The sequence below is a fragment of the Coregonus lavaretus genome (genome assembly GCF_964263955.1).
Source record: "Coregonus lavaretus genome assembly, contig: HAP1_SCAFFOLD_2760, whole genome shotgun sequence".
Taxonomy (NCBI): domain Eukaryota; kingdom Metazoa; phylum Chordata; class Actinopteri; order Salmoniformes; family Salmonidae; genus Coregonus; species Coregonus lavaretus.
Genome location: NW_028164222.1, coordinates 7,417 through 74,465, shown reverse-complemented (window position 1 = coordinate 74,465; position 67,049 = coordinate 7,417). Strand labels below are relative to the sequence as shown.

Genomic DNA, 67,049 nt, shown 5'->3' with positions numbered 1-67,049 from the left:
ATAGTACTTTTTTAGCAGTTACTTATGATCTTTCTCTTTCCCCTAGCATGGGATTATTGTTGTCGGGTCGGTCAGAGTGGTATCAACCCTCTAGAGTCTAAGCTAACATATGGAATTGTTTTTAAGATGGTCATACCAAGGATCATTTAGATATTTGATTTGGAATGTTAGGGCCTCTTTAGGTAACTTATTTTTTTTTAATAAAACAACTATTTGATGAAACATTGAATTTGGCCTTACTGCTATTAGCCCATAGAAACGCATTGAATAGCAGATTCACTACATGGAAAAACAGATGGAAAAAAAAGTAATCAAAAGGAAGTTTGTTTTGAAGAGTCTGTCCTATATCTGAGAGATATAAGAAAGATCAGAAAACTATTATTTACTTATTTTATTTTTTTACCCATATTTAACCCCTTTGTTAAGGCAATAAATTACCTCCATATAATACAGTACTTCCATTCATTTTTTAAAACTGGTTCCGGGGGACCTTCAGCCGAGTCCTGTGAGGCTTGTGGACGTCCTAGAGCAAAACAACCGACATGTACAGTACCAGTCAAATGTTTGGACACATCTACTCATTCCAGTGTTTTTTTTAATTTGTACTATTTTCTACATTGTAGAATAATAGTGAAGACATAAACTATGAAATAACACATATGGAATCATGTAGTAACCAAAAAAAGTGTCAAACAAATCAAAATATATTTTATATTTGAGGTTTTTCAAAGTAGCCACCCTTTGCCTTGATGACAGCTTTGCACACTCTTTACAGGACACTACAGACAGAAGTTGGCAGATCGGCGGTACCGACTTCAGACGAGTCCCGTAACGCTTGTGGGGGGGTCGTAGAGCAAAACCACCGACACGTACATGCATTTCCATAGAGGGGTGTGTAGGCCAAACCGTTCGGACGCTACAGATGTTTTCGTGAGAAGACAGATTTTCGGGATGTCTCTCAGTCTGACAAACACCGCTGTAGCTCTGTCACCTTTCACTGCAGATGCGGGAGGCCGATATCGGCGGATGTGGTGGATTGAGACGCAGCCCATGCAAAAAAAAAAAGATCTCTAGCTTAAACGGGTTAATATTGTTATTTTACGTTAGGGGCATTTTTTTTTCAGTCCCACAGAAAACGCAACTATGTGCCCATGCAAAGCCCTCAATAGTCTGTCACTCAGAAACTTCTTCCAGTATTCCAATAGTCTGTCACTCAGAAACTTCTTCCAGTATTCCAATAGTCTGTCACTCAGAAACTTCTTCCAGTATTCCAATAGTCTGTCACTCAGAAACTTCTTCCAGTATTCCAATAGTCTGTCACTCAGAAACTTCTTCCAGTATTCCAATAGTCTGTCACTCAGAAACTTCTTCCAGTATTCCAATAGTCTGTCACTCAGAAACTTCTTCCAGTATTCCAATAGTCTGTCACTCAGAAACTTCTTCCAGTATTCCAATAGTCTGTCACTCAGAAACTTCTTCCAGTATTCCAATAGTCTGTCACTCAGAAACTTCTTCCAGTATTCCAATAGTCTGTCACTCAGAAACTTCTTCCAGTATTCCAATAGTCTGTCACTCAGAAACTTCTTCCAGTATTCCAATAGTCTGTCACTCAGAAACTTCTTCCAGTATTCCAATAGTCTGTCACTCAGAAACTTCTTCCAGTATTCCAATAGTCTGTCACTCAGAAACTTCTTCCACTATTCCAATAGTCTGTCACTCAGAAACTTCTTCCAGTATTCCAATAGTCTGTCACTCAGAAACTTCTTCCAGTATTCCAATAGTCTGTCACTCAGAAACTTCTTCCAGTATTCCAATAGTCTGTCACTCAGAAACTTCTTCCAGTATTCCAATAGTCTGTCACTCAGAAACTTCTTCCAGTATTCCAATAGTCTGTCACTCAGAAACTTCTTCCAGTATTCCAATAGTCTGTCACTCAGAAACTTCTTCCAGTATTCCAATAGTCTGTCACTCAGAAACTTCTTCCAGTATTCCAATAGTCTGTCACTCAGAAACTTCTTCCACTATTCCAATAGTCTGTCACTCAGAAACTTCTTCCAGTATTCCAATAGTCTGTCACTCAGAAACTTCTTCCAGTATTCCAATAGTCTGTCACTCAGAAACTTCTTCCAGTATTCCAATAGTCTGTCACTCAGAAACTTCTTCCAGTATTCCAATAGTCTGTCACTCAGAAACTTCTTCCACTATTCCAATAGTCTGTCACTCAGAAACTTCTTCCAGTATTCCAATAGTCTGTCACTCAGAAACTTCTTCCACTATTCCAATAGTCTGTCACTCAGAAACTTCTTCCAGTATTCCAATAGTCTGTCACTCAGAAACTTCTTCCACTATTCCAATAGTCTGTCACTCAGAAACTTCTTCCACTATTCCAATAGTCCTTTTACTAGATTAAATCATGACAGAAGCATTTTATTCTTATTAACGAGATGGAGTCCAAGACAGGCTACTTTAGGAAACTTTCTGAATGGACATATAGGCCTACAGAGAGAATCAGCGAACTCACACACGCACACCCCTCTAAAAGGACCCGTAAATCAAAGCCACCAGCGTATGTCAGACACGAGCAAATATTTCTCCTTTCCTTAAAACGTATTTAAAAAACCTAGGCCTACTTTAGGCTTTCCGAAAGTAGGCTGTAAAATAATGAATTGACCAGGACAGTATGAAGGGACAGCTATGCTATAGAATGAACAGTGGTGTAAAGTGCTAAACTTTTTTTTTTTGGTATCTGTACTATTTTTTACAACTTTTACTTCACTACATTCCTAAAGAAAATTATGTACTTTTTACTCCATACATTTTCCCTGACACCCAAAAGTACTCGTTACATTTTGAATGCTTAGCAGGACAGGAAAATGGTCCAATTCACGCACTTATGAAGAGAACATCCCTAGTCATCCCTACTGCCTCTGATCTGGCGGATTCACTAAACACAAATGCTTCGTTTGTACATTATGTCTGAGTGTTGGAGTGTGCCCCTGGCTATCCGTAAATTTAAAAAACAACAAGAATATGACATTTTAATTTTAAATGATTTATGCTTTTACTTTTACTTTTGATACTTAGTATATTTAATCGTGGTCCTCTGTAGCTCAGCTGGTAGAGCACGGCGCTTGTAACGCCAAGGTAGTGGGTTCGATCCCCGGGACCACCCATACACAAAAATGTATGCACGCATGACTGTAAGTCGCTTTGGATAAAAGCGTCTGCTAAATGGCATATTATTTATATTATTATTATTATTTAAAACCAAATACTTTTAGACTTTTACTCAAGTAGTATTTTACTGGGTGACTTTCACTTTTACTTGAGTCATTTTCTATTAACATATCTTTACTTTTACTCAAGAAAGAAAATTGGGTACTTTTTCCACCACTGACTATGAAGATGAAATTGACCATCATTAAAATAGAAACAAATACACGCAACGTGTCCATAGCCTTTTATCAGCAACACAGATTATCGTGAGGGAAAGATTTTTCAAATAATGTGAGGAACTACTATAATTTGGTTAAAATATATATTACTTTGTTGACTTTCTGTGTGAGGTGAAGCTGGGCAGGTACTTCTTTGCCCTCCGTCAATATTAACAGGACAAAGAAACCAGACACATGATCACATGGAGCGCATAAATGATGGGATGAAATAAATCAAAACTATTGTAGCAGGTTTGTGAACTCAGCAAATAACATTTCCACTCTGAGAATGAGAAGGGTAAATTACTGTAATTAATACACGCATTAACAGAAATTACTGTAACGAAATGACAGGGGATTAACGGTAAATTGCCTGTTTTACAAACGGTAGGCTATATTTATATTTTAGTCATTTAGCAGACGCTCTTATCCAGAGCGACTTACATGAGCAATTAGGGTTAAGTGCCTTGCTCAAGGGCACATCGACAAATTTTTCACCTAGTCGGCTCGGGGATTAGAACCAGCGACCTTTCGGTTACTGGCAAAACGCTCTTAACCACTAAGCTACCTGCCGCCCAGGTAACTTAACCACATGGGCATTCATAAAAGTGCATTGCGGGCCGAGACTGTATAGCCTGGGCTACTATTCTACATAGCGGGGATAGGAGGTCGAAACATTTTGTTGTCTCGCCTAAGGTGGCATATCAGCCAGGACTGGGCCTGATCAGCGTTGATTAGTCTATAAATTAAGAAAAGATTCTGTATCAAATGATACCATGCCGGGTTGGAGAAGATTGGCGCATTGTCTATTTGACAACAACATTAGAGCAACCTTGTTGACTGCTGTGGAATAATGAATGAATAGGCAGTCAGACACAACCTATTTAAACGGTTTTGACGGTTATTTTTTATTTTCATGACAGTCTTCATCGATAACCGTCAGTTACACAGTTATTAAATTACCATCACAGCCCTAATAATTCTGTTGGTATAATTCAGATCATGTATTTCATAACATAATGCATGTCATAACAGCGCTTCAAGCCAAGCCTCCTCCTCCACCCACTCTCCCTCTCTCACCCACCCGCTCTCCCTCTCTCCTCCACCCGCAACATTTCAGTTGCATCTGCTGCTCTACGCTTGTCCATCGCGCATGTAAACAACTTGCTTGCCTGCTCCATAGCAAGCTGCTCTATCCACACTGATTTGTGAAGTAATTTAATGATCCAAATGAAGAAAAAACAACAACATTTGATTTCACAGATTAAAAAAGGAACAGAAAGGAACGGACCGGTTCAGAACATTATTTTGCTGGTCGGAACAGTAGAAAGGAACTAACATTTCGGTTCCAACCCCTGGTTTCTATAGGTTATTTACTCCACTCCACCACCCATCATTCCTCTATATATATATTGTCCACCTCAATCCCCCTTTCAACCTGTGGTGTTTCTGTCAGGTCATTAGGGTTGCAAAATTCCGGAAAACCTTACAAAAATTCGTAGGTTTTCCAGAAATCCTGGTCGGAGAATTCCCGGTTTTCCTGTTTATTTCATTCTGAATCAAGGAATCTTCTTACGGGGTTTCTGTAAAACCTGGGACTTTTGGGAAAGTTGAAAATGTACAGAATGGTTACCTGGAGGAAAATGGTGGAGGGTTCATGCTTTTTCAATTTCAATCAAGGGAAGGGTTTAGTATTTTTTAAATCTAGTCGGGGGAGGGTCATGTAGTCTGTAATTGATGTAATGTCAATATTTCTCAACGTTTTAGAATTAAATTGCTTATTAGGCTATATATGGACGTGTGCCGGATGCCGCTCCACATCTGATTCTCCGCTGGGCGCAGAAAATATCACGTCCGCCTATATACTATTATGATCCATAGACTATAGGCTATGAATTGCATGCTCGAAGAAGCACAGAGCAAAGTTCTATTTCTAAGATAGCTGCTGGGATGGTGTAAATAAAACTAGGCTGCAGGATGTTCCAACCCTGAGCTCCGGCCTGCTCTGCTCGTGTTGATTTTAGAACTGTTTTGTGTGCTGCCTAACTAATGGCTGTGCTGTGTAGGCCTACAGTGGCAGTTGAGGAGGAGAGTCAAATGCTTCTTCCAAAAATTATTTTTGATTAGGCCTAGTCCAAAGAATGCACTATAGCGCCTTTAGCCCTTTGTTCAGACTATAGCCTCTGTTCCGTTCAGTTTGAGAAGGAGGACGCCAAGATGAGGAGGGGGACCGGAGGTCAACTTTGATAGCTTGCTACTACTATAATTGAGTTTATTAAAAAATAATACGTTTCTTGCCCATGATGTATTTATCAGTTATTGACCTCACAATAAATCCAGATTCGAGTCACATACGTTGTGGTGTTGAAACTTGAAGCGGCAGCCGCGGCACAATCAATCGGAAATGGACAGATCATGGCGCTGAAAGTAGGCAAATTAGAGTAGGTATAATTAATTTAAACCGTCTTCATTTTAATTCGACTTTACTAACAACAAGAAGGCTTTATGTTGGAGCCTATTTAAGGAATAAGAGGTAGGCCTACCTGTTTGACAGACGAAATTAGGCCATAGGCTGCTATGTCCATAGATTTGTCAGTCAATTCCTCCACCCACCGTGCACTCTTTAAATAACCTACATCCGTGTCAGTGAAGGGTATGAGAGAGTTTGCCATAGGCGTACCTTTTATTAAAGAAAATGGCAAAAAAAAAGCATAGGCCTACCCCTTGTTAGCATAACATAGTCAATTGTCTGCCCTGCATACAGAAATAAACATTAGGATATCTTAAAGTATCTTGGAAATATAGACCTGGAAACACAGAGCTGCAATACACATTTTGGTAGACAACTTTCCAAGTCAAATGTGCTCATATTCAGTGGTGTATGGTCCTGCTTGATAAAAATAAGTAGTTACACGTTTTTTGATGTTGTGGCTATTGTAATTGGCTCCAAGGAAAACAAGCTCAGACATGGGCTCAGACATCAAAATTACATTTTTTTTGGGTCCAAGGTTCTTTAAAAGATTTTGTATCTTTAACCCCTAGTCTTGCAATTAAGTCAAAGGGGCAATCTCAGATTATATTTAGCCTCTAATCTAATATGGCATCCGAAAAATCAAATATGGCTGCCAAAATCAAATAACATTTGGTAAGAGGTTAAATCACCTGTAAATATGCATTTAGTAAATTAGGCATTTTTTCACACTCATGCCTATGAAGACTGTTGGTGTGAATCAATTTGATTCTGAATCCAATATGGCCGAGATCTTGTATGGCCAGATATAAAAGCAGCGACTTCACATTGCTGTTATAGAGCCTGATCTTAGTTTTGATGCTGTATACTTTTGAGCTCCATATGGGACGGAGTGGACTGAGCTCCATATGGGACGGAGTGGACTGAACTCCATATGGGACGGAGACGACTGAGCTCCATATGGGACGGAGTGGACTGAGCTCCATATGGGACGGAGTGGACTGAGCTCCATATGGGACGGAGTGGACTGATCTCCATATGGGACGGAGTGGACTGAACTCCATATGGGACGGAGTGGACTGAGCTCCATATGGGACGGAGTGGACTGAGCTCCATATGGGACGGAGACGACTGATCTCCATATGGGACGGAGACGACTGATCTCCATATGGGACGGAGTGGACTGATCTCCATATGGGACGGAGTGGACTGAGCTCCATATGGGACGGAGTGGACTGAGCTCCATATGGGACGGAGTGGACTGAGCTCCATATGGGACGGAGTGGACTGAGCTCCATATGGGACGGAGTGGACTGAGCTCCATATGGGACGGAGTGGACTGAGCTCCATATGGGACGGAGACGACTGAGCTCCATATGGGACGGAGTGGACTGAGCTCCATATGGGACGGAGTGGACTGAGCTCCATATGGGACGGAGACGACTGAGCTCCATATGGGACGGAGTGGACTGAGCTCCATATGGGACGGAGTGGACTGAGCTCCATATGGGACGGAGTGGACTGAGCTCCATATGGGACGGAGTGGACTGAGCTCCATATGGGACGGAGTGGACCGAGCTCCATATGGGACGGAGTGGACTGAGCTCCATATGGGACGGAGTGGACTGAGCTCCATATGGGACGGAGTCGACTGAGCTCCATATGGGACGGAGACGACTGAGCTCCATATGGGACGGAGACGACTGAGCTCCATATGGGACGGAGTGGACTGAGCTCCATATGGGACGGAGTGGACTGAGCTCCATATGGGACGGAGTGGACTGAGCTCCATATGGGACGGAGTGGACTGAGCTCCATATGGGAGTGGAGTGGACTGAGCTCCATATGGGACGGAGTGGACTGAACTCCATATGGGACGGAGTGGACTGAGCTCCATATGGGACGGAGTGGACTGAGCTCCATATGGGACGGAGACGACCGAGCTCCATATGGGACGGAGTGGACTGAGCTCCATATGGGACGGAGTGGACTGAGCTCCATATGGGACGGAGTGGACTGAGCTCCATATGGGACGGAGTGGACTGAGCTCCATATGGGACGGAGTGGACTGAGCTCCATATGGGACGGAGTGGACTGAGCTCCATATGGGACGGAGTGGACTGAGCTCCATATGGGACAGAGTGGACTGAGCTCCATATGGGACGGAGTGGACTGAGCTCCATATGGGAGTGGAGTGGACCGAGCTCCATATGGGACGGAGTGGACCGAGCTCCATATGGGACGGAGACGACTGAGCTCCATATGGGACGGAGTGGACTGAGCTCCATATGGGACGGAGTTGACTGAGCTCCATATGGGACGGAGTGGACTGAGCTCCATATGGGACGGAGACGACTGAGCTCCATATGGGACGGAGTGGACTGAGCTCCATATGGGACGGAGACGACTGAGCTCCATATGGGACGGAGTGGACTGAGCTCCATATGGGACGGAGTGGACTGAGCTCCATATGGGACGGAGTGGACTGAACTCCATATGGGACGGAGTGGACTGAGCTCCATATGGGACGGAGTGGACTGAGCTCCATATGGGACGGAGACGACTGAGCTCCATATGGGACGGAGACGACTGAGCTCCATATGGGACGGAGTGGACTGAGCTCCATATGGGACGGAGTGGACTGAGCTCCATATGGGACGGAGTGGACTGAGCTCCATATGGGACAGAGTGGACTGAGCTCCATATGGGACGGAGTGGACTGAGCTCCATATGGGAGTGGAGTGGACCGAGCTCCATATGGGACGGAGTGGACCGAGCTCCATATGGGACGGAGACGACCGAGCTCCATATGGGACGGAGACGACCGAGCTCCATATGGAACGGAGTGGACTGAGCTCCATATGGGACGGAGTGGACCGAGCTCCATATGGGACGGAGTCGACTGAACTCCATATGGGACGGAGTGGACTGAGCTCCATATGGGACAGAGACGACTGAGCTCCATATGGGACGGAGTGGACTGAGCTCCATATGGGACAGAGACGACTGAGCTCCATATGGGACGGAGTGGACTGAGCTCCATATGGGACGGAGTGGACTGAGCTCCATATGGGACGGAGTGGACTGAGCTCCATATGGGACGGAGTGGACTGAGCTCCATATGGGACGGAGTGGACTGAGCTCCATATGGGACGGAGTGGACTGAGCTCCATATGGGACGGAGTGGACTGAGCTCCATATGGGACGGAGTGGACTGAGCTCCATATGGGACGGAGTGGACTGAGCTCCATATGGGACGGAGTGGACTGAGCTCCATATGGGACGGAGTGGACTGAGCTCCATATGGGACGGAGTGGACTGAGCTCCATATGGGACGGAGACGACCGAGCTCCATATGGGACGGAGTCGACTGAGCTCCATATGGGACGGAGACGACTGAGCTCCATATGGGACGGAGTGGACTGAGCTCCATATGGGACGGAGACGACTGAGCTCCATATGGGACGGAGTGGACTGAGCTCCATATGGGACGGAGTGGACTGAGCTCCATATGGGACGGAGTGGACTGAGCTCCATATGGGACGGAGACGACCGAAAGCTCCTCTGTTTAGTCAGGCTTTGATGTATTTTTTTTGGCTTCGTTGTCGCTGCTGATTAGGCTTCAAACACCTTTAGCCTGCATATGCATATAAGAAGCCCTTGTTCATTTTAAAATGTGTTATTCTGTCTTTAAAGGGGTTTCAAAAGGCTCTTGGTATATCTAGCACTACGAGTGGCTCTGCCATGCCTCTGGTGTTTGAATAGCTCAAGCCAACTAGTTGTTCAATGTGTGTTCATGTTTTAATCTCATTCACTCAACAATGGGGCGATTCCACTAAATCTACACTGAACAAAAATAGAAACGCAACATGCAACAGTTTAAAAGATTTTACTGAGTTACAGTTCATATGAGGAAATCAGTCAATTGAAATAAATTCATTAGGCCCTAATTTATGGATTTCACATGATTGGGCAGGTTTGCATGGACACACACACACTTGGGAGCCAGGCCCACCCACTGGGGAGCCAGGCCCAGCCAATCAGAATCCTTTTTCCCACAAAAGGGCTTTATTATAGACAGAAACCCCCCGCCTCCGCCACACAGGTAAAAAAGCTGGATGTGGAGGTCCTGGGCTGGCGTGGTTACACGTGGTCTGCGGTTGTGAGGCCCAGTTGGACATGAGTGTGTTCTAACAGGGTGAGGAGGCAAAGTAACCTCAGACCACGTGTAACCATGCCAGCCCAGGACCTCCACATCCAGCTTTTTTACCTGCGGGGCGGAGGCGGGGGGGGTTTCTGTCTATAATAAAGTATGACTGGCGGGGTATTGGGGCTGTGTGGTGATCAGTTTCCATTACTACAGTTCGCTATAGGCAGTAGGGATGTTATCTCAGCCTGAATGATGCTGGGGATACTCCTGTAGTGGGATGGTTGTGGTTGTCTGGTTGTGAAGGACAGTCTGTGAAAGGGCTGTCACAAAACAGACCTGCCCTTAGATCTTTCCAACAGCTAATTGGCCTGTGGATGGAGTTTTTCTATGTTGAATGTGGCAACAAAAAAAAAAAGTATTGCAGGTCACATCCTACATATTGCTTTATATTCCTTTGGAAGTCGGGTAGGATGATTATTTGGCCGATATTAACTGTGGATGGTTGGCGTTGTTTACGGTCTGGGGCAGGCCCAGCAGGAGATGTGGAGAGGGTGACCTCAGGCTACTTAGAGGTTAAATCAGAGTGTATCTAGGTCACGGGCTATGATTTTAAGAATCGTTGGTTGTGAGGGACATAGCACAACTCGACACACACATATATACATTTGTACGTGGGCTAACGTAATTGCAAGAGGAGGGGCTAAACATATAAAAGTCACAGAGGAACCTTTTGACTGGAATAAAAAGGACAGTTTTCAGTTTCTTTGAGCCCACTTTCCTTTGGAGAAAATTACAATAGCCACAACATTTAAAAAAAAACACGTGTAACTGCAATATTGGCCCACCAGCTTTCAACAAGGCATTATTCTACACTTTTTTTGAGTTTAGGGGGTGTTTTCCTTAGAGCTGATTACAATAGCAACATCATCAACACAAATGTTGCTGTATTTCTGTCAGGCAGCACTGAATGAGAGCACATTTGACTTGGAAAGTTGTCTATTGATCAGCTACCAAAAAGCGAAGTTTACATTCATCACGAATATTCATAGTTGGTATTTTCCGCCTGCTGTATCGCTGCGTTTACAGGTCTATATTTCCCAAGATGCTTTGAGATATCCTAATGCTGTTTGTTTCTGTATGCAGGGCAGACAATTCACTACTTTGTATTCTCAATTTGAACAATATCAGAGCAATATTGGGTTACATGAGCTTATGTGTCTCGTCTCGTCTCGTCCCCCCAATATTTTTATACAACCATCCATTTCAGATACAGTACCAGTGAAAAGTTTGGACACCTACTCATTCAAGGGTTTTTCTGTATTTGTACTATTTTCTACATTGTAGAATAACAGTGAAGACATCAAAACTATGAAATAACACATATGGAATCATGTAGTAAACAAACAAAAAAAAGAGTTAAATCAAAATATATTTTATTTTTGAGATTCTTCAAAGTAGCCACCCGTTGCCTTGATGACAGCTTTGCACACTCTTGGCATTCTCTCAACCAGCTTCACCTGGAATGCTTTTCCAACAGTCTTGAAGGAGTTCCCAAATATGCTGAGCACTTGTTGGCTGCTTTTCCTTCACTCTGCGGTCTGACTCATCCCAAACCATCACAATTGGGTTGAGGTCGGGGGATTGTGGAGGCCAGGTCATCTGATGCAGCACTCCATCACTCTCCTTCTTGGTAAAATAGCCCTTACACAGCCTGGCGGTGTGTTGGGTCATTGTCCTGTTGAAAAACAAATGATAGTCCCACTAAGCCCAAACCAGATGGGATGGCGTATCGCTGTGGTAGCCATGCTGGTTAAGTGTACCTTGAATTCTAAATAAATCACAGTGTCACCAGCAAAGCACCCCCACACCATAACACCTCCATGCTTTACGGTGGGAAATACACATGCGGATATCATCCGTTCACCCACACCGCATCTCACAAAGACACGGCGGTTGGAACCAAAAATCTCCAATTTGGACTCCAGACCAAGGACACATTTCCACCGGTCTAATGTCCATTGCTCGTGTTTCTTGGCCCAAGCAGGTCTCTTCTTATTGGTGTCCTTTAGTAGTGGTTTCTTTGCAGCAATTCGACCATGAAGGCCAGATTCACACAGTCCCCTCTGAACAGTTGATGTTGACATGTGTCTGTGTCTGCAATTTCTGAGGCTGGTAACTCTAATGAACGTATCCTCTGCAGCAGAGGTAACTCTGGGTCTTCCATTCCTGTGGCGGTCCTCATGAGAGCCAGTTTCATCATAGCGCTTGATGGTTTTTGTGACTGCACTTGAAGGAACTTTCACAGCTCTTGAAATGTTCCGTATTAACTGACTTTCATGTCTTAAAGTATTGATGGACTGTCGTTTCTCGTTGCTTATTTGAGCTGTTCTTGCCATAATATGGACTTGGTCTTTTACCAAATAGGGCTATCTTCTGTATACCCCCCCCCCTACCTTGTCACAACACAACTGATTGGCTCAAACGCACTAAGAAGGAAATAAATTCCACAAATTAACTTTTTAAGAAGGCACACCTGTTAATTGAAATGCATTCCAGGTGACTACCTCATCGTGGTGCTCTTAAAGCCGTCGTCTCAGTGGACTAGACACTAGACAAACCCTCTTCCATCCTGATAGGTTGGCGCTTCTGCACATGCTCACTCTGTGCCTGTTTCCCCATGTCTCCTGTCTGTCTGATATCTCCTGGTACCACTGTCCAATCTACAGCCCAAATGAGGACTCTTGTCAGAGGTTCATCCCCTTCATCGGGGTAAGTGGCTTTTTTTCCCCTTTCACCTTATTGTAGAGACGGATACATTTTTATCCTTCAACCTGATCATTTCAACTTGTGTCCATGGGTCCATATTTTTCACCCTGACCTCCCTCCCCAGATGGTGAACGTTGGAATGGTGGAACAGTCATCAGCGACATCAGGTTAGTGATGGGTTTCACACCAGTGGCTGTTTGCATGTTACTACTTTCATGTCGTCAATCAGAACTTTTTGATGTGATACTGTATTTATACTATATGGTTTCCTGGGCACCAATTAAACCTAATCCTGTACATTTCATCTAGGCATAGGTTTACTCTTGTGTCCCGGGAATCTGGCCCCTAATCTAATCTATCACGTGATGTAATTGTACCCCTGTGTGTTGTCCAGCCTGATGTAATTGTACCCCTGTGTGTTGTCCAGCCTGATGTAATTGTACCCCTGTGTGTTGTCCAGCCTGATGTAATTGTACCCCTGTGTGTTGTACAGCCTGATGATGATTGTGATCCCTGTGTATTCGTCAGGTGACTCGGACGATGCAGCTCCCATGGCGACGGCCCTCCTCTCCTCCACCCCTCCTCAGGTGTCCCCCGCCCTGAAGGAAGCCTCGCCCACCCCTCCTTCCTCCCCCTCTGTCCACAGCTCATACAGGTACAGTACAGGTACACCACCACAACTGCTTCTGGAGGAGTAGAGAAGATAACCGTCTGGGGGGGTTGAATAGTTTAGATTGTGGCGTCCATATTGTTCATTTCGCCAACGGATTTGATTTTCTACCTTTCCCCCCCCCCCATCTTGTACCATTCTCCCTTTTCTCCTCATGCCCCCTTCCTCCCTCTGTGGTGTGATGTCTGCTGGGTGTTGTAGTTCTCCCCAGGGGGAGCTGATGGGACTACAGGTTGACTACTGGGTGGCTCCCTGCCCGGCTGACAGGAAGAGGGACGTGGAGAAGAGGGACTCTTCCTCCTCCTCCTCCTCCTCTAAGAACACTCTGAAGTGTACGTTTCGCTCGCTGCAGGTCGGCAGGCTCCCCCAGGCCGGGGCCCAGCCGCAGACCACCATGTCCATGACCGTCGTCATGAAGGAGAAGAACAAGAAGGGTAAAGGTTATAAATAAAGTAAATCAAGTATCTTTATGGCTAAGAGCTGGGATTGACCGTAACGCTCCTCATGAAGGCCAACTGCAGACTCAACACAGACACACTAGTGTAGGGTTTCCCCGTGACACTCCCTTTAATGAATGGAATCACTCCTGTATATATTGTTATCACTGATTAGTGAAGCTATTCGAAGGACATGAATGAAATCACAATTATCTTGAAATGTAAAGCCCGAATCCTAACTTGAGTTTTTGCGAGAAAAAAATAAATAAAAAAAAACGTTTGTCGTCATCGTTGATTGTGATGATTAGCATTCACATCTTAAGTTAGGAATCCTGACTCTTCTGTTCTCTCTTCTCAGTCATGTTCCTGCCAAAGAAGACTAAAGACAAGGACATGGAGTCCAAGAGCCAGGTCATCGAGGGCATCAGTCGACTGATCTGCACAGCCAAGCACCAGCAGACCATGCTGAGGGGTAAGACTCCTCCTAATCTCCGGACCCAGACAACCAAATCTAGTCACGTTAGCATTCATGTGTTTACATCTGACTCGTTTTATACCCAAAAGAGTTTAGACCATCTTGTCTTTAAACAGATGCTGACAAGTCTATCTGATTCAGGTATTAAATAGATACCCAAGAACTAGTATAAGAACATGTATTGTGGGCCTCCCGAGTGCCGCTGCGTCACTACAGACCCGGGTTCGATCCCAGGCTGTGTCATTACCTGGTCGTGATCGGGAGTCCCATAGGGCAGCGCACAATTGGCCCAGTGTCGTCCGGGTTAGGGGAGGGTTTGGCCCCGGGGGGGGGGCTTTACTTGGCTCATTGCTCATCTAGTGACTCCTTGTGGCGGGCCCCGGGGCCCCTGCAGGCTGACTTCGGTCGTCAGTTGAACGGTGTTTTCCTCTGACACATTGGTGCGGCTGGCTTCCGGGTTAAGCGGGCGGGTGTTAAGAAGAGCGGTTTGGCGGGTCATGTTTCGTGGGACGCATGACTCGACCTTCGCCTCGACCCGATCCCTTTGGGGAGTTGCAGCGATAAGACAAGATCATAATCACGAAATTGGGGAGAAAAAGGGGCTAAAAATTAAAAAAAAATTGTATTGTAATATATTATATTCTGTGATTCAGGAATGTATGTATGTATGTGTATATATATATATATATATATATATATATATATATATATATATATATTATTATTATTATTATTTCATCTTCTCTCTTCTTCCAGTGCTGATTGATGGCGTGGAGTGGAATGATGTCAAGTTTTTCCAGTTGGCAGCACAGTGGTCGTCACATGTCAAACATTTCCCCATCGGGATCTTTGGACACACTAAAGGCCCTTATTAACAAGCCACGCATTTTCGACTGGTCCCAGATCTGTCTGTGCTCTTTCCAACTCCTATGGTCATTGTCAAGCCAAACGTTGGCAAGGCAGCACAAACAGATCTGGGACCAGGCTACGCACCCCGCTGTCTTAATTTAAGCCCCAGCTTTACCTATTGTTTAAGTTCATACTTCTTTTGTGTTTTCTTCTTCTTGTTGTTGTTTTTATATATTATAAAACTTCTCAAGGCAAGGCTGTCGCAAGGAGATTTAGTTCTCACCAAGCTTTTTAAACCCTGCTGATGTTTTATAGACTTTTGAAGAAGGAAAAAGATGAGCGGAAACCTAAATGAAATAATTGTTTGGAAAATGAACGACTTAACTCTTAACTAGCGATGCGCAAACCTCCGGCACCCTCCCTCCCCCACTTTGCTTTTTTTATGTGGCGAAGATGGATAGTTTCAAACACTTTCCCAGGCACGTCCTAATTCAAGATCACTTCGTAACCAAAGGCACTGAAAACGATGGACAACACAATAACATATGTTATCTTGTCAGCCTTGGAAGAAGTGGTCTGGATCCTCCACTGAAATGACTTTAACCACCCTAGACACCCCTAGTCCTGGGGTGTATTCACTAGGAACCAAAACGGAAGCAAACATAATGAAAACGGGACAGGAACCTACCAGAATGTGTCCAAAATAAACTATTTTTCGTTGCAAAACGTTTTGTTGCACTGCGGTTTGCTACGCTGTGCACTAATGAATACTCCCCTAATGTCAGTGGCTCCTGTTGTTGAAGCAGGCCACAGACCCTTTTCACTCATCGGAAGAAGAGTGAAATGTGCAATAGACTTAGCCTGAAATCCAGACCTGCTTTGTGCTATTTTTCCACTCCTTTTACTCTGTGTCATATGTTTGGCAATGACAAGGAGTGGCATGATTGCACAAACAGACAGGTACCCAGGCTACAATATACTGTATATGTCCTGTACATCCAATCGATTATATGTAAACGCAGCTCATAATTGAGATGGAACCGACCCTGCACTGACTAATGGTTGGTGCATCCCTTGCTCTCTCGCACTCTATCCTGTCCTCTTATCTTCTTCTTTAGAAAGGGAGCAGTGGACGTACCACCAGCCATCACCAAGCTATCCCAGAGAATATCTCATACATATCCCCTCCTTCTTTATCCGTCCGTCCTTGTAACCCCATCTCTTTATCTCACAACAACCACACACACACACACACACACACCTTCTGGCAGAACACTAGACATACAGTTAAGACTGCAACTCACAGATGACCTGATCCTACAGCCATTATATTTAGAGAATTGGGACAGTGACGTTTCTGCATTATGATGTATTTACACGACACCTCAACGTTCTATGGCAGCCATGTTAGCTCCCCATTAAACATTACATATGGAATATTTAAACAAAGCTATTCAACTGAATGTGTAGGATTAGAACAATATTCAGAATTCTAAATCTGTGGCTTTGTTTACCCGCTCCGGATGATAGTCTACTACTTCATGATGTAGAGGTGAATGTATACATTGATGAAAACCTTAATGTAAAGCACTTTTTTAAAAATGTTTAGGTCCATTCTAGAGGGTCAGTGTTTTTAAACCCCCCCCCCCCCCCCCCCCGGAAGAAAATGGGGTGGGACTACGTGAACTTGTCCAATAAGAAACTTGTTCGCAATGGCGCGTGCCACTAATGAATACACCACTGATGCAAACTAGCTGCAGATCACTAATGGCACATAGACAGGCATTATATGTAATCTGTCATATTTCTGAGCTGACCAGACATAAATAAATAAAAACAGTACGGTTAATTTAACGTGTGCATTAAAAAAGCCATACAATAAAACTGCACTGCGTCACTGCTGTGACATCAGATCGTCCCTTATTTTGCTTGGTCTCTTGGATGCCACTCAGTAAAACACTTAGTGCTATTTACAATACTAATTTCAAAACACTTTTTTAAAAAACAGTCGGGCTTCATCATATTTTCAGAAGTTAGAGAAGCTTTTTAAAAACTGTAGCAACCAAATTACTACTTATTTGTTGAAGTATTGTCAACCACTCCTTATGTAAACGTTGTACTAGTTAGTACAGTCCTTGGTGATACTTCCTCATAGTAACACTATGAAATACATTTATAGCCTACTGTTGTAGCAGCGATTTCATTGTGTGCCGAATATTTAAACCATTACCAAGATAATAATAATAATATGCCATTTAGCAGACGCTTTTATCCAAAGCGAATTACAGTCATGCGTGCATACATTTTTGTGTATGGGTGGTCCCGGGGATCGAACCCACTACCCTGGCGTTACAAGCGCTGCGCTCTACCAGCTGAGCTACAGAGGACCACAAGATGATTTCTTCTTGACGTACAGAAGTGCCTCGAAATGCCCCCAACCCTACCCTGCTCAGTATACCAGGGGGAGGTATCCCCCAACCCTACCCTGCTCAGTATACCAGGGGGAGGTATCCCCCAACCCTACCCTGCTCAGTATACCAGGGGGAGGTATCCACCTACCCTGCTCAGTATACCAGGGGGAGGTATCCCCCAACCCTACCCTGCTCAGTATACCAGGGGGAGGTATCCCCCAACCCTACCCTGCTCAGTATACCAGGGGGAGGTATCCCCCAACCCTACCCTGCTCAGTATACCAGGGGGAGGTATCCCCCAACCCTACCCTGCTCAGTATACCAGGGGGAGGTATCCCCCAACCCTACCCTGCTCAGTATACCAGGGGGAGGTATCCCCCAACCCTACCCTGGCTCAGTATACCAGGGGGAGGTATCCCCCCAACCCTACCCTGCTCAGTATACCAGGGGGAGGTATCCCCCAACCCTACCCTGCTCAGTATACCAGGGGGAGGTATCCCCCAACCCTACCCTGGCTCAGTATACCAGGGGGAGGTATCCACCAACCCTACCCTGCTCAGTATACCAGGGGGAGGTATCCCCCAACCCTACCCTGCTCAGTATACCAGGGGGAGGTATCCCCTAACCCTACCCTGCTCAGTATACCAGGGGGAGGTATCCCCCAACCCTACCCTGCTCAGTATACCAGGGGGAGGTATCCCCTAACCCTACCCTGCTCAGTATACCAGGGGGAGGTATCCCCCCAACCCTACCCTGCTCAGTATACCAGGGGGAGGTATCCCCCAACCCTACCCTGCTCAGTATACCAGGGGGAGGTATCCCCCAACCCTACCCTGGCTCAGTATACCAGGGGGAGGTATCCACCAACCCTACCCTGCTCAGTATACCAGGGGGAGGTATCCCCCAACCCTACCCTGCTCAGTATACCAGGGGGAGGTATCCCCCCAACCCTACCCTGCTCAGTATACCAGGGGGAGGTATCCCCCAACCCTACCCTGCTCAGTATACCAGGGGGAGGTATCCCCTAACCCTACCCTGCTCAGTATACCAGGGGGAGGTATCCCCCAACCCTACCCTGGCTCAGTATACCAGGGGGAGGTATCCCCCCACCCTACCCTGCTCAGTATACCAGGGGGAGGTATCCCCCAACCCTACCCTGCTCAGTATACCAGGGGGAGGTATCCACCTACCCTACCCTGCTCAGTATACCAGGGGGAGGTATCCACCTACCCTACCCTGCTCAGTATACCAGGGGGAGGTATCCCCCCAACCCTTCCCTGCTCAGTATCCCAGGGGGGAGGTATCCCCCCAACCCTACCCTGCTCAGTATACCAGGGGGAGGTATCCCCCAACCCTACCCTGCTCAGTATACCAGGGGGAGGTATCCCCCAACCCTACCATGCTCAGTATACCAGGGGGAGGTATCCCCCAACCCTACCCTGCTCAGTATACCAGGGGGAGGTATCCCCCAACCCTACCCTGCTCAGTATACCAGGGGGAGGTATCCCCCAACCCTACCCTGCTCAGTATACCAGGGGGAGGTATCCACCTACCCTGCTCAGTATACCAGGGGGAGGTATCCCCCAACCCTACCCTGCTCAGTATACCAGGGGGAGGTATCCCCCAACCCTACCCTGCTCAGTATACCAGGGGGAGGTATCCCCCAACCCTACCCTGCTCAGTATACCAGGGGGAGGTATCCCCCAACCCTACCCTGCTCAGTATACCAGGGGGAGGTATCCCCCAACCCTACCCTGCTCAGTATACCAGGGGGAGGTATCCCCCAACCCTACCCTGCTCAGTATACCAGGGGGAGGTATCCCCCAACCCTACCCTGGCTCAGTATACCAGGGGGAGGTATCCCCCCAACCCTACCCTGCTCAGTATACCAGGGGGAGGTATCCCCCAACCCTACCCTGGCTCAGTATACCAAGGGGAGGTATCCCCCAACCCTACCCTGGCTCAGTATACCAGGGGGAGGTATCCCCCAACCCTACCCTGCTCAGTATACCAGGGGGAGGTATCCCCCAACCCTACCCTGCTCAGTATACCAGGGGGAGGTATCCCCTAACCCTACCCTGCTCAGTATACCAGGGGGAGGTATCCCCCAACCCTACCCTGCTCAGTATACCAGGGGGAGGTATCCCCTAACCCTACCCTGCTCAGTATACCAGGGGGAGGTATCCCCCCAACCCTACCCTGCTCAGTATACCAGGGGGAGGTATCCCCCAACCCTACCCTGCTCAGTATACCAGGGGGAGGTATCCCCCAACCCTACCCTGGCTCAGTATAACAGGGGGAGGTATCTACCAACCCTACCCTGCTCAGTATACCAGGGGGAGGTATCCCCCAACCCTACCCTGCTCAGTATACCAGGGGGAGGTATCCACCAACCCTACCCTGCTCAGTATACCAGGGGGAGGTATCCCCCCACCCTACCCTGCTCAGTATACCAGGGGGAGGTATCCCCCAACCCTACCCTGCTCAGTATACCAGGGGGAGGTATCCACCTACCCTACCCTGCTCAGTATACCAGGGGGAGGTATCCACCTACCCTACCCTGCTCAGTATACCAGGGGGAGGTATCCCCCAACCCTACCCTGCTCAGTATACCAGGGGGAGGTATCCCCCAACCCTACCCTGGCTCAGTATACCAGGGGGAGGTATCCCCCCAACCCTACCCTGCTCAGTATACCAGGGGGAGGTATCCCCCAACCCTACCCTGGCTCAGTATCCCAGGGGGAGGTATCCCCCAACCCTACCCTGCTCAGTATACCAGGGGGAGGTATCCCCCCAACCCTACCCTGCTCAGTATACCAGGGGGAGGTATCCCCCCAACCCTACCCTGCTCAGTATACCAGGGGGAGGTATCCACCAACCCTACCCTGCTCAGTATACCAGGGGGAGGTATCCCCCAACCCTACCCTGCTCAGTATACCAGGGGGAGGTATCCACCAACCCTACCCTGCTCAGTATACCAGGGGGAGGTATCCCCCAACCCTACCCTGGCTCAGTATACCAGGGGGAGGTATCCCCTAACCCTACCCTGCTCAGTATACCAGGGGGAGAAATGTATTATTCCAAATAGTCTACGACTCCTATGGTATACGTCTCAATTATCTCTCCTTCCTCCTGAAGTGTGCACTCTTTCACTACTCCCCACAAATCTAAAAGCATTGGATTGGTGTAGGCGCGGGTTAGAGGGAGTTTTCCATATCCTGTTTATCTTGGGAAAATGGATTGTAATGAATGGAAGGTTCCCTTATTAAAATAATAATATGTATTGTTGTGTTTTTTTTAAGACTACCACTGTAATCCCAATGTCGGGAATGAAAAAACTACACACTACAATGTGTGCTTTTGATTTACTTATTTAAAATGTGATATTAATCTTATTTAGGTTGTGTTTGTTATCTGTGAGTTTTTTTTTTTTTTTTTGTGCAAAATCAAGTGACAGTAATGTTTAATTTATTATTATGGTCAGCCAGCTTTGCCAAATGTGATATCATTAAAAAAAACATGTTGTCCAATGCATGGTTCAAGTGACGTGAATTATGTAGGCATATTATTGGGAGGCAACTTTGTCAAAGTTGGCTAATTGACTTGAATGGGGGGGGGCATCCCAAGGACCCCGGATAGCGGGACGGGTTGCGAGGTAAAAATATTTTTATTTTTATTTCACCTTTATTTAACAAGGTAAGCCAGTTGAGAACAAGTTCTCATTTACAACTGCGACCTGGCCAAGATAAAGCAAAGCAGTGCGATAAAAACAACAACAACACAGAGTTACATATGGGGTAAAACAAAGTCAAAAATAAAACAGTAAATATACACTGCTCAAAAAAATTAAGGGAACACTAAAATAACACATCCTAGATCTGAATGAATGAAATAATCTTATTAAATACTTTTTTCTTTACATAGTTGAATGTGCTGACAACAAAATCACACAAAAATTATCAATGGAAATCAAATTTATCAACCCATGGAGGTCTGGATTTGGAGTCACCCTTAAAATTAAAGTGGAAAACCACACTACAGGCTGATCCAACTTTGATGTAATGTCCTTAAAACAAGTCAAAATGAGGCTCAGTAGTGTGTGTGGCCTCCACGTGCCTGTATGACCTCCCTACAACGCCTGGGCATGCTCCTGATGAGGTGGCGGATGGTCTCCTGAGGGATCTCCTCCCAGACCTGGACTAAAGCATCCGCCAACTCCTGGACAGTCTGTGGTGCAACGTGGCGTTGGTGGATGGAGCGAGACATGATGTCCCAGATGTGCTCAATTGGATTCAGGTCTGGGGAACGGGCGGGCCAGTCCATAGCATCAATGCCTTCCTCTTGCAGGAACTGCTGACACACTCCAGCCACATGAGGTCTAGCATTGTCTTGCATTAGGAGGAACCCAGGGCCAACCGCACCAGCATATGGTCTCACAAGGGGTCTGAGGATCTCATCTCGGTACCTAATGGCAGTCAGGCTACCTCTGGCGAGCACATGGAGGGCTGTGCGGCCCCCCAAAGAAATGCCACCCCACACCATGACTGACCCAACGCCAAACCGGTCATGCTGGAGGATGTTGCAGGCAGCAGAACGTTCTCCACGGCGTCTCCAGACTCTGTCACGTCTGTCACGTGCTCAGTTGGAACCTGCTTTCATCTGTGAAGAGCACAGGGCGCCAGTGGCGAATTTGCCAATCTTGGTGTTCTCTGGCAAATGCCAAACGTCCTGCACGATGTTGGGCTGTAAGCACAACCCCCACCTGTGGACGTCGGGCCCTCATACCACCCTCATGGAGTCTGTTTCTGACCGTTTGAGCAGACACATGCACATTTGTGGCCTGCTGGAGGTCATTTTGCAGGGCTCTGGCAGTGCTCCTCCTGCTCCTCCTTGCACAAAGGCGGAGGTAGCAGTCCTGCTGCTGGGTTGTTGCCCTCCTACGGCCTCCTCCACGTCTCCTGATGTACTGGCCTGTCTCCTGGTAGCGCCTCCATGCTCTGGACACAGCAAACCTTCTTGCCACAGCTCGCATTGATGTGCCATCCTGGATGAGCTGCACTACCTGAGCCACTTGTGTGGGTTGTAGACTCCGTGGGGGTTGTAGACTCCGCTACCACTAGAGTGAAAGCACCGCCAGCATTCAAAAGTGACCAAAACATCAGCCAGGAAGCATAGGAACTGAGAAGTGGTCTGTGGTCACCACCTGCAGAACCACTCCTTTATTGGGGGTGTCTTGCTAATTGCCTATAATTTCCACCTGTTGTCTATTCCATTTGCACAACACATGTGAAATGTATTGTCAATCAGTGTTGCTTCCTAAGTGGACAGTTTCATTTCACAGAAGTGTGATTGACTTGGAGTTACATTGTTGTTTAAGTGTTCCCTTTATTTTTTTGAGAAGTGTATATACAGTGTGTGCAAATGTAGCAAGTTATGGAGGTAAGGCTATAAATAGGCTATAGTGCAAAATAATTACAATTAGTATTAACACTGGAATGATAGATGTGCAAGAGATGATGTGCAAATAGAGATACTGGGGTGCAAATGAGCAAAATAAATAACAATATGGGGATGAGGTAGTTGGGTGGGCTAATTTCAGATGGGCTGTGTACAGGTGCAGTGATCGGTAAGGTGCTCTGACAACTGATGCTTAAAGTTAAAAATGGCGGAAGTGGATGCGGAGTTCGAATCAAGCAGCGCGTCGAGCAAAGCTGGTGAAGACGAATGTTCTGAATGGACAACAGCGAAAACTGGAACAAACAGGAAATTGTCTAAAATTGGAGTGGAGGATACGTGTATGAATTATAATGAATCACTTCTTGTTGGGCTGCGTTTGTTGAGTAAGGATGCATACCTTACAGCCTTCTGTCTGTACTGGGTCTGAAGTTCAAATGTATGCAGATGATACAGTGATATATGTGCATGCAAAGAGCAAACAACAAGCTGCACAAGAACTCACTACTGTAATGGTCCAGGTTACAAAGTGGCTCAGTGACTCGTGTTTGCATCTCAATGTGAAAAAAACTGTTTGCATGTTCTTCACAAAGGGGGCAACAGATGCTACTGAGCCAGAAGTCTATGTGTCAGGGGAGAAGCTCCAGGGGGTATCTGATTTTAAGTACCTTGGCATCATACTTGATTCCAACCTCTCTTTTAAAAAGCATGTGAAAAAGGTAATTCAAATAACCAAATTCAACCTAGCTAATTTCCGATTTATACGAAATTGTTTGACTACAGAGGTAGCAAAACTGTACTTCAAATCTATGATACTCCCCCACTTAACATACTGCTTGACTAGTTGGGCCCAAGCTTGCTGTACAACAGTAAGACCTATTCAGTCTGTCTACAAACAGGCTCTCAAAGTGCTTGATAGGAAGCCCAATAGCCATCATCACTGTCACATCCTTAGAAAGCATGAGCTCCTGAGTTGGGAAAATCTTGTGCAATACACCGATGCATGTCTTGTATTCAAGATTCTATGGCTTGGCTCCCCCTCCACTCAGTATTTTTGTTAAACAGAAAACCCAAACATATGGCAGCAGATCCACAAGGTCTGCCATGAGAGGTGACTGTGTAGTTCCCCTAAGGAAAAGCACCTTTAGTAAATCCGCTTTTTCTGTGAGAGCTTCCCATGTCTGGAATACACTGCCATCAGACACACATAACTGCACCACATATCACACTTTCTCAAAATGCTTGAAGACATGGCTAAAGGTCAATCAGATTTGTGAACATGGTCCCTAGCTGTGTGTTGCCGCTTTCCATGTCTGTTGTCTGTAACTTGTGAGGTGTGGAAACACTTTGTTGCTTTTATGAATTTTGTCTTGTTGCTTTTTGTTCTATGTTGCTCGGTCTGTATGCTACGTCTTGTTTGTACTATGTTGCTATGTCTGTATGATATGTCTTGTTCTATGTTGTTATTGTCTATATTGTAATTGTTTTTAATAACCTGCCCAGGGACTGCGGTTGAAAATTAGCCGGCTGGCTAAAACCGGCACTTTTACTGAAACGTTGATTAATGTGCACTGTCCCTGTAAAAATAAACTCAACTTAAAATACAGTGAGGGAAAAAAGTATTTGATCCCCTGCTGATTTTGTTCGTTTGCCCACTGACAAAGACATGATCAGTCTATAATTTTAATGGTAGGTTTATTTGAACAGTGAGAGACAGAATAACAACAAAAAAATCCAGAAAAACGCATGTCAAAAATGTTATAAATTGATTTGCATTTTAATGAGGGAAATAAGTATTTGACCCCTCTGCAAAATATGACTTAGTGCTTGGTGGCAAAACCCTTGTTGGCAATCACAGAGGTCAGACGTTTCTTGTAGTTGGCCACCAGGTTTGCACACATCTCAGGAGGGATTTTGTTCCACTCCTTTTTGCAGATCTTCTCCAAGTCATTAAGGTTTTGAGGCTGACGTTTGGCAACTCGAACCTTCAGCTCCCTCCACAGATTGTCTATGGGATTAAGGTCTGGAGACTGGCTAGGCCACTCCAGGACCTTAAATGTGCTTCTTCTTGAGCCACCTTTGTTGCCTTGACCGTGTGTTTTGGGTCATTGTCATGCTGGAATACCCATCCACCACCCATTTTCAATGCCCTGGCTGAGGGAAGGAGGTTCTCACCCAAGATTTGATGGTACATGGCCCCGTCCATCGTCCCTTTGATGCGGTGAAGTTGTCCTGTCCCCTTAGCAGAAAAACACCCCCAAAGCATAATGTTTCCACCTCCATGTTTGACGGTGGAGATGGTGTTCTTGGGGTCATAGGCAGCATTCCTCCTCCTCCAAACACAGTGAGTTGAGTTGATGCCAAAGAGCTCCATTTTGGTCTCATCTGACCACAACACTTTCACCCAGTTCTCCTCTGAATCAGTCAGATGTTCATTGGCAAACTTCAGACGGCCCTGTATATGTGCTTTCTTGAGCAAGGGGACCTTGTGGGCGCTGCAGGATTTCAGTCCTTCACGGCGTAGTGTGTTACCAATTGTTTTCTTCGTGACTATGGTCCCAGCTGCCTTGAGATCATTGACAAGATCCTCCCGTGTAGTTCTGGGCTGATTCCTCACCGTTCTCATGATCATTGCAACTCCACGAGGTGAGATCTTGCATGGCCGAGGGAGATTGACAGTTCTTTTGTGTTTCTTCCATTTGCGAATAATCGCACCAACTGTTGTCAACTTCTCACCAAGCTGCTTGGCGATGGTCTTGTAGCCCATTCCAGCCTTGTGTAGGTGTACAATCTTGGCCCTGACATCCTTGGAGAGCTCTTTGGTCTTGGCCATGGTGGAGAGTTTGGAATCTGATTGATTGCTTCTGTGGACAGGTGTCTTTTATACAGGTAACAAGCTGAGATTAAGAGCACTCCCTTTAAGAGTGTGCTCCTAATCTCAGCTCGTTAACTGTATAAAAGACACCTGGGAGCCAGAAATCTTTCTGATTGAGAGGGGGTCAAATACTTATTTCCCTCAATAAAATGCAAATCAATTTATAACATTTTTGACATGTGTTTTCCTGGATTTCTTTGTTGTTATTCTGTCTCTCACTGTTCAAATAAACCTACCATTAAAATTATAGACTGATCATTTCTTTGTCAGTGGGCAAACGTACAAAATCAGCAGGGGATCAAATACTTTTTTCCCTCACTGTATGTGGGAAACCCGTTTGAGGTGTCAAATGGTAAAGTATGCGCTGGGAGAAGTGGAGTCTATCAGAGTGACCAGGAGTGGTCTTATTTTTGATTCATTGTATTTCTGAAGAACAGAGGAAGATTGCAGTGGGGCCTCAAAAAGAATCAGAACAACAGAAATGTTGTGTTTTGAACTTCAGAGTAGAGCACCCGTCAAAGGAGTCATCTCAGGAGTGACGACGGATGTTCAGGTTGAATACCTGAAGAAAATTCCTGGTGTGGTCGGGGCCCGACGCCTGACCCGCTGGGTGAATGGAGAAAAATAAGAAAAGTCTGTCGGTCCTGTTGTTTTTTGAAAAAGAGCAAATACCTACCCATGTGAAGCTGGGTTATGTAAGATATGCCGTAAGTGCTTTCGTCCCCAAACCATTGCAGTGTAAGAATTGTAAAGGATTTGGCCATGTTTCAAGTGTGTGCAGAGTATAAAAAATCAAATCAAATTGTATTGGCCACATGCGCCGAATACAACAGGTGCAGACATTACAGTGAAATGCTTACTTGCAGCCCTTAACTAACAGTGCATTTATTTTTTTATAAAAAAGTATAATAAAACAAAAAAAAAGTGTTGAGAAAAAAAGAGCAGAAGTAAAATAAAGTGACAGTAGGGAGGCTATATATACAGGGGGGTACCAGTGCACCGGCTAGTTGAGGTAGTTGAAGTGATATGTACATGTGGGTAGAGTTAAAGTGACTATGCATAAATAATTAACAGAGTAGCAGCAGCGTAAAAAGATGGGGTGGGGGGGGGCAGTGCAAATAGTCCGGGTAGCCATGATTAGCTGTTCAGGAGTCTTATAGCTTGGGGGGTAGAAGCTGTTGAGAAGTATTTTGGACCTAGACTTGGCGCTCCGGTACCGCTTGCCGTGCGGTAGCAGAGAGAACAGTCTATGACTAGGGTGGCTGGAGTCTTTGACCATTTTGAAGAACGGTGTGTAGAAGGCCGACGGTGTTGCATTTGTGGTAGGGGATCATGATCCTGAGTTCCTGGAGTGCCCTGTAAGGGTGAAGGAGATTGAGGTGACAAAAGTTAGAGCGGTCAATCGAATCTCCTACGCGGAAGCGATTTAAAATCATTGAGAAAACAAGTGATTCTAGTGAAGATATGGTAGTGGACCCACCACAGCCTGTAGTAAATGTCTGCTGCCAGTCAAAAGATACCCTGTGTGTTAAAAAAGGTAGATTTTTGTGGCGTTCATTGCCACAGTTATAAACTGTACAGCACAAGTGTCAAAGAAGTCTTAAGAAACTGGACATTATTGTGGCTGCGGCAGAAAAGTTTTTGGGACTTAAGGATTTTACGTCTGAAGACTTTCAAGGTGTACTGGTGCCGGAAGATCCGCCCTCCCAGGTTCCCCTTGAGCCTGTGTAGGGGTCAGAGCCGTTTTATTTTTTAACAGAAAAGTTGTCCGATTTAGTTTAGTATTCTGTTCCATTTTTGGGAATCCTGTTTCCATCCCGCACAGTAAGTGGCGGGATGCACATTAAATCGTGCGATTGCCAATATTCCATTGAAGCAGAAAGAAAGAAAGACTTGAATGGGTCAGCTGGCACGTGATGATGTTTGTGACAGGGATCTAGGATCTTGAAGCAGGCAGAATCGCATTAGTGGAAACCAAGACTGTTCTCAGAGCAAGCCTGGTTGTAGCTATTGTAGATGTGTTCGAGTCGTGTCAGGGACAAATTCAGCATTTTATCTACCCCTAACCCTTTTCCTAATTCTCCTAACCTGCCACACTAGTTCTCCTGACCTGCTACGAAAATTCACTTCTGTTAGTCAAACCCGGCAGACCTGCCCTGACAGCAGTGTGAGTATCCACTAATGCGATATATTGGCTATGTCGTAAAAATTCGTGAAAACAAAGATGTGCTTTTGTCTTCATTTAGGGTTAGGCTAGCCCAAGATGTACTCTTAATCAGCCTACCATTACTTTGGGATTTTGGCAATGAGGCTCTTTATCTACTTCCCCACAGTCTGATGAACTCATGGATACCATTTTTATTCCTCTGCGTGTGGTTTGAAGGAAGTTGCTCTCTAGCGTTAGCGCAATTGCTAACTAGTGTTTGTGCAATGACTGAAAGTCTATGGGTATCTGAGACTTCCAAAATGTGATTTGATTTCATTCATACTGGACACAGACACATAAAAATGGTATCCACAAGTTAATCTGACTCTGGGGAAGTAGATACAGGTTATATTGCCAAAATCCTGAAGTTTCCCTTTAAGGTCTAAGGACCATATGTTATTTTCAGATGTAGACTGGCTCTGGCAGTCAAGAGCCAAATACTTTATCTAAACATGAATCGAATCTCAATTGCGATATGGTTCTAGAGACATAAATCCCTTTACTATCACATCAAAATAATTTCACAAATTAAAAATATACACTTACTGTACTGTTTTAACCGGCTTTATCACAGTATTTTTCAGAGACAACACGTTTCCTACACACAGGTGTTATGCGCACGCTAGATAGCTAATTAGCACAGGTGGTCCCTCTGTCTTCCATACACACACGTAGTAACAAGATGATATGGCCGTGTGGGAACCTTTATAAAGGTGTGTATCAATTTAACCTTTTGTTTTTTGAAAATGATTTCTCCCTGATATGAAAGATAAGGTCCTATGCTTCCAAAAATGGTTAAGGTTAGGTTTAAGGTCACACTTTAAGAAAGATAAATTGTATAGGCGGGGTTTATGACTGAAGGGGAGCGGAGCAGGAAGCGACTGGGACTACGCGGAGAGAGAAGGAGCCGCTGCTAATAAACGACATCAACAGCGGTACTCTCGGGGATATCTCGCTCTTCTCCATAATGTAGGTTGGAGACCAACAGATTGCAGATATGAACTTGGAAACATTTACAATATATTGCTAAAGTGCACAAGTTGGTGAGGAATCGCAAGCTATCTTCCTGTTGTGTCTAGCTGACAAGCTAACCGGGCTAGCTAGCTAACGGCTCCAGGAAAAATGAAGGAGGTGAAGGGTTGCGGTATGAGGTCCTCTGTGGGCTTTCTGTCCCAGAGAAGGCTTTTCGGGAACCCGCTGATGAAGGAAGAATTCCAGAGACTCCGGTTGGCAGGATGCACAAGCCTTTACAAGAAGGATATGCTGGGACATTTCGGATGTGTAAACGCCATAGAGTTTTCCAACAATGGAGGTGAATACCTTGTGTCCGGTAAGTTGGTAACTAGATCACTAGTTATGGAGTTGCTAGCTAGCTACAAATTCCAGCAAGCTAGCACGTCAGAAATCAAGCTTAGCTGGTCGAGACAGCGAATATGCACATTTGGCTCTCTCTCAATTATGACCACGAAAAGACTGGCATGTACAGGCCAAGCCTGCATGGGTTAAAAAAACGGACATTCATTTTGGCTAACTAGGTTAGCATGTTATCCATCTGACAAACTACCACAACATGACCTAAGAGTTTTATAACTAAACCAAGATAGACCACAGCCTGTCGTTTCAAATGGGAACAAATGAGCCATAGTGGGCAGAACAACCAAGGAGGTGGGCAGAGCCAAGCACGACCTAGCGAGATCCTATTGGCGCGTTTTTTTTTGCATGCATTTGCATGTTTCCGTTAGGGAACGCCTACTCTGAAGTGCGCGTGTGCAATAACGCACTCCTAAACAATGCAATTTTTTTTTAACTTTAGCAAAGGGTAAGGTCTACAAAAACTTTGTCCACTGTGTTCGTAAGAGATTGTAGTTTTGGGAACAGAACTGTATCGATGGGCTCCCGAGTGGCGCAGCGGTCTAAGGCACTGCATCTCAGTGCTTGAGGCGTCACTACAGACCCCCTGGTTCGATTCCAGGCTGTATCCCATAGGGATAGTCCCATAGGGCGGCGCACAATTGGCCCAGCGTCGTCCAAGTTTGGCCAGGGTAGGCCTTCATTGTAAATAAGAATTTGTTCTTAACTGACTTGCCTAGTTAAATAAAGGTTAAATAAAAATTAAATTGAGATCAAATGTATCCTTGATGAGTAAATGATAAGAATGTTGGCCAAAATCCATCTGTGACATGACTGTAGCAGCTAGCTAGCAACACCACATTCCTGCCCCTTCCTTCGATATAGGGGTGATTCTCACCAAACTGTCACTGGTCTAAGGTTTTCATCCTCTCTAGGGCCAGAAAAAAAAAAAACGGATTTAGAAAAATCATCTGGTCCCATCATAGCCCAAATAAAACCGTTTTTTACAGATGGTTCATTACCATGTCATAGCTACAACTAGGGTCGGAGTTGGTTAGGTTAGTAGCTTAGTGGTTATGGGCGGCAGGTAGTTTAGTGGTTAAGAGCGTTGTGCCAGTAACCGAAAGGTCGCCTGTTCTAATCCCCGAGCCGACTAGGTGAAAAAAATCTGTCGATGTGCCCTTGAGCAAGGCACTTAACCCTAAATTGCTCATGTAAGTCGCTCTGGATAAGAGCGTCTGCTAAATGACTAAAATGTAAATTTAAATATAGTATATTCTGTATCTGTATACACTATATAGTATATTCTGTATCTGTATACACTATATAGTATATTCTGTATCTGTATACAATAGTTGACATGTACTCATAAGTACTAAAGTACCCACCTTGGTATGAATCACATAATTCAGAGGAATAAGAAGATGGATAAAGTGGCCGTGCAAGGCTAAAGCAGATATACAGTGAGGGAAAAAAGTATTTGATCCCCTGCTGTAAAATGTAACAAGATGGTCTACTACCAGATCAGGAAAAACTCTGGGCCACTCGGAAATCCCCACACAATGTTAAAATGAGAACATCCTATTTGTATGATCTACATTTTGCGTGTTTTTGGTGGTGGTGATGGGCTTCCATATTTGTACCATGCTCAGTGCAGCAGGCAGCTACTGCGACAATTTCAGAATGTAACAGGCTGTTTACTGCAATTTCAGGTAAAAAACGAAATAAAACAAGTCTCAACTATTAGGAAAAAGTCTGCATTTCAGCTGTTTAAAAAAAACATTGCCCTGCTATTACCATTTATACTGTAGGAGTGTTGGCTCAATTAGTATTTTTACATTTGAGTAGTATGTGTAGCCAACAGTATTTTTACGAGAAGTGTAGTAAATGTGAAGAGACTCTTAGTTATTCCAGTTATGGTGTGGTAGCTAGGGGAGGTAATGGTGTGGTAGCTAGGGGAGGTAATGGTGTGGTAGCTAGGGGCGGTGATGGTGTGGTAGCTAGGGGCGGTAATGGTGTGGTAGCTAGGGGCGGTAATGGTGTGGTAGCTAGGGGCGGTGATGGTGTGGTAGCTAGGGGCGGTGATGGTGTGGTAGCTAGGGGCGGTGATGGTGTGGTAGCTAGGGGAGGTGATGGTGTGGTAGCTAGGGGCGGTGATGGTGTGGTAGCTAGGGGCGGTGATGGTGTTGTAGCTAGGGGCGGTAATGGTGTGGTAGCTAGGGGCAGTAATGGTGTGGTAGCTAGGGGAGGTAATGGTGTGGTAGCTAGGGGCGGTGATGATGGTGTGGTAGCTAGGGGCGGTGATGATGGTGTGGTAACTAGGGGAGGTAATGGTGTGGTAGCTAGGGGCGGTGATGGTGTGGTAGCTAGGGGCGGTGATGATGGTGTGGTAGCTAGGGGAGGTAATGGTGTGGTAGCTAGGGGCGGTGATGGTGTGGTAGCTAGGGGCGGTGATGGTGTGGTAGCTAGGGGCGGTAATGGTGTGGTAGCTAGGGGCGGTGATGGTGTGGTAGCTAGGGGCGGTGATGGTGTGGTAGCTAGGGGCGGTGATGGTGTGGTAGCTAGGGGAGGTGATGGTATGGTAGCTAGGGGCGGTGATGGTGTGGTAGCTAGGGGCGGTGATGGTGTGGTAGCTAGGGGCGGTGATGGTGTGGTAGCTAGGGGCGGTGATGGTGTTGTAGCTAGGGGCGGTGATGGTGTGGTAGCTAGGGGCGGTGATGGTGTGGTAGCTAGGGGCGGTGATGGTGTGGTAGCTAGGGGAGGTGATGGTGTTGTAGCTAGGGGCGGTGATGGTGTGGTAGCTAGGGGAGGTGATGGTGTGGTAGCTAGGGGCGGTGATGGTGTGGTAGCTAGGGGCGGTGATGGTGTGGTAGCTAGGGGAGGTGATGGTGTGGTAGCTAGGGGCGGTGATGGTGTGGTAGCTAGGGGCGGTGATGGTGTGGTAGCTAGGGGCGGTGGTGATGGTGTGGTAGCTAGGGGCGGTGGTGATGGTGTGGTAGCTAGGGGCGGTGATGGTGTGGTAGCTAGGGGAGGTGATGGTGTGGTAGCTAGGGGAGGTGATGGTGTGGTAGCTAGGGGCGGTGATGGTGTGGTAGCTAGGGGCGGTTATGGTGTGGTAGCTAGGGGCGGTGATGGTGTGTTTCTCTACCGGTGGGCCTTGCAAGAGTAAAAACCCCAGACCAAACCAGACGTTTGTTGTACTGGTTTTGTTTACTGTGTGTGTGTGTGTCTTTTCAATCCACAGGAGGAGATGATCGCAGAGTGTTGCTATGGGATCTGGAGAGAGTCCTCCATGCCCGCTCGGCCAAGCCTCTCATACTGAAGGGAGAACACCTCTCCAACATCTTCTGCTTGGCCTTCGACAGTACCAACAAGAGGGTGTTCTCTGGGGGTAAGAGAACATAAAATGATCCGTTTTAGTTAACATACAAGGTGTTTCTCAAAATGCATACAACCGTGCTCCGGGCACGGGAGGGTCTGAGTGAGTCCAAATCAAAGTATGCGAAACGGAGCACGGAGGGCACTTCTCCCGACGCGTACTCCAGTTGTACTTATTTTGAAGCATCCATCTATTCAAGCTTCAACGGGAAGTATGCGCAGAAATATGACGCAACCACATAAAAAAACAACGCAACATTTCTTGGAAGTCAATGGCAGACATTTATTTGAGCTGAAGCGAGAGAGAATAAAACTGACTTCAGAATGAAAAGTTCCCCATTCACATCTCAGCTTGATATGTTAATAAACACATACTGTATTAATTTTGGCATTTCTACCTGCCTACAATAGCAACTGTAGTGTGCATAGATCGCAAGTCAATAGGGCTAACTGGCTAGCTACTACTGTTAGCTAGCTAGCTACCCACAAAGAATTTAACATCTACACTACCGGTCAAGTTTTAGAACACCTACTCATTCAAGGGTTTTTATTTTATTTTTTAAAAACTATTTTCTACATTGTAGAATAATAGTGAAGACATCAAAACTATGAAATAACACACATGGAAATCATGTAGTAACCAAAAAAGAGCCACCCTTTGCCTTGATGACAGCTTTGCGCACGCTTGGCATTCTCTCAACCAGCTTCATGAGGTAGTCACCTGGAATGCATTTCCAACATCTACCTGCCCTCTATGGGTTATGAATGGGTTATGAAGTTCTTCGTGTAGGTACCGTTCAACTAAACTGTTACTATTGTCTCTTTTTAAAGGCAACGATGAACAGGTCATCCTTCATGATGTAGAGCGGTGAGTGTTATTATTCATCCTCCTCGGTGTGTACGTGCCTACTTCCTTCTTTGGGAGCATAGGCCATGGACGACCCCTTTCCTTCTCGCTCTGGGCTGGGTTCTCCAGCTCGTCCCACCCTGCTGGTTCTCCCGCAAAGTGTTTACTCTGTCTAAAATACTCCTAATGCGTTTAGCTGCATTTTAATGTGTTAGTCAGAAATTTTATGTTTTTATGAAATTACAACTAATCTCCCCATATACCAGCAAGACATTAATGCAGACATTGGTTCCCACTCCAGCTCGCTACTTGGAATGAATGTGGGTCTTTCTATAAATAAAGGGGCCAAAATCAGGGTCAACATTTTTTTTAATGGTTTGATATACATTTAAATATGATTTTCTTGCAGCTTCACATGTGTAGTTACAGGAATAATAGTCTAGATGGGCACAATGAAACCATAACTCCTAGCAACAACAAAACATCTACCTGCCACTAGCAACAACAACACATCTACCTGCCACTAGCAACAACAACACATCTACCTGCCTCTAGCAACAACAAAACATCTACCTGCCACTAGCAACAACCAAAACATCTACTTGCCTCTAGCAACAACAACACATCTACCTGCCTCTAGCAACAACAACACATCTACCTGCCTCTAGCAACAACAAAACATCTACCTGCCACTAGCAACAACAAAACATCTACTTGCCTCTAGCAACAACAACACATCTACCTGCCTCTAGCAACAACAACACATCTACCTGCCTCTAGCAACAACAACACATCTACCTGCCTCTAGCAACAACAAAACATCTACCTGCCACTAGCAACAACAAAACATCTACCTGCCACTAGCAACAACAACACATCTACCTGCCACTAGCAACAACAAAACATCTACCTGCCTCTAGCAACAACAAAACATCTACCTGCCACTAGCAACAACAAAACATCTACCTGCCACTAGCAACAACAACACATCTACCTGCCTCTAGCAACAACAAAACATCTACCTGCCACTAGCAACAACAACACATCTTCCTGTCACTAGCAACAACAACACATCTACCTGCCACTAGCAACAACAAAACATCTACCTGCCACTAGCAACAACAACACATCTACCTGCCACTAGCAACAACAACACATCTACCTGCCACTAGCAACAACAAAACATCTACCTGCCACTAGCAACAACAAAACATCTACCTGCCACTAGCAACAACAACACATCTACCTGCCACTAGCAACAACAACACATCTACCTGCCTCTAGCAACAACAAAACATCTACCTGCCACTAGCAACAACAACACATCTACCTGCCTCTAGCAACAACAAAACATCTACCTGCCACTAGCAACAACAACACATCTACCTGCCTCTAGCAACAACAAAACATCTACCTGCCACTAGCAACAACAACACATCTACCTGCCACTAGCAACAACAACACATCTACCTGCCTCTAGCAACAACAAAACATCTACCTGCCACTAGCAACAACAACACATCTACCTGCCACTAGCAACAACAACACATCTACCTGCCTCTAGCAACAACAAAACATCTACCTGCCACTAGCAACAACAACACATCTACCTGCCACTAGCAACAACAACACATCTACCTGCCTCTAGCAACAACAACACATCTACCTGCCACTAGCAACAACAACACATCTACCTGCCTCTAGCAACAACAAAACATCTACCTGCCACTAGCAACAACAACACATCTACCTGCCTCTAGCAACAACAACACATCTACCTGCCTCTAGCAACAACAACACATCTACCTGCCACTAGCAACAACAAAACATCTACCTGCCTCTAGCAACAACAAAACATCTACCTGCCTCTAGCAACAACAAAACATCTACCTGCCACTAGCAACAACAAAACATCTACCTGCCACTAGCAACAACAACACATCTACCTGCCTCTAGCAACAACAAAACATCTACCTGCCACTAGCAACAACAACACATCTTCCTGTCACTAGCAACAACAACACATCTACCTGCCACTAGCAACAACAAAACATCTACCTGCCACTAGCAACAACAACACATCTACCTGCCACTAGCAACAACAACACATCTACCTGCCACTAGCAACAACAAAACATCTACCTGCCACTAGCAACAACAAAACATCTACCTGCCACTAGCAACAACAACACATCTACCTGCCACTAGCAACAACAACACATCTACCTGCCTCTAGCAACAACAAAACATCTACCTGCCACTAGCAACAACAACACATCTACCTGCCTCTAGCAACAACAAAACATCTACCTGCCACTAGCAACAACAACACATCTACCTGCCTCTAGCAACAACAAAACATCTACCTGCCACTAGCAACAACAACACATCTACCTGCCACTAGCAACAACAACACATCTACCTGTCACTAGCAACAACAAAACATCTACCTGCCACTAGCAACAACAACACATCTTCCTGTCACTAGCAACAACAACACATCTACCTGCCACTAGCAACAACAAAACATCTACCTGCCACTAGCAACAACAACACATCTACCTGCCTCTAGCAACAACAAAACATCTACCTGCCACTAGCAACAACAACACATCTACCTGCCACTAGCAACAACAACACATCTACCTGCCTCTAGCAACAACAAAACATCTACCTGCCACTAGCAACAACAACACATCTACCTGCCACTAGCAACAACAACACATCTACCTGCCTCTAGCAACAACAAAACATCTACCTGCCACTAGCAACAACAACACATCTACCTGCCACTAGCAACAACAACACATCTACCTGCCTCTAGCAACAACAACACATCTACCTGCCACTAGCAACAACAACACATCTACCTGCCTCTAGCAACAACAACACATCTACCTGCCACTAGCAACAACAACACATCTACCTGCCTCTAGCAACAACAACACATCTACCTGCCTCTAGCAACAACAACACATCTACCTGCCACTAGCAACAACAACACATCTACCTGCCACTAGCAACAACAACACATCTACCTGCCACTAGCAACAACAAAACATCTACCTGCCACTAGCAACAACAAAACATCTACCTGCCACTAGCAACAACAAAACATCTACCTGCCACTAGCAACAACAACACATCTACCTGCCACTAGCAACAACAACACATCTACCTGCCACTAGCAACAACAAAACATCTACCTGCCACTAGCAACAACAAAACATCTACCTGCCACTAGCAACAACAAAACATCTACCTGCCATTAACATTGTGTCCTGCCTAGTAGCCAGGTCTGTTTGTGCTTTAGTCAACTTCTCTAGCATTTATAGCCATGCAGAAGCTTCCAGAAGAATGAAACGATTTCTATATGTTTTAATAGTCGATAGAATATAATACAATAGGTTCTGTCAACAAAATCATTGACAATAATAATAATAATAATAATAGCCATTAATGACAATATTATAATCGGTAAACTCTTCAAGGTGTGTGTGTGTGTGTGTGTGTGTGTGTGTGTGTGTGTGTGTGTGTGTGTGTGTGTGTGTGTGTGTGTGTGTGTGTGTGTGCTAGACGTCACATTCTTGCTTCCTCTCCTTGATAGTGTATTGGAGCCTGAGAGGAGGAACCTCCTCTCCTCCAATGGGCTTTGAGAGGGAGGTGAGGAATGGGGGGGAAACAAGGGGAGAATCTCAATTACACGTCCTTCATTCCTCACGTCCTCTCTCTTCGCCGCCTTCTCAAAACCCATTGGATAAGAAGGTGAGAGGGGAGGGACCTCTGACCTTCTCGTCTAATGGGTTTTGAGGAGACGAGGTGAGCAGATGTAACGAATCAAGGAAATGCAATTGAGGTTCTCCCAAGGACAGACGAAGCAAGTATTTGACAGCTATTCATTTTTATTTTATTTTCTGACGTTGCCAGACTGCCTGAGCTACCATAATACCCATGGCCTGTCCAGAAACAGTCTAGACACTACCCATGGCCTGTCCAGAAACAGTCTAGACACTACCCATGGCCTGTCCAGAAACAGTCTAGACACTACCCATGGCCTGTCCAGAAACAGTCTAGACACTACCCATGGCCTGTCCAGAAACAGTCTAGACACTACCCATGGCCTGTCCAGAAACAGTCTAGACACTTCGGGTGTGTGGTGGACCTACAGCACGACCCAGGCATTGGTTGGGATCGTTCATTCCGTTGCTATACACAGATTTGCACAGGTGTAAGCTGGACACACCCACAGCACCTTATCAGGCTGATCAGGCAGGTCTGGGTAGCTGGAGACCACACCCACAGCACCTTATCAGGCTGATCAGGCAGGTCTGGGTAGCTGGAGACCACACCCACAGCACCTGATCAGGCTGACCAGGCAGGTCTGGGTAGCTGGAGACCACACCCACAGCACCTTATCAGGCTGATCAGGCAGGTCTGGGTAGCTGGACACACCCACAGCACCTTATCAGGCTGATCAGGTAGGTCTGGGTAGCCGGAGACCTGCTGTAAACAGTGAGATTATATATTTACACGTCTACTATTCACACCCTGGCTTCATTCCAGCTAGTTAGACGTGCAACCACTGACTAACTACAGCTAAGGGAATATCTCTAGTCTAGCAATAGATACAGTTTTTTTTTTTTGGCTGTATAGCATCATTTAATACGATGACTAATGGTTAGCTAGGCTATATCAGTCAGCTAACCATATACAGTAACAGCAGTTCATTAATAAACCAATACACACTAAATCTTATGCAAAAATGTAGAAAGCTTACCTTATCTTGGCGCTGTGGCACGTCATGGGCAGCTATTAATAGGTCATAGATTCATAGAATGGAGTTAAAGGTTGACCTCTTACTTTGAAAGGACAGGAAGTGTTGGCTGTGCACTTGACCAGGCATTCCACCTTTAACCCCACACACATTTTAACATCGAAATATCAAGTCATCTTTTGGTTTTGTATGCAAAAATAAGCATATTCAAACAGTCCATTTTCACATTCCCAATTGCTTAATTTTAACTCGGGAAAACAAATGATCAAAACTTACAAGAACTTACCTCAGGAATCTTGATTTTAATGTTGTCCATGAAGTAAGCTAATTAACTTGACCGTTGTAACAACATATACACCAGAATGTTCTGTCAATCCTCCAGAATAATATGAATGAATGTACTTTGGCTGCTGTTAAATCGCATGCAGTATCATACAAGCTCTAGGATTAATACAAGGCTTCATTCTAAGTGGGAAGTTAGTATTAAAACAAGGCTTCTTTCTATGTGTTATGTTAGTATTAATTAATATATGGGATTTGGAACATAGTCTGAAACCGCATTTAGATAACACATCTCCTCAAATAGGCCTATCGGGGAAAATATTGACACAGATATTGACTTTGCTATGGTACATGAAGCAGCTGTATTCTGTTCTTCCAGAGGTGAGACTCTGAACGTGTTCCTCCATGACGATGCGGTGTACGGCCTGTCAGTCAGCCCGGTTAACGACAACGTGTTCGCCAGCTCCTCTGACGACGGACGTGTTCTCATCTGGGACACACGGCAGCCGCCACACGGAGGTAATAATAATATACTGAACAAAAAATATAAACGCAACATGTAACAATTCCAACGATTTTACTGACTTACAGTTCATATGAGGAAATCAGTCAATTTAAATAAATTCGTTAGGCCCTAATCTATGGATTTCACATGACTGGGCAGGGGGCGGAGCTATGGGTGGGCCTGGGAGGGTATATGCCCACCAACTAGGGAGACTGGCCCACCCACTGGGGAGCAAGGCCCAGCCAATCAGAATTGAGTTTTCCTCCACAAAAGGGCTTTATTACAGACAGAAATACTCCTCAGTTTCATCAGCTGTCCGGGTGGCTGGTCTCAGACGATCCCGCAGGTGAAGAAGCCAGATGTGGAGGTCCTGGGCTGGCGTGGTTACACGTGGTGTGCGGTTGTGATGCCGGTTGGATGGACTGCCAAATTCTCTAAAATAACGTCGGAGGAGGCTTATGGTAGAGAAATTAACATTAAATGATCTGGCAACAGCTCTGGTGGACATTCCTGTAGTCAGAATGCGAAATTGCTCGCCCCCTCAAAACTTGAGACATCTGTGGCATTGTGTTGTGTGACAAAACTGCACATTTTTTAGAGTGGCCTTTTATTGTCCCCAGCACAAGGTGCACCTGTGTAATGATCAGGCTGTTTAATCAGCTTCTTGATATGCCACACCTGTCAGGTGGATGGATTACCTTGGCAAAGGAGAAATGATCTCTAACAGGGATGTAAACAAATGTGTGCACAAATCTTTTATTTCAGCTCATGAAACATGGGACCAACACTTTACATGTTGCGTTTTTTATATTTTTGTTCAGTATAAAACGGTGTATTTTCAGTGTATTATTGTATATAAAACATATTGCAATAGGCCTTCCCCTGATCAATGACCATGTCATCTGAGTTAAACACATGTCCTTCCCTGTGTTTTTCAGAACCATTCTGTCTGGCCAATTACCCGTCAGCCTTCCACAGCGTGATGTTCAACCCGGCAGAGCCCCGACTGCTGGCCACAGCCAACTCCAAGGAGGGGGTGGGGCTGTGGGACATCCGCAAGCCTCGCACGTGAGGCTTCTGTTAAATGATGATGTAAAAACTGTCACACTCTGAATTTTCAGGCTGTAATCCAGCATCTGTTTTACCCAATTTGTCCACCAGAGGGCACTCTTTTATTATTTAATTCACCGATTTCTCTCATTGCTTCTATTCTGACCGTATAAGATTGAAACTGCCACTAAATATAATCAGACCTACTAAGGACCCTCTCTTTATATTGCTGCTTTCTATCTACCTGTAGCGGCAGGTGGCTTAGTGGTTAAGAGCGTTGTGCCAGTAACCGAAAGGTCGCTGGTTCTAATCCCCGAGCCGACTAGGTGAAAAATCTGTCGATGTGCCCTTGAGCAAGGCACTTAACCCTAAATTGCTCATGTAAGTCGCTCTGGATAAGAGCGTCTGCTAAATGACTGAAATGTACGCTGTCTGTCGATCACATTTTATTTTCTAAAGCCCCTTTTTCACATCAGCAGCTGTCGCGGTGCTTTAACAAACAGTCGGCCTAGAACCCCAAGAGTCAAGGCAGCAGCGCAAAGCACAGTGGGAAGAAACCCAGAGAGGAAACCCGGCTCCTTCCTAACCCACCTCTCTTTCTTTTTGTCTGTCCCAGTTCTCTGCTGCGGTACGGTGGCAGCATGTCCCTCCAGAGTGCCATGTCAGTGCGTTTCAACAGCACGGGGACCCAGCTCCTGGCGCTGCGTCGCAGGCTACCCCCAGTCCTCTACGAGCTACACTCACGCCTACCCAGCTTCCAGTTCGACAACCAGGGCTACTTCAACTCCTGTACCATGAAGAGCTGCTGCTTCGCTGGAGACAAGGACCAGGTGAGCTTCGGGGCTATGGGTGCATCACAAATGCCACCCTATTCCCTGTACAGCTTGTAGAGCCCTACGGGCTCAGGTCAAAAGTAGTGCACTATATAGGGAATAGGGTGCAGCATTTGTGACCTTCTCAGAGCTTTTCTGTTTTCCTACAGAACTGCTGCTTTACCCTCGGTGTTTGTAGGGCTGTGACGGTAATTGAATAACCGTGTAACTGACGGTCGTGGATGAAGCCTGCCATGAAAATAAAATAACCGTCAAAACCGTTACATAGGCCTACATTCATTTATTTTTTTGTATATATATTTTTTCCATTGAACTTTATTTTCATGTAGAGGAACTTTATAGCGGGAGTGTTTACTGATGACCAGTTGTTTGGTCTGTCTACATCTCCTTTTTCTTCTAACTGTCGTTTGATTCTCCGGCAGCCAGTCCGCTAGATGTGCAGGGTCTAGTCTATTCACTATGACACTTCAGTCAAAACATTGTTTGATGTTTTGGAGTTTTATTTTATACAACGTTTTCATTGCTTGCTAGTAAATAAATAAATCAGTCTTCTTTTAAAAAAAAAAAAGGTTGGAAGTGTCTGAATATTCATTCATTATTCGACAGCAGTCGACAAAGTTGTTCTTTGCTCTAAGCTGTTGACCAATCAAAATTGTTATCTGGGACACTGCCCAGACCGGGTTCATTGTGTGAATTAATAATGCATCGGTTTTCAATGCATCAGTGTAGCAAGGTATCAATTTAGTCAATGTGATCACACCAGAGCTGGGCTACACGTCATTCTCGCCATTCAAACTTCCCTGCCAGTTCATTGCCAACGCTGTAGCAAGCAAGAGGATTGGGGCCTCCCGAGTGGTGCAGTGGTCTAAGGCACTGCATCGCAGTGCTAGCTGTGCCACTAGAGATCCTGGTTCGAGTCCAGGCTCTGTCGCAGTCGGCCGAGACCGGGAGACCCATGGGGCGGCGCACAATTGGCCCAGCGTCATCCAGGTTAGGGGAGGGTAGGGGAGGGTTTGGCCGGCAGGGATGTTCTTGTCCCATCGCGCACTAGCGACTCCTGTGGCGGGCCGGGTGTACAGTGTTTCCTCCGACACATTGGTGCAGCTGGCTTCCGGGTTAAGCGGGCATTGTGTCAAGAAGCAGTGCTGTTGGGTTGTGTTTCGGAGGACGCACGGCTCTCGACCTTTGCCTCTCCCGTGTCCGTACGGGAGTTGCAGCGATGGGACAAGACTGTAACAACCAATTAGATACCACGAAATTGGAGAGAAAAAGGGGTAAAAACAAATATATACACTACCGTTCAAAAGTTTGGGGTCACTTTGAAATGTCCTTGTTTTCGAAAGAAATGGCTATTGTAGCTGGAAACTGCTGATTTTTAAAAAAATGGAATATCTACATAGGCGTACAGAGGCCCATTATCAGCAACCATCAGTCCTGTGTTCCAATGGCATGTTGTGTTTGCTAATCCAAGTTTATCATTTTAAAAGGCTAATTGATCATTAGAAATTGACTAGAGTATCTGGAGCATCAGCAATTGTGGGTTTGATTACAGGCTCAAAATGGCCAGAAACAAATAACTAACTTCTGAAACTTGTCAGTCTTTTCTTGTTCTGAGAAATGAAGGCTATTCCTTGCGAGAAATTGCCAAGAAACTGAAGATCCCGTACAACGCTGTGTACTACTCCCTTCACAGAACAGAGCAAACTGGCTCTAACCAGAATAGAAAGAGGAGTGGGAGGCCCCAGTGCACAACTGAGCAAGAGGACAAATACATTAGTGTCTAGTTTGAGAAACAGGCGCCTCACAGGTCCTCAACTGGCAGCTTCATTAAATAGTACCCGCAAAACACCAGTCTCAACATCAACAGTGAAGAGTACTCCTGAGTGGCGCAGTGGTCTAAGGCACTGCATCGCAGTGCTAACTGTGCCACTAGAGATCCTGGTTCGAATCCAGGCTCTGTCGCAGCCGGCCGCGACCGGGAGACTCATGGGCGGCGCACAATTCGTCCAGGGTAGGGGAGGGAATGGCCGGCAGGGATGTAGCTCAGTTGATAGAGCATGGCGTTTGCAATGCCAGGGTTGTGGGTTTGATTCCCACGGGGGGCAAGTATTTAAAAAAAAAAATGTATTCACTAACTGTAAGTCGCTCTGGATAAGAGCGTCTGCTAAATGACTAAAATGTAAATGTAAGAGGCAACTCCGGGATGCTGAGAAAAAGCCATATCTCAGACTGGCCAATAAAAAGAAAAGATTAAGATGGGCAAAAGAACACAGACACTGGACAGAGGAAGATTGGAAAAACGTGTTATGGACAGATTAATCGAAGTTTGAGGTGTTCGGATCACAAAGAAGAACATTTGTGAGACCAAATGAAAAGATGCTGGAGGAGTGCTTGATGCCATCTGTCAAGCATGGTGGAGGCAATGTGATGGTCTGGGGGTGCTTTGGTGGTGGTAAAGTGGGAGATTTGTACAGGGTAAAAGTGATCTTGAAGAAGGAAGGCTATCTCTCCATTTTGCAACGCCATGCCATACCCTGTGGACGGTGCTTGATTTTTAGCCAATTTCCTCCTACAACAGGACAATGACCCAAAGCACAGCTCCAAACTATGCAATAACTATTTAGGGAAGAAGCAGTCAGCTGGTATTCTGTCTATAATGGAGTGGCCAGCACAGTCACCGGATCTCAACCCTATTGAGCTGTTGTGGGAGCAGCTTGACCGTAAGAAGTGCCCATCAAGCCAAGCCAATCCAACTTGTGGGAGGTGCTTCAGGAAGCATGGGGTGAAATCTCTTCAGATTACCTCAACACATTGACAACTAGAATGCCAAAGGTCTGCAAGGCTGTAATTGCTGCAAATGGAGGATTCTTTTGACGAAAGTAAAGTTTGAAAGACACAATTATTATTTCAATTAAAAATCATTATTTCTAACCTTGTCAATGACTACATTTCCTATTCATTTAGCTATATTTCCTATTCAAACTCATTTCATGTATGTTTTCATGGAAAACAAGGACATTTAAGTGACCCCAAACATTTGACCGGTAGTGTGTATATATAGATTTAGATAAAGATGGAGGCGCGTACCACCGAAAGGACGCATGGGTTTTCTACCAACAAAACTGTGGTTGTATGTAGAAATCAGACAAAGTTTAAATGAAGCCTCAATATATCCTCAAGCAACAGAGAGAGTGAGCAGTCTGTTTTTGTACAACAGCGAACCAATCAGTTGGTAAAATTGCGCGGTGACACAAATCCAGCAAGCCGTGGCTTCCCCCAGGGGGAAAAGACGAGGAGCAACTTGGAGAGTTACACCCAAACGAGGGCATTGCGTTCATCCACCTCTGGCCTGCTGGCTCCCCTTCCTCTGCGGAAGCACAGTTCCTGCTCAGCACAGTCAAAGCTATTCGCTGCTCTGGCACCCCAATGGTGGAACAAGCTCCCTCACGACGCCAGGACAGCGGAGTCACTCACCACCTTCCGGAGACATTTGAAACCCTACCTCTTTAAGGAATACCTGGGATAGGATAAAGTAATCCTTCTACCCCCCCCCCCCCCCCCCCCCCCTTACCTCAATATTTTTTTTTTTTATATACTTTGTAAAGTGGTTATCCCACTGGCTATAAGGTGAATGCACCTATTTGTAAAACAGCTCAGAAATAAGGATTTTTAATTGAAAAAATAATTGTGTCTTTCAAACTTTACTTTACTCACCAAAACAAACAAACTGCTACAGTCTTTTTTAAATAAGTAGATTTGCTCTAAGAGAAGGAGTCTATCGTGCCAGACATGCGCATTCAAGGCGTGCGCATGAATGAACAAGACAACAAAATTAGCCTTCTGGAAAAAAAAGTTTCAAACTTTTAGAAGATTAATTGGACCAGCAAGAAAACCGAATGAGACGAAACAACATGAATATTGTCCTTACTGGAAGACGAGGACAAAAAAGGATAGGAAGTTGACGTGGATATATCACCGAAGAATCTGGAACGATGCCATAGGATTGCGGTGAAACATAATAACGGTAAATACCCTCGCATGGTAATCTTCAAGCTGTGGAGCTATCAGACCAAAGTCAACATTCTGAAGCCACAGAGGGGAAAATTTAGATAAATCCACGGCCAGTCCATTCGATTCATCCAGGACCTGTCTGCCAAGCTGAGGAAAAAACACAAGTAATGCATTCCGATCAGACAGTCACCGGAGGAAAAAGGATTCAAATCTCAACGCCGCTTCCTGGCAGTGCTGTGGGTAATAGAAGGGAACGCAATGGATGGAATTCACAAGCGCCTTAATCAAGCTACAATAAACGATGTGCGCACTAGGCTACATAGTGAGTGATGCCTGAGACCGGCTTATCATTCATTGAGACCATATCCTTTCCTCCCCCTCCCAACAATACAATCTATACTCTACTTTCCCCCAAGTATCTGTTCTTCTCTATGAAGTAACTATAGAAGTAGCCAGTGGACTACATGGACACTGAAAAGACAATTCAAAGGGGGAAATATAGCATATGTCAATAACTGTTCTCTCGTGTGTGTCAGAATGGGAGGGTGAGCCATGGTGAATATGTGTAGGATGGTGGGAGAGTGGGTGGGTGGATGCATAGGGTGACCGACCGGCTCAAAACGAAAAGTAGAGACTCAGAGCTAGAAAATTGTATATCATACACTACAGTTGAGGAACAATGGGAAAGTAATTCTGCTTTGAAAGTTGATAAACTTGTAACCTCACGTTTGAGAAAATGGCCTTTGAATGTTTTGGTACCTACTGAAGAGTTCTTCTTTGTCTAAACCCATTCAGCATCGTTCACACCCTCTTAAGCTTGATCTGAGAATTCTGTCCTAACAACAGCAGTCAATCACCCAAGCTAACTGGCTAGCTTGCTAGCTACTTCCAGAAACAAATGAGAGAACAGCTCAATGACCATTTTACTCGCCCTAGCAGAGCTGGTTAGGCTGTTTTTATGTTATCCAGAGCGTTGGTGACGGCAACTGCTGCTAGCAACAATTTACGCTTTTTTGCCAAAGTTTACTGACACCGGCAATATTCAATTGGTGTTGGTAAATTCGTCAGTTATTCTGCGCTCTGGCACACTCAGACGAGAGTGCTCTGAAATCGGAGTAGATAGCCAGAGCAAATTTACAAGCTACGTCTATCAGTTTTCGCAGTGACATAATTAACATTCAATTGAAATGGTTACTTGCATAGTGAAGTATTTTGTTAAGACATGTAGCTAGCTAGCTAAACAATGAACCATAATCCCAACTCATGACGTTACTACCCTGCATGAATCTGCAGATAGCTAACCAACCAGGTTCAATGTTAGCTAGGTAACATTAGGCTATAACTAGCAAAGCAAATGGCTCTGAGATACGAATAATATTACTACACAGATCATACATGTAACGTTAGCTAGCAAGCCAGCCAGCTAACGTTAGCTAGCTAGAACACTATAACTTGAAATGAAAACTACTTCCTGACAAAATTAGAAACTTGAAATATATGAAAATGTAGCTAGCTAGACTAGATCTTACCCGTATACATGGACGGACGCTTCTCACTCTTTGTCACGGATGCCATGGTTGCCCTTAGTTTGAAGATGTAATCCGGAGACGGGTGTTTTCGCCATCTCCTTAGCTATCATACTGTCATTCCACTTATTTCAAAACTCGGTCCTCCAGAAAGTGGAGAGCAACACTTATGCAGTTCCACTACGCAATGTATATTAATTTTTTTAAAGCCGTGTTACACAGGATTACCTGCACATACTGATCCGCTCAAATAGACAGAAGCGTGCTACATGGCAGACCAATCCGAACTCATCTCTCTGCATTTCCAGCCCATTCATTATCTCAGCCAATCATGGCTAGCGGGAAGGTTGCTGTCTTTTTCTGTAGCTAAACCAACAGGGCTCGTAATTTTAACAATTTTATTCGTATTCGCATACAAGTTTGTTATTAAGGCACATGAAAATTCACACGTTCCAGAAGGCATTTCTGCCAAAAAAAAAAGTTTAAGTTCAAATGGCTCTCCTGTGAAGTAGTGACCCGTGACATACGCCTGGTTTCCTGAAACAAGTCACGTATGTAGGCCGGGAATTATTGAGAATGGATGAGTAGGTCGATGAATGGATGGGATTAAGTGTATCCGAGGGTGGGAAAAGATGGGAGGTAGGGACAAGCTTGGCTTGGGTGGCCAAGGATGGGAGGTAGGGACAAGCTTGGCAAGGGTGGACAAGGATGGGAGGTAGGGACAAGCTTGGCTTGGGTGAGAGGTTGGGAGAAGCTTGGGTGGGGTAAAGGGGGGAGGAAACAGGGAGGGGGAGGTGGAGACAAATGGGTTTTGCTTGGGGGAGAGAGAGAGAAGGAAGGATTTAACTATACTACAATGTCATTTTATTTATTTTTGTGACTTGCGAACCTGCTGTAAAAAGAATAAGAGTTCTGGACAGATTAGGAGATGATGTCGTGGGCTTCCCGAGTGGTGCAGCGCAGCGCTAGAGGCGTCACTACAGACCCGGGTTCGATCACTGGCTGTATCACAACCGGCTGTGATCGGGAGTCCCATAGGGCGGCGTACAATTGGCACAGCGTCGTCCAGGTTGGGGGAGGGTTTGGCCGGGGGGTGCATTACTTGGCTCATCGCGCTCTAGCAACTCCTTGTGGAGGGCCGGGCGCCTGCATGCTGACCTCGTCGTCAGGTGAACGGTGTTTCCTCCGACACATTGGTGCGGCTGGCTTCCAGGTTAAGCGGGCAGGTGTTAAGAAGCGTGGTTTGGCGGGTCATGTTTTGGAGGATGCATGACTCGACCTTTGCCTCCCAAGCCCATTGGGGAGTTGCAGCGATGAGACGAGATACAAAAAAAGGAGAGGATGTTGAATCATTATTCCTTGTTTGTCATTATAGCTGAATTTACAAGGTAATACAAACTGACCACAATACTTAAGTGGCAGTCTTTCGCCAATGTACAGAACATTTGGAAACTATTCAGACCCCTTGACTTTTTCCACGTTTTGTTACGTTACAGCCTTATTCTAAAATGGATTACCAATAAGAAGAAGAGACTTGCTTGGGCCAAGAAACACGAGCAATGGACTTTAGACCGGTGGAAATCTGTCCTTTGGTCTGATGAGTCCAAATTTGAGATTTTTGGTTCCAACCGCCGTGTCATTGTGAGACGCAGAGTAGGTGAACGGATGACCTCCGCATGTGTGGTTCCCACTGTAAAGCATGGAGGAGGAGGTGTGATGGTGCTTTGCTGGTGACACTGTTGGTGATTTATTTAGAATTCAAGGCACACTTAACCAGCATGGCTACCACAGCATTCTGCAGCGATACGCCATCCCATCTGGTTTGGGCTTAGTGGGACTATCATTTGTTTTTCAACAGGACAATGACCCAAAACACACCTCCAGGCTGTGTAAGGACTATTTGACCAAGGAGAGTGATGGAGTGCTGCATCAGATGACCTGGCCTCCACAATCACCCGACCTCAACCCAATTGAGATGGTTTGGGATGAGTTGGATCGCAGAGTGAAGGAAAAGCCGTCAACAAGTGCTCAACATATGTGGGAACTCCTTCAAGACTGTTGGAAAAGCATTCCTCATGGAGCTGGTTGAGAGACTGCCAAGAGTGTGCAAAGCTGTCATCAAGGAAAAGGGTGGCTTTGGTTACTACATGATTCCATATGTGTTATTTCATAGTTTTGATGTCTTCACTATTATTCTACAATGTAGAAAATAGTAAAAAATAAAGAAAAACCCTTGAATGAGTAGGTGTGGACAAACCTTTGACTGGTACTGTACATGCCAATTAGCAGAACTTTATCCAAAGCGACTTACACTACAGTGAGTGCATACATTTTCAGTATATGGATGTGGGACTTGAACCCACAACCTTTTGCGTCGCTAGCTTAACACTCTTACCATCTGAACCACACAGACTTGTTTTGTTTTCCTGCATACCTAGAAAGTCAACGACCCCGATATATATTTCACAGCGTCCCAAATGCCACCCTATTCTCTACGTAGTGCACTACTTTTGACCGGAGCTCTGGACACTATGTAAGGAATAGGGTGTAATTTAGGGGCTAGTCCCTCCTCGTATGAGACATGACATCACTCTGCAACCATGTGTAGTTTATGTTCACAATATGCTGCGGTGTTGTCAGGGGAGACCTAGCTACAGAAGACTCTTCTACGCTAAAATAACAGAACTGTGCTGCAGCAGGCTGGGTTCTACCAGTGGGTTCTACCAGTGGGTTCTACCAGTGGTGTGTGAGACCAGAATGAAACCGAGAAAGAGGGAGAGGTGAGGCCTGTGGGAGGTGGTGAAGCACATCAGCTGGACAGACCCGAGTGAAATGGCCGCAGCTACATTCAGTAGTGCTTTCTCTATTCTGTGCGCATGGCCCCCTGACTACTTGTTGTGAAGGTGATGATCTTGCTTAAGAGACCCCAAAAAGGCTAGTGCCGGTAATGGCTACAGTCCTACTTGACGTGTCCTGGGGCTCCCCTCCCCTCCCAGGTGTGCTGCATGACCAGGAGTCACCACAGACCTCCTAATGACGCTAGTGATGTCACTAGGAGCCGTTTAGTTAGTAGATATATAATTACCCTAGTGAGAAAGACAAAAACTGCATCCCCAAATGGCACCCTATTCCCTACATAGTTCACTACCCTGGTCAAAAGTAGTGCACTATATAGGGAATAGGGTGCTATTTGGGATACAGTCTTTGGGTCATTTTGGATAATTATTATCTTCTGGCTTCATTGGCTTGGCTCCTCATTGCCTGGCAACAGACAGCACACATATTTCTGCTCAGTGTGTTTTTGTAGAAGTTACACCACATCTCAAATTCTATCTTCTCTCGGAGAAGAGATTTGTCATAAATACGTCGGTGTCCGTCTGTAACTGTGCTGACTGTTTGCTGTATCTACAAATGGATCCTTGATTTTAAATTTAAAAAAAGGAAAGTTTAAAAAGGAAAAATGTCACATTTAACACCGAGGATCTAGGCCCGGATTCATAAAGCGTCAAGAGTGCTGATCTAGGATTAGATCACCCTGTCCACGTAATCTCAGGACAGCGGAGTCACTCACCGCCTTCCGGAGACACTTGAAACCCCACCTCTTTAAGGAATACCTGGGATAGGATAAAGTAATCCTTCTATCCCCCCCCCCCCCCAAATAAATAGAGAATAATATATTGTAAAGTGGTTGTCCCACTAGCTATCATAAGGTGAATGCACCAATGTGTAAGTCACTCTGGATAAGAGCGTCTGCTAAATGATGTAAATGAAATGAATGGTCCTCTGTAGCTCAATTGGTAGAGCACGGCGCTTGTAACGCCAGGGTAGTGGGTTCGATCCCCGGGACCACCCATACGTAAAAATGTATGCACACATGACTGTAAGTCGCTTTGGATAAAAGCGTCTTCTAAATGGCTTATTATTATTATTATTATTATTATTATTATTATCTAAAATACAAAAATGAACTTAACCTAGATCAGCACTTTATGAATTTGGACCCTTATCTCAAAATGGCCGTAATGTTTTAAGTTTAGATGTTCCCTGGCCATCTAGCAGCTTTTGTTTTGGCAATTTGTTTGTTGACGACGGCTTCTCTTTTTAATTAACAGGCGGCAGAGAATATTATGTAATAGCTTTTAACATCATGATGATGTTTTGCTTAGAGGACTATGTCTTACAATGCGTCCCTAATGACCCCCTATTCCCGATGTAGTGCACTACTTTTTCCATCAGGGCCCTGGTCTAAAGTAGTGCACTACATAGGGAATAGGGTGCCATTTTGAGACGCAGCCTCGGTGAACTCTTATGTTTAATCTCTTTTGTTGTCCTCCAGTACATCTTGTCTGGATCAGATGACTTCAACCTCTATATGTGGAGAATCCCAAAGGATCCTGAAGCAGGTAAGAGTGTGCGTTTCCGTATATATCAGTTTGTTGATCTTGTTTGTGTCAATAGCTACGTTTCTGTCCAATTTGTGACAGATAAAACACATCTCTGGTGGCGTTTTCCCACCAGAGATGTTTCCAGCAAACTGACTTTTTTTTTTTTTTTTTTTTTTTTTTTTGCGGGTGAAAAAGGCTGTGCGTGATGGCGTGGTGCACATATAAATTACTTTTGCTGTTAAATTCCTGTGTTCTATGAGTTTCACTCACATTTTCAACTCTACTGATGGTTTTGCCTTATATATAGAGCGGCAGGTGGCTTAGTGGTTAAGAGCGTTGTGCCAGTAACCGAAAGGTCGCTGGTTCTAATCCCCGAGCCGACTAGGTGAAAAATCTGTCAATGTGCCCTTGAGCAAGGCACTTAACCCTAAATTGCTCATGTAAGTCGCTCTGGATAAGAGCGTCTGCTAAAATGACTAAAACATGTAAAATGTATAGCGAGTGCGCTCTAGCCATCGGCTCGCGGAGACAATGTGGGTAGGGATACCTACATGATGAGATTATTATGGATAAGAGAGATTTCTTATTTGTCAAAACTGCAGCCAAGCATCGATCATCATCATGTCACCAGAATAAGACCCTTGATATTTATTGGAAAGGAGCATCAAGCTCATCACCCGTGGCCCTTTCACCACCCTGTGAAGTTCATCATAACTTATTTCATCTGTAGCCTAATAAACGGCATGGTTTCCCGATGAGTCGTAGTGGGAGGACCACACAACATGTCATCGCGTGACTCCAAATTTACTTCGATATGACGGTTATTATATCAATATTTGCACATAAAAGGCGATTCTGCCATTTCTTGCTTTAATACATTTTACCGACACAAAAAGATCCCACCAAATTGTCAGTTGGCATTTATAAAATTGTACCGGCATTTTAACGTTTCCATCTGCCCAGTCGTGACCTTTTTCATGCATCCGGTTATTCATCCGCATGAAATGTTTGGATGGAAACGTGGTTACAGATTACGATCTCTCTTATTCCGTCTCACCCCTCCAGGAGGCCCGGGTCGTGTGGTGAACGGAGCGAGCATGGTTCTAAAGGGTCACCGCTCCATCGTGAACCAGGTCCGGTTCAACCCCAGCACCTATATGATCTGCTCCTCCGGGGTCGAGAAGGTCATCAAGGTCAGTAGTGACGTCGTTGAGGAAAAACAAAAAACAAAAACACGTTTTCATAATCGTACAAAACACAGGTCGGGGTGGGTGTTTTGACTTTGTGTAAAATGACTCGGTACAATGATTTGGTTCATGAAATCATCAGTGACATCATATCAACATTATATCATCACCATGCTTGAATGAACGTCAATTGATTACGTCATCATGATTAGAAGGTCATCAGTTCAGTTGTCTAAGTACTTAGAAAATGCACAGAATCTTGAAGGTAATTGTTTGTTGCAAGAAAAGGAAAAAATGAATCATCATCTCGGCATGAATGAATCAGCCCTTCTACTCCTTAAACCCTTGGAAAGGTAGTTACACCCATCCGTCCCTCTGGCTTGTTTCCCACCCTGTATGAATCTCAGGTCTCGAGTAATGATGACTCATTGTCCCTCATCAATCACAGGGTCTGAGGTGAAGACAGACGGCTCATCGCCTCCTTCACCATCTGTCCACTGTCTGTCTCCTTCACCATCTGTCCACTGTCTGACTCCTTCACCATCTGTCCACTTTTTCCTTCACCATCTGTTCACTGTCTGTCTCCTTCACCATCTGTCCACTTTCTCCTTCACCATCTGTCCACTGTCTGTCTCCTTCACCATCTGTTCACTGTCTGTCTCCTTCACCATCTGTCCACTGTCTGTCTCCTTCACCATCTGTTCACTGTCTGTCTCCTTCACCATCTGTCCACTTTTTCCTTCACCATCTGTTCACTTTCTGTCTCCTTCACCATCTGTCCACTTTCTCCTTCACCATCTGTCCACTTTCTCCTTCACCATCTGTTCACTGTCTGTCTCCTTCACCATCTGTTCACTGTCTGTCTCCTTCACCATCTGTTCACTGTCTGTCTCCTTCACCATCTGTTCACTGTCTGTCTCTTTCACCATCTGTCCACTGTCTGCCTCCTTCACCATCTGTCCACTGTCTGTCTCCTTCACCATCTGTCCACTGTCTGCCTCCTTCACTGTCTGCCTCCTTCACCATCTGTCCACTTTTTCCTTCACCATCTGTTCACTGTCTGTCTCCTTCACCATCTGTCCACTTTCTCCTTCACCATCTGTTCACTGTCTGTCTCCTTCACCATCTGTCCACTTTTTCCTTCACCATCTGTTCACTGTCTGTCTCCTTCACCATCTGTCCACTTTCTCCTTCACCATCTGTTCACTGTCTGTCTCCTTCACCATCTGTCCACTGTCTGCCTCCTTCACCATCTGTCCACTGTCTGCCTCCTTCACCATCTGTCCACTGTCTGCCTCCTTCACTGTCTGCCTCCTTCACCATCTGTCCACTTTTTCCTTCACCATCTGTTCACTGTCTGTCTCCTTCACCATCTGTCCACTTTCTCCTTCACCATCTGTCCACTTTCTCCTTCACCATCTGTCCACTGTCTGTCTCCTTCACCATCTGTTCACTGTCTGTCTCCTTCACCATCTGTCCACTTTTTCCTTCACCATCTGTTCACTGTCTGTCTCCTTCACCATCTGTCCACTTTCTCCTTCACCATCTGTTCACTGTCTGACTCCTTCACCATCTGTTCACTGTCTGACTCCTTCACCATCTGTTCACTGTCTGTCTCCTTCACCATCTGTTCACTGTCTGCCTCCTTCACTGTCTGGCTCCTTCACCATCTGTTCACTGTCTGTCTCCTTCACCATCTGTTCACTGTCTGTCTCCTTCACCATCTGTTCACTGTCTGTCTCCTTCACCATCTGTTCACTGTCTGCCTCCTTCACCATCTGTCCACTGTCTGCCTCCTTCACCATCTGTCCACTGTCTGTCTCCTTCACCATCTGTCCACTGTCTGTCTCCTTCACCATCTGTTCACTGTCTGTCTCCTTCACCATCTGTTCATTGTCTGTCTCCTTCACCATCTGTCCACTCTGTCTCCTTCACCATCTGTCCACTGTCTGTCTCCTTCACCATCTGTTCACTGTCTGCCTACTTCACCATCTGTTCACAAGCTTGTCGACTGGCCTGAGCTTGTAGAGAAGGAAGATGAGTGTTGGTTCATCATCATAGCTCTAGTCTGTTCATCATCATAGCTCTAGTCTCTCCTACAGTAACTCTTGTTCTGTACCAGAAGTGTGAAAGCTGATACAGGCCCAGGTGCACTCTAAACCTGACCCCACCCGCTCCCTCCCTCCCTCTCCCACCCGCTCCCTCCCTCCCTCTCCCACCCGCTCCCTCCCTCCCTCTCCCACCCGCTCCCTCCCTCCCTCTCCCACCCGCTCCCTCCCTCCCTCTCCCACCCGCTCCCCTCTCCTCCCTCCCACCCGCTCCCCTCTCCTCCCTCCCCAGGCGTGGAGCCCCTACCAGCAGCCGGAGAGTGTGGGAGACCTGGATGGCTGTGTAGAGGATAAGTCCAGGAGTCTGTACAGCCATGAGGAATATATCAACCTGGTGCTGAACAGCGGCAGCGGCCTGAGCCACGACTACGTCTCACAGGTAACACACACACACACACACACACACACACACACACACATATTTTGGGGGATTCATTAAGTACGATTGCATCTTTCTTATCTCATCTCAGTCCATCCAGGAGGACCCTCGTATGATGGCCTTCTTTGACTCTCTGGTGCGTCGGGAGATCGAGGGCTGGAGTTCGGACTCGGACAGCGACCTGAGTGAGGGGGCCATCCAGCAGCTCCACGCCAGGGGCCGACGCTCCACGCGGGCTGTAAGAGACGGCTCCGGTGCCCTGGTTGGGACTGGGGTTGGTGGTGCTGCTCCACCTGTACACCCTGCTGCTGCTGCAGGCGACTCTGACCACTCCTCCTCATCTTCATTGGCTGCACCCGAGGCCTCGGGGGCGGAGCGTCAAGAGGGGGTGGAGCCGCTGCTGCCCAGGAGTCGTCAGCGACAACACCAGTCTGCGGTCTTATTGGACCTGGTGGGAGAGGCCTCTGACTCCTCTAGGTTCTGGCCTGACCCCATGCCCCGCCCGCGCTCCCCCAGCCCCCGAGACAACTCCACCCACTCCAGCCCCACATCCTCCCCCGCTGGGGCCTCCTCCAGCTCCTCCACCACCTCCACCAGCTCTGAGGACGAGGAGCGCCGCAGGGCCAGCACCAGGCAACGTAACGCAGCCCGGAGGAGCCGCATGCACTTCCCCTGCCGGCCCAGCGGGGGGCGCCCTGAGTCCGCCCAGGCACTGTACCCCGGGGGGGTCGACTCCTGCTCCTACCCCAAGATCTCCGTCGATGAGGCCTCATCCTCCTCCGCGTCCTCCGCGGAGCTGCAGCAGGACCAGGACTCGGTCCAGATCGTGCTCCAAAGGAGGAGCTCGGAAACGGGGAGACGTACTAGCAATTCAGGCAGACTTGCCGGTTCCAGCCCTGCAGTGTCTCTGGACAGCCAGGACGACCGAGACCGAGCGGAGCAGGAGGGGCTCCACATCACCTCCCTTCTGGCTCAAGACGCCCTGCAGCAGAGGACCGAGTCCTGGGAGGGGGCGGGGAGGGAGGCTGCTTTAGAGAGGATGGTCGAGGGCTTGGAGAGTCCGGAGGAGGACAACAGTAGCTGGGTCTCCCCTTCCTCCAGACATCAGCACAGCCCTGGCGTGAACGGCCTGCGGCACCCTGACCAGACTGAGATGACTGAAGTGCCAGTAGACTCCAGGGGAGAGAGGGAGGCCTTAGAGGAGAAACAAACAGACACTAGGACCCAGGTAGAGGAGAAGGAAGAGGCAGGGTTGTCCTCTCAGAGAGGCCAGCTGAAACGGACTCACCTGGGGTCCGGAGGTCAAGGGGAGTTGGAGGATTTGGAGAATTCGCCCTCAGAGAAGAAGTTGAAGACATGATGATGATGATGCCTGTCTTGGGAAGGTGATCATTTGGTCAAAGATGCTGTCCTACATTGCTCCCTATTCCCAGTGGTTCTCAAACATCTCCTCTCCTCGGGGACGTTTCACAACATCATTGCAACCCTGAACTAGCTCAGCTGATTCACCTAGCCAAGGGCTTGAGGATTAGTTGACGAGTTGAATCAGGTCTGCTAACTCTGGAATAGATTAAACACCTGGAACAGCTGGGGGTCCCCGAGGAGAGGTTTGAGAACCACTGACCTATATAGTGCACTGCTTTTCACCAGGGGCCTTTTGAGCCTACATTTGGGATGTAACCAGAGACTCACCTTAGGGTGGCTTTTCTATGGGTTTTTACAATCCAGTTTCTTGGTTTGGTGACACTAAAAAAGGGTGTCGCAAATTTTGAATTTTTGAGACGTTGGGACGTATTCTGCTAAGAGCAGGACACAGTGGTTAGGAGGGCTTGGCTCTCTGTTTGTCAATCAGAACATACTGGATAATGATTGGTCCAATTATTACTATGGCAGCAACGCATTCTAGAACTTCTAGAAATGGTCATCACTTCTGCGGTCAAACCATAGATGACATCAATAATGAAAAGATCCTAAAATAGAAGTAATAATATTGACATTGACAATAATGGAATTATAAATGCCCTACTAGTTAGTAATTTAGTCTTATAAGGCAGAAATGTTATTATTGTTTTTATTTTTTATATGAAAAAAATACGTCCAGTTTAGTTGTTTTTTGTTGTTGAAGAAAACACTCCTGTAAGGAAGCTCCAGTTCAGAACTAAGGCTTCAGACAGCATATTTAATTTCTATTGGCGTTAGAGACTTGATTCATTTAGATTTGTCAGTGAGCTTCTCTGCTTAGCTTGGTGAAGTGTCAGCTGTTGGAGCCAGGCAAACCGCTGTTTGAGTTGTGCATTAAAGAAGGTATTATGATTGTCCTTGTCTCTCCGTCCTCATCAACCCCCTCTGTCACCAGCAGCACATGTATTCTTTCTGTTTCTTTCTTCAATTAAACAATAATTCACTGCTACCCGATGATTACACTGCTACCCGATGATTACACTGCTGCCCGGTGATTACACTGCTACCCAGTGAGTACACTGCTGCCCGGTGAGTACACTGCTACCCGGTGAGTACACTGCTGCCCGATGATTACACTGCTACCCAGTGATTACACCGCTACCCGATGATTACACTGCTACCATTTCTGAGTCCTTTTTCTATCCGTTATCAGGATTTTTTTGTATCAATCTAAGATGATGATGATGACATTTTACTCCCACCTTTCAAGATACCCAGGGATACTTACAGAGTAAAAAATATAATTACATAGATAACTTAAACATGCCATTACTACCACAATAATTGACATACATTCTGTGTTTAGTGTACTATTGCGTTTCTCTAATTGAAGAGCTACTGGATAATGTTTCTGCACCCACAGTACCAAGTCACCATGGCAACGAAGCTTCAACACTGCAGTGAAAGAAATGTGACCCTGAACAGACCATAGACTGGAGAATGTAGAACACACAATGATGGTTAGATATGCTGCTAGACCAAACCAATTTATAGACCAGACCGATATAGGGAATCGGGAAAATGTCAGTCTTTGTACAATAATAATTATTATTATTATCATGGTACCTGTACTTGTTTCTAATACACCAGATGTACAGTGGCTTGCAAAAGTATTCACCCCGCTTGGTATTTTTCCTATTTTGTTGTCTTACAACCTGGAATTAAAATTGATTTTTTGGGGGGGTTTGTATCATTTGGTTTACACAACATGCCTAACACTTTGAAGATGCAAAATATTTTTTGGGGTGAAACAAACAAGAAATAAGACAAAAAAACTGAACTTGAGCGTGCCTTAACTATTCACCCACCAAAGTCAATACTTTGTAGAGCCACCTTTTGCAGCAATTACAGCTGCAAGTCTCTTGGGGTATGTCTCTATAAGCTTGGCACATCTAGCCACTGGGATTTTTGCCCATTCTTCAAAGCAAAACTGCTCCAGCTCCTTCAAGTTGGATGGGTTCCGCTGGTGTACAGCAATCTTTAAGTGATACCACAGATTCTCAATTGGATTGAGGTCTGGGCTTTGACTATGCCATTCCAAGACATTTTAAATGTTTCCCCTTAAACCACTCGAGTGTTGCTTTAGCAGTATGCTTAGGGTCATTGTCCTGCTGGAAGGTGAACCTCCGTCCCAGTCTCAAATCTCTGGAAGACTGAAACAGGTTCCCTCAAGAATTTCCCTGTATTTAGTTTCCCAGTAAATCGAATTGTAAATCGAATGTACATCCACCGTCATTTTCATATTGAATATAATATCCTTCTCAATTATGAAATAACATTTCTAAATACGCCACTATTTATAGTGCCAACTAACAGCAGCTAGCAATTTCAGTGTAATTGATGGGAGAGAAATTCCACAGGGTTATGGTAGGTCTCTAGCAAAATACTTCATTCACAGTGACTAATAGTGAGCCAAATAACCATAAAAGGACTAAAGTCTTCTGATCAGATAGCAAAGAAGCCACACCCTCTCTGACTGAAACATGATGTGTTCCAATTGACACCCTATTCCCTATATAGTGCCCTGGTCAAAAGTAGTGCACTATAAAGGGTATGAAGGGAGCTTTGACTAGGCCATTCCAATACATTTAAATGTTTCCCCTTAAACCACTCAAGTGTTGCTTTAGCAATATGCTTAGGGTCATTGTCCTGCTGGAAGGTGAACCACCGTCCCAGTCTCAAATCTCTGGAAGACTGAAACAGGTTTCCCTCAAGAATTTCCCTGTATTTAGCGCCATCCATCATTCCTTCAATTCTGACCAGTTTCCCAGTCCCTGCCGATGAAAAACATCCCCACAGCATGATGCTGCCACCACCATGCTTCACTGTGGGGATGGTGTTCTCGGGGTGATGAGAGGTGTTGGGTTTGCGCCAGACATAGCGTTTTCCTTGATGGCCAAAAAGCTCAATTTTAGTCTCATCTGACCAGAGTACCTTCTTCCATATGTTTGGGGAGTCTCCCACATGCCTTTTGGCGAACACCAAACGTGTTTGCTTATTTTTTTCTTTAAGCAATGGCTTTTTTCTGGCCACTCTTCCGTAAAGCTCAGCTCTGTGGAGTGTACGGCTTAAAGTGGTCCTATGGACAGATACTCCAATCTCTGCTGTGGAGCTTTGCAGCTCCTTCAGGGTTATCTTTGGTATCTTTGTTGCCTCTCTGATTAATGCCCTCCTTGCCTGGTCTGTGAGTTTTGGTAGGCGGCCCTCTCTTGGCAGGTTTGTTGTGGTGCCATATTCTTTCCATTTTTAAATAATGGATTTAATGGTACTCAGTGGGATGTTCAAAGTTTCGGATATCTTTTTATAACCCAACCCTGTTCTGTACTTCTCCACAACTTTGTCCCTGACCTGTTTGGAGAGCTCCTTGGTCTTCATGGTGCCGCTTGCTTGGTGGTGCCCTTTGCTTAGTGGGGTCTTTCAGAACTGGTGTATATATATATATACTGAGATCATGTGACCGATCATGTGACACTTAGATTGCACACAGGTGGACTTTATTTAACTAATTATGTGACTTCTGAAGGTAATTGGTTGCACCAGATCTTATTTAGGGGCTTCATAGCAAAGGGGGTGAATACATATGCACGCACCACTTTTCCGTTATTTATTTTTTAGAATCTTTTGAAACAAGTTATTTTTTTCATTTCACTTCACCAATTTGGACTATTTTCGTGTTCAGTCGTGGTCAAACGTTTTGAGAATGACACAAATATTAATTATCAGTCTGCTGCCTCAGTTTTTATGATGCAAATTTGCATATACTCCAGAATGTTATGAAGAGTGATCAGATGAATTGCAAAGTCCCTCTTTGCCATGAAAATGAACTTAATCCCAAAAAAACTTTTTCCACTGCATTTCAGCCCTGCCACAAAAGGACCAGCTGACATCATGTCAGTGATTCTCCCGTTAACACAGGTGAGAGTGTTGACGGGGACAAGGCTGGAGATCACTCTGTCATGCTGATTGAGTTAGAATAACAGACTGGAAGCTTTAAAAGGAGGGTGGTGCTTGAAATAATTGTTCTTCCTCTGTTAACCATGGTTACCTGCAAGGAAACACGTGCCGTCATCATTGCTTTGCACAAAAAGGGCTTCACAGGCAAGGATATTGCTGCTAGTAAGATTGCACCTAAATCAACCATTTATAGGATCATCAAGAACTTCAAGGAGAGAGGTTCAATTGTTGTGAAGAAGGCTTCAGGGCGCCCAAGAAAGTCCAGCAAGCGCCAGGACCATCTCCTAAAGTTGATTCAACTGCGGGATTGGGGCACCACCAGTGCAGAGCTTGCTCAGGAATGGCAGCAGGCAGGTGTGAGGGCATCTGCACGCACAGTGAGGCGAAGACTTGGAGGATGGCCTGGTGTCAAGAAGGGCAGCGAGGAAGCCACTTCTCTCCAAGAAAAACATCAGGGACAGACTGATATTCTGCAAAAGGTACAGGGATTGGACTGCTGAGGACTGGGGTAAAGTCATTTTCTCTGATGAATCCCCTTTTCGATTGTTTGGGGCATCCGGAAAAAAGCTTGTCCGGAGAAGACAAGGTGAGCGCTACCATCAGTCCTGTGTCATGCCAACAGTAAAGCATCCTGAGACCATTCATGTGTGGGGTTGCTTCTCAGCCAAGGGAGTGGGCTCACTCACAATTTTGCCAAAGAACACAGCCATGAATAAAGAATGGTACCAACACATCCTCCGAGAGCAACTTCTCCCAACCATCCAAGAACAGTTTGGTGACGAACAATGCCTTTTCCAGCATGATGGAGCACCTTGCCATAAGGCTCGGGGAACAAAACATTGACATTTTGGGTCCATGGCCAGGAAACTCCCCAGACCTTAATCCCATTGAGAACTTGTGGTCAATCCTCAAGAGGCGGGTTGGACAAACAAAAACCCCACAAATTCGGACAAACTCCAAGCATTGATTATGCAAGAATGGGCTGCCATCAGTCAAACTGCGCATGTTATGTCTCCATCATAATCGCTATGGTAACGCATTAAAACCAAATGAAGTTGATTATGACGGCATCTCATGGAGACATAACGTGCGCGGTCTTCACATATGGTGTCACGTGATCGATGACTTTGTCCATTCATATCATACAGTCATCGGCTAGACCAAATCTATGGACCAAACTCCAGAACAGAGGTCTTACCTTTTTCATTTTATGATGAACATTCCTGTGTCACTGATTTTGTTCAATGAAAACATTAGTCAGCTGTGGTAACTGCCTACATTCCTGTCTCTTATTGTAAATCTAATGAACGTCCACCGTCATTCCTGTCTCTTATTGTAAATCGAATGAACGTCCACCGTCATTCCTGTCTCTTATTGTAAATCTAATGTACGTCCACCGTCATTCCTGTCTCTTATTGTAAATCTGATGTACGTCCACCGTCATTCCTGTCTCTTATTGTAAATCTAATGTACGTCCACCGTCATTCCTGTCTCTTATTGTAAATCTGATGTACGTCCACCGTCATTCCTGTCTCTTATTGTAAATCTGATGTACGTCCACCGTCATTCCTGTCACTTATTGTAAATCTGATGTACGTCCACCGTCATTCCTGTCTCTTATTGTAAATCTGATGTACGACCACCGTCATTCCTGTCTCTTATTGTAAATCTAATGTACGTCCACCATCATTCCTGTCTCTTATTGTAAATCTATTGAACGTCCACCGTCATTCCTGTCTCTTATTGTAAATCTAATGTACATCCACCGTCATTCCTGTCTCTTATTGTAAATCTGATGTACGTCCACCTTCATTCCTGTCTCTTATTGTAAATCTGATGTACGTCCACCGTCATTCCTGTCTCTTATTGTAAATCTAATGTACGTCCACCGTCATTCCTGTCTCTTATTGTAAATCTAATGTACGTCCACCGTCATTCCTGTCTCTTATTGTAAATCTAATGTACGTCCACCGTCATTCCTGTCTCTTATTGTAAATCTAATGTACGTCCACTGTCATTCCTGTCTCTTATTGTAAATCTAATGTTCGTCCACCGTCATTCCTGTCTCTTATTGTAAATCTAATGTACGTCCACCGTCATTCCTGTCTCTTATTGTAAATCTAATGTACGTCCACCGTCATTCCTGTCTCTTATTGTAAATCTAATGTACGTCCACAGTCATTCCTGTCACTTATTGTAAATCGAATGTACGTCCACCGTCATTCCTGTCACTTATTGTAAATCGAATGTACGTCCACCGTCATTTTCATATTGAATATAATATCCTTCTCGATTATGAAATAACATTTCTAAATACGCCACTATTTATAGTGCCAACTAACAAGCAGCTAGCAATTTCAGTGTAATTGATGGGAGAGAAATTCCACAGGGTTATGGTAGGTCTCTAGCAAAAAAAGACTTCATTCACAGTGACTAATAGTGAGCCAAATAACCATAAAAGGACTAAAGTCTTCTGATCAGATAGCAAAGAAGCCACACCCTCTCTGACTGAAACATGTGTTCCAATTGACACCCTATTCCCTATATAGTGCCCTGGTCAAAAGTAGTGCACTATAAAGGGTATGAAGGGAGCAATTTGGGACGCACCCACAGATTCCCTAACAGTGGAAGGATTGTTAGTGGGGCAAATGATGTCATCTACTGTAGCTGTCTGTCTTGGAATCCATGATGCTAGTAGGACGTCTTTAAGACCACTGTCTAGTCAATGGCCTATTCTCATTTTGGTAAAAAGTCTCTCCTCTCTCCTCTGTGACCGGAAACCGATAAGTGGTCAAGGAGAGTGTCAATTAATTAGTAGGCAAACGGAAGATGTTCCCTCTCCTCGCCCCCTATCCTCAATTATCCATGACCCTTTTCAAAAGGAGGCGAGAGAGGGCGGAGGAGAGAGGATTCAGGAGTTGAGCCAATCCAATTAAGAATGGGCCATATTGTTAGAGGTTATCGCCAGAGGATATCCTGGGGCTATGTCTAGAGCACCAACTTACATACCTTTCCCTTCTAGTCATTCTATGTCTGTTCCCTCATGGTGGAGATCTGAGGGAAGACGGACCAGACAGTATTGTTATTGGAGGTAATCAAGCTACTTGCTCTGATCTAGTATTTCTCTGAGTAATCTCCCTTAGTGCTGCTGTCCACAACAAGCTGTCACTGTGGGCGTGTCCCAAATGGCACCCTATTCCCTATTGGTCCTGGTCAAAAGTTGTGCACTATTCCCTCCTATGGGCCCTGGTCAAAAGTAGTGCACTATTCCCTCCTATGGGCCCTGGTCAAAAGTAGTGCACTATATAGAGAGTAGGGAGCCAATTTGGGACTCAGACTTGACAGGAAATAGATGGACATCCTTCACTTCCCCCCCCTCTGACACAGCAGCAACTTGTTGTTTTTGACTGTTTATCTTCTTATAAAGAATTGTGAAATATTTTGCATTTATGTAAAGGGTAAAATATTCGGTTTTTGAACAAAGACAGTCGTATTTAATGCATAGGGCACTAAGACCACACACATTCTCCCCTCCAGGATTTAAAACTTGATCCTTTATTTATACAACCATTAAAAACATTGTCATTGTTTTCCCAGCTAGTTATCCAATACAAGGAATGATATCTGCAACTGAAGGAATGACGGCTGCATTTTGAATTCCCCACGACGTGGTTGGAATGCCTTGGGTAGATGCCAGAGAACGATCAAACACACGCAGTCACGCACACAGGCTCTTCACACGACCTCCGTCTCAGAAACTCAGAAACCCAAACTGCTCGTCTTACTACTTCCAACTGTGATCAGTTCAACACTTTACGTCATCTAGGAAGCGGGTCGACGCCGACGGGATGAAAAGAGTGTCTAGAACTGCCCAGCCTCCTCCTCTTCCTCCTCCTCGTCCTCCTCCTCCTCCTCCTCCTCCTCTTCCTCTTCCTCCTCCTCTTCCTCCTCCTCCTTTGCAGACACAACCTCCTCTTCCTAGATGTCGTTCTCCTCCTCCAGGACAGAAATGGCCCGGTACTGAGTAAGAACTTGAGAAAATGGTAATTAGACAGTAACCTATTAATGGAAGAATGGTGCTGCAATGGATAGCTTCTGTTTTTATAGGCTCCTGACCAACTCTGCAATTATTATAATTTTTTGGTACATAATGATTCCGCCATCGTTTCCTTCTGGACATCAGAACAGCGATCACTAACCTCGATTTGAATGAAGATTTCTACTGCTCCCCCCCCCCCCCGGACCAGGCCTTAATCCCAGAGACTCGGAAACGGAAAAGAGAGGCCGACGTGCGTGCACCCTGACAAAACCGTCAGCGAATAAATAATCTGCCTCTACCCTCCGTTCTATTGGCCAACGTACAATCACTGGAGAACAAACTGGACAAGCTTTTGTTCGAGACTATCAACGGGACCTGAAGAACTGTAATATCCTGTGTTTCTCGGAGTCGTGGCTGAACAAGGACATGGATCATATACATCTAGCTGGTTTTTCTACGCGTCGTCAGGACCGAACGGCAGCGTCGGGTAAGGTTAGCGGGGAGGGGTGTGTCTCTTTTTGTAAACAACAGCTGGTGCGCGATCGCTAACATTAAGGAAGTCTCGAGGTTCTGCACGCCTGAGTTTGGAATACCTCATGAAAAGCTGTCGACCACACTATTTACCAAGAGAGTTTGCATCTATATTTTTCGTAGCTGTCTATTTACCAGCACAAACCGATGCTGGCACTAAGACCGCACTCAACGAGCTGTATAAGGCCATAAGCAAACACGAAAATGCTCATCCAGAAGCGCTCCTAGTGGCCCGGTGATTTTAAAGCAGGAAAAATGAAAATGAAATCCATTTGACCTCATTTCTACCAGCATGTCACCTGTGCAACTAGAGTCGACAAAACTCTAGACCACCTTTACTCCACACACAGAGATGCATACAAAGCTCTCCCTCGCCCTCCATTTGGCAAATCTGACCATAACTCTATCCTCCTGATTCCTGATTACAAGCAAAAACTCTAAACAGGAAGTACCAGTGACGCGCTCGTTACGGAAGTAGTCCGATGAAGTGGATGCTAAACTACAGAACTTTCGCTAGCACAGACTGGAATATGTTCCGGGATTCATCTGATGGCACTGAGGAGTTTACTACGTCAGTCACCGGCTTCAATAATTAGTGCATCGATGACGTCCCCCCCGCAGTGGCCGTACGTACATACAGTGCCTTCAGAATGTATTCACACCCCTTGACATAGCCTAAATTTAAAATTGATTAAATTGAGATTTGGTGTCACTGATCTACCCACAATACCCCATAATGCCAAAATGGAATTATGTTTTTAGAAGTGTTTACAAATGAATTAAAAATGAAAAGCCTAAATAAGTTCTAGAGTAAAAATGTGCTTAACAAGTTACATAACAAGTTGCATGGACTCACTCTGTGTGCAATAATAGTGTTTAACATGATTTTAAAATGACTACCCCATCTCTGTACCCCACACATACAATTATCTGTAAGGTCCCTCAGTCAAGCAGTGAATTTCAAGCACAGACCAGGGAGGTTTTCAAATGGTTTACAAAGAAGGGCACCTATTGGTAGATGGGTAAAAAAAAGAAAAGCAGACATTGAATATCCCTTTTGAATATGGTGAAGTTATTAATTACAATTGCGATGGTGTATCAACACACCCAGTCACTACAAAGATACAGGCGTCCTTTCTAACTCCGTTGCCGGAGAGGAAGGAAACCGCTCAGGGATTTCACCATGAGGTCAATTGTGTTTTTTAAAACAGTTTCAGAGTTTAATGGCTATGATAGGAGATAACTGAGGATGGATCAACAACATTGCAGTAGCTCCATTATATGAACATAAATGACAGAGTGAAAATAATGAATTCTGTACAGAATAAAAATATTCCAAAACATGCATCCTGTTTGCAATACGGCACTAAAGTAAAACTGCAAAAAAATTTAGCAAAAAAATGAACTTTTTGTTTGGGGCAAATCCAGCACATCATTGAGTACCACTCCATATTTTCAAGCATGGTGGTGGCTGCATCAAGCTATGCTTTCCACCAGACACTGGGGGAGTAAATTCACCTTTCAGCAGGACAATAACCTAAAACGCAAGGCCAAATATTCGCTGGAGTTGCTTACCAAGACGACATTGAATGTTCCTGAGTGGCCTAGTTACAGTTTCAAAATGGCTGTCTATCAATGATCAACAACCAATTTGACACAGTTTAAAATAATAATAATCCAGGTGTGCTTAGAGACCCAGAAAGACTGACAGCTGTGTTTTATATTCCATGATTTTTTACATTACAGAATATTTTGTGTAGATCGTTGACAAAAAAATTACAATTAAATCCATTTTAATCCCCCTTTGTAACACAACAAAATTTGAAAAAATTCAAGGGGTGTGAATACTTGCTCAAAGCACTGTATCCCAACCAGAATTCATGGATTACAGGCAACATCTGCACTGAGTTAAAGGCTAGAGCTGCCGTCTTTAAGGAGCGGGACACTAATACGCCGGTTCTGACGCTCGTCGGATGTGACAGGGCTTGCAAACTATCATGGATTACAAAGGGAAACCCAGCCGCGAGCTGCTCAGTGACGCGAGCCTACCAGAGGAGCTAAATGCCTTCTATGCTCGCTTCGAGGCAAGCAACACTGAACCATGCATGAGAGCACCAGCTGTTCCGTACGACTATGTGATCACGCTCGCCATAGCCGATGTGAGTAAGACCTTTAAACAGGTCAACATTCACAAGGCCACAGGGCCAGATGGATTACCAGGACGCGTACTCCGAGCATGCGCTGACCAGCTG

General features: G+C 45.4%; 1 protein-coding gene and 2 long non-coding RNA genes across 6 annotated transcripts; 1 reads left to right on the top strand and 2 right to left on the bottom strand.

Moving 5' to 3' along the window:
• The first annotated feature begins 29,048 nt into the window (after positions 1–29,048).
• LOC311117312 (DDB1- and CUL4-associated factor 5-like) lies at positions 29,049–57,127 on the top strand. The gene is made up of 10 exons (XM_084192275.1): positions 29,049–29,527; positions 32,792–32,938; positions 33,757–33,793; positions 39,208–39,347; positions 40,272–40,401; positions 41,000–41,213; positions 51,090–51,156; positions 52,204–52,331; positions 54,666–54,812; positions 54,904–57,127. The coding sequence occupies exons 1-10, from the start codon at positions 29,320–29,322 to the stop codon at positions 56,170–56,172; spliced, it is 2,487 nt and encodes an 828-aa protein (XP_084048401.1). The 5' UTR covers positions 29,049–29,319; the 3' UTR covers positions 56,173–57,127.
• LOC311117311 lies at positions 34,255–35,243 on the bottom strand. 2 transcript variants are annotated; one of them, XR_014611594.1, is made up of 4 exons: positions 35,187–35,243; positions 34,879–35,046; positions 34,627–34,766; positions 34,255–34,317 (listed from the first exon to the last, which is right to left on the bottom strand). It is a non-coding gene; the product is annotated as an uncharacterized lncRNA (long non-coding RNA). The 2 variants fall into 2 exon arrangements; XR_014611595.1 differs by lacking the exon at positions 34,627–34,766 and having other exon boundaries at positions 34,270–34,317.
• LOC311117310 lies at positions 35,424–36,466 on the bottom strand. 3 transcript variants are annotated; one of them, XR_014611591.1, is made up of 5 exons: positions 36,363–36,466; positions 36,139–36,194; positions 35,943–35,998; positions 35,831–35,886; positions 35,424–35,466 (listed from the first exon to the last, which is right to left on the bottom strand). It is a non-coding gene; the product is annotated as an uncharacterized lncRNA (long non-coding RNA). The 3 variants fall into 3 exon arrangements; XR_014611592.1 differs by lacking the exon at positions 35,424–35,466 and adding an exon at positions 35,595–35,718; XR_014611593.1 differs by lacking the exon at positions 35,424–35,466 and having other exon boundaries at positions 35,824–35,886.
• Positions 57,128–67,049: the final 9,922 nt, after the last annotated feature.

Excerpts from the sequence above, each read along its gene's own strand:
- LOC311117312 (XM_084192275.1), top strand. The coding sequence starts at position 29,320 with ATGAAGGAGGTGAAGGGTTGCGGTATGAGGTCCTCTGTGGGCTTTCTG. Across the intron at positions 39,348-40,271 it reads ACGGCAGCCGCCACACGGAG|AACCATTCTGTCTGGCCAAT; the intron begins GTAATAATAATA and ends TGTGTTTTTCAG. Across the intron at positions 40,402-40,999 it reads GACATCCGCAAGCCTCGCAC|TTCTCTGCTGCGGTACGGTG; the intron begins GTGAGGCTTCTG and ends TGTCTGTCCCAG.